The sequence below is a fragment of the Anser brachyrhynchus genome (assembly GCF_964034855.1).
Source record: "Anser brachyrhynchus genome assembly, chromosome: Z".
Lineage (NCBI taxonomy): Eukaryota > Metazoa > Chordata > Aves > Anseriformes > Anatidae > Anser > Anser brachyrhynchus.
This window is the reverse complement of record NC_137697.1, coordinates 48,354,384-48,426,472: the sequence shown is the minus strand read 5'-3', so window position 1 is coordinate 48,426,472 and position 72,089 is coordinate 48,354,384. Positions and strand designations below refer to the sequence as shown.

Below are 72,089 nucleotides of genomic sequence, written 5' to 3'. Positions count from 1 at the left end.
CTTCTCTCAGAATATACACTGAATCAGAATGAGGTCATGGCTTTTGCACCAGTAGCCATGACGATGAGAAAGTGTAACTGCAATGAATCATAGAATCATAGAATCATTCAGGTTGGAAAAGCCCTCCAAGATCATCTGGTCCAACCATCACGCTGCCACCAACGTCACCCACTAAACCATGTCCCTAAGCACCATGTCCAACCTTTCCTTGAACACCCCCAGGGACGGTGACGCCACCACCTCCCTGGGCAACCTGTCACAATGCCTGACTGCTCTTTCTGAGAAGAAATGTCTCCAAATTTCCAACCTGAACCTCCCCTGGTGCAACTTGAAGCCATTCCTTCTAGTCCTTTCTCTAGTTACCTGTGAGAAGAGGCCGACCCCCAGCTCCCCATGCCTTCCTTTCAGGTAGCTGTTGAGAGCAATGAGGTCTCCCCTGCGCCTCCTCTTCTCCAGACTAAACAACCCCAGTTCCCTCAGCCACTCCTCACAGGACTTGTGCTCCAGGCCCTTCACCAGCTTCGTTGTCCTTCTCTGGACACGCTCCAGGGCCTCGATGTCCTTCTTGTAGTGAGGGGCCCAACGCTGAACACAGTACTTGAGGTGCGGCCTCACCAGAGCAGAATACAGGGGGACGATCACCTCCCTGCTCCTGCTGGCTACACTATTCCTGATACAAGCCAGGATGCCATTGGCCTTCTTGGCCACCTGAGCACACTGCTGGCTCATGTTGAGGCAAGCATCAATCAACACCCCCAGATCCTTTTCCTCTGCACAGCTTTCCAGCCACTCTGCCCCAAGCCTGTAGCGATGCTGCAAAGAGGCAAGGACACAGCCTCCTTTTCTCCAGGCTGAGCAGTTTCATCCCCGTGCCTTTCCTTGCAGCTCTCCCCTCTGCCCAGCTCCCTCTGGCTGGGCACAGAGATGTTGCTGCACCCCCAGATCCACATTGCTCCTGCTGCAGCCCCTCAGGGCTGCACAAAACAACACACACTATGCTACAGGTCCTGACATAGTGCAGCAGTGGCACCCACCAGCACCGCTCCTCCCCACCCCACTGCCTGCACCTCTCTGGCCACAGAAGAGGCTGTTCCCACCCATGGGAACCACTCTGGCCACTTCTCCTGCCTGGAACTTTGCTTATCACCAAGGTGGCTTCAGAAGCATGGCCAGCAGCATACCTTGGTGAGGGTGGAAGGGAAGGGCACCTCGTGCAGGTGGAACTGGGGCATGCACTGGAAGGCGACCATGAGCATGACGCCCAGGCAGCTGAGGTGCAGGTGGGCAGCCTGGAAGATGTCCACGTTGATGGACTCGGAGCACTCCAGGATGTCCCCCAAGGCTGTAAGCAGTGAAGTGGCAGTGAAAGACCTCTGGGACATGGTTAATGTAAAGATGAGCTGCTTTTCTCTCCCATGCTTTACTTGGTTGGCTTTTCCATCTTACTGCAAAGTATAGCTGCTTTTTGCACAGCAGAAGAAAATAAAAACAGGCTATTATTTTCTATTTTAGAATAAAAACTGCAGGGCTACCCTTTTTGGGGAAACTTTGTTCAGAATATACCTATTTTAGTATTGATTTTTTAATATCATTTTGATGGGTTGGGATATATGCTTTTGAAACTCTATTTTCTTCTCATACACTCAGCAGTGAAGGTAGCAATGAATCACACTACCTACTGGTAAATCTCTGTTTTCAGTCACAAACATAGTTAGTAGATGTGATGGTTACTAGTCCCTTGAACAAGAATCAGACCTCAGAAATCACTAAATGTACAAAGTGCTGAAAATTTTCCTCATATGACCCAGCAGAAAGCAAAAACATCTGTGTTCCTTTAGGGAAAGGCAAATTTAATCATAAAGCATATTTGGAAAACACTGAGAACAGTGCAGCTGATCAGACCCCCTAGAAAGCTAAATCAGAATATAAACAGCAATGAACCAAATTTCACAACAGACTATAAAGAAGATAGTGTCTGATGCTTGACCAAAGCATAAAAGAACCCTGAACTGAGGCTACCTTTTCAAATAGTCAGTTTATCATTCCAGAAAAAGCAGTGTTTGGAACTGGTCCCATACCACCCATCTTCTGCTGGGTGAAGGTCAGCTCTGGGTGCAGGGAATTAATTGGGATTGGATTACTTAGCAGAGCATGAGAGGAGGACCTGCAGTGCATGCCACATTCTTGGCACAGACCTCAAGCCCAGTCTCCTCAGTAAGAGGGAATGTTTTTCCAGCTGTGACTTCGCCACAGCAGCCCTTTCCTGGAGGCTGAAGAGTCTCCTCACATTTGTGCCTCTGCTTGTCTAGTGTGGGGTACCATCAGAGGGACGCATACAGCCAGTTCTGAAAACAGACGTCTCATGGGGAAAGTCTTTCCTGAAATATTTCTCATTATTTACCTCACTTTATCTTGTTTACTTTCTCTGTGCCTGCCTCTGTTTTTATTTTCTCCCTAAAGTAATTTTTACTATTAGAGTCAATGTATGCCAACAGTTATGAACCCCATTAGCAAACCTTCATGCAGTGAGCATCACGTATTTTGCAACAAAATGATGCACAACAGACCTGCCATCTGATTGTCTGCTTGCTATTACAAGCTTTGCCCCTCCTCCCCCTGTCCAGCCCCCCATCTTCCTGGAGAGTCAGCCATTTCACAGAGTTATCAGTTTTGTTTGGGAGGCATTGTCAAAGGAAAAGAAGCAGAATTAAATAGCCAGCAAGAAGAGCTGTGGATACCCAGCCTGACTTGGCACTGACTGCAGGCTGTGGTCATACCACATCACCAGCACGAGCCCCCAGGCTTCTCTCTAAAGTCTTAACAGCAGTGATGTAGCCAAGACATACCAAAACAACATATCCACAGGATGAATTCAGTGTCAGTCTATCACATCCCCTCAGAGAACTCAGCATTTTATGGACAAGCAGGAAAGCAGAGCATCATTCACTTGTACGTTCACTATGACATCTAAGCAGAGTACTGTCCATGAAATATCTCCATTGTCATGTTGACTGCCTAGGGACTCTAATGATACACTTGAAATATTTTTAGTACATTTAACAACTTATTTATTGAACTCTCAGAAATATAAAACAGCTGAAATCTTTGCCTCAGTTGAGACCATGCCACCTTCATTGGGATGGACTATGCTTGTGATCTCTTTGGGGGTGGGAACTCCATGATGGGCCTAGCCTGTTGGCTGAACCAGAAAGGCTCTGGGGCTAGCCACAGGGGGAGAAGTGAGGAGCCAGCTTTCTTGCTTTACATAAACTGAATCTACGCGGAATCCTGTCACCACAACAGAAGCCCAAAGAAGCATCTTGAGAAGCCCTGTAACCATCTCAGACCACCCATGCCTGTCTGACCACTTCCATGGTGTACGGACTAATGAGGGCGTTTCAGTGACAACACAGCCCTATGTGTGCTGCTTAATGAGAAGATATAGAAAGGTGTCAATAAGGAGAAAATTGCTTACTTGTCTTGTTCAGAATGGGGAAAGGCCAGGAAGAAGACACAGTGACTGTCCCCAGGACCCAAACTGAACAATTTTAATGATCCAGTCTATCCAGGTCAGGCAGAGGCAAGTGATTTTGCAAGAAAGGACTCCAAATGGAATTTTTATGTCAGAAAGAAGAAACTAGACTTTTCTAAGTCAATGCCAGCTTGCTTGTGTCACGAAGGCTCTCTGGAAGGGCAGTGCAAAGAAGCAGGACTGCTGAAGGCTGAAGGACATGAGAACTACAGCTGTGGCCCTGCAGACAAGCCCTTGGCAGAGGGTGAGTGCTGCCCTGAGGGCCTACAAAGGTGAACTAGGTTTCACTGTGGGAGATGGGTGGTGGGGTACCTGGGTAACAGGCACTGTTGCCGTCCCCAAATCAGACAAGATGGGGTTGGGTGATGAGCCCTTCTGGCCAGGGAAAGAAAACCCAAGAGACATCTTGAGAACTAGATCTTTCCAGTGCACCCTGTACTTCTATTTTATTTACCACACCTCTACCACTCTACCAGAGGGAGAAGGGAAGGTAGTCTTACAGCCCTCAATTTTTAAATCTCCTGTAGAAGATAGTCCTCTTTCTTCTCCTGTCATATCTAACAGCTTTCTTACCTGCGTCTCTTCTTTTTATGTCTTCAGCAAGACAAAGTGACCAGACCTCAATAAAGGCTTCAAAATGAAGATGTGCCTGCTTTCAGATTTCTTACTATTCGGTTCCTGACATACCTCACATCATTGTTTTTTCCCTTTTTCCGAATGGACTGTCCACAGTGAAAACTGTTTTCTCTTCCCTTTTCTCCCTGACTAGGAGATGTGGCCGTAACTAATAAGAACCCATCAGTATGTTCATGTTCCTTCAACTATCCTTTTCATTGTGCACTGCCAATTTACAATGCATTTCTCTAAATTGAATTTCATCTGCAGTAGGGTTGCCCAACAATCAGTTTTCCTAGGGGCTTTTTGATGTTTCTCATAATGCTCTCTGCACCTCACTAATCTAAATCATTCTGTACCATCAGCAAATTTGCAACCTAACTGCTTCCCCCCCTCTTCTGGGCCATTATTAAACAAGCTGAGGAACACCTGCCATGGTACTTCTCCTTAGGGTACCCTGCTGTCAGCTGCTCTCTGTACTGCAAACTGGCCGTTTTTGCCGGCTCTTTGTTTCCTACCTTTCAACCACTTTTTAATCTGTGACAAGACCCTTCACCTCACCTCCAGTCCTCTAATAACCCTGATCAAAGCCCTTTGAAATTCTTGGTAAAAAACCACTGCTACTTCTCCTTTCACCTGTGGTATGTTAGGTCTTTCAAAGAACCCCAGTGGGCCACAGGCCCTTTCCTACCCAGCTCCCACAAGCACATCTAGATGCTTTCTAATTCTGTCTTCAGTGTTTTCTCTTGCCTTCCTCCTAGTATGAAATTCAGCTCACGCTGTTCGATGCTGGGCATCCTTTTTAACAAGCGTGTGCACTGTTCATCACCGCTGTGTTTTGAAATAGAAAATGCCATGCTTTAGTTAATGGCTTGATGTGAGAAAATGTTATATGTGGAAGTATGGTTTATGAGTCAGTAATGCATGAAAATGGTAAAAGTAGAGAGGCTTCTTACCTCTAATAATTTAATTGCCTTGAGTAATTCTGAAGCCTCAAATGTCCAAGAACTCCCCATGCCTATTTATATTAGAGTTGGTCAGGCATTTGAAAAATCAGTGGCACTTCCATATTTAAAAACCTCAGTTCTAATTTGTCAGGATTTGTGGGGCTTTTCAGGGGTGTTTATGTAAGTGGGAGGGAAATGTGATGTTTTGGAAGCTTTTTTGAATACTGGGGAAGGAGCAGAAGGAGTTTCAAAGGGAAGAGAGGCTGCAACCCCAGCTGACTGCACAACAGGGTGGTGGCAGGGCTGGGCGTGCAGAGGACAATCAGACCCGAAGGCCTGGTGCGAGCAGGGCTGTGTGGTGCTGGGGGACCAGCAGACCTCCCTCGCACATCTCCAACCTGCTGCTGGCTCCCCACAGGGGCAAGCTGCTTTCTCTCTCTCTGTGTCAGTTCCACAGATGCAAAATGAAGATAAAAACACTTCTTCTCTCTTGCCTGCTCAGGTTGTGCAGTTCTGATCTCTTCCAACATCTTCTGGTACTGCTGGAACAATAGGTGGGCTACAGTCATCTACCTTTTCTTCTTCTTCCTTTTTTCCTTTTTTTTCCCTATCACTCTTGCCTAAGTAATCTCATTTTAGTAATACTTGAATTGAATACTTGAATATGTTGAGTTTTCTGATACCTTTACTACTTAGATCATCCTTTCTAGATACTAGCTGTAGAAAAAAAAATATACACTGAGAATACATATTTTCCAATGACTTTTGCCTTTAAGACTGAGGCAAAAATACCATTTAGCCTCCCTGAAATGTGACTGACCATTTCACACTCTAATGATCTAGTACAACCACTGATTGTCTTGCAAGCTTCATATTTTTTATATACTTCAAATAATTTATTAGCACCCTTCGTATCCTTGGCTACTTGCTCTCAAATTTCCTTTTATCCTGCTTCCACTCTGGCAGGTAAGATATAAGAAGAAGATTAGTTTCCACTGCATTAGCATTACAAGAGATAGATTTCCATTTCTTAAACTCTTTTTTTTTTTTTTGTATGAATATATTCCTACTCTTCGCACTTAACCAGAGTGCTTTCTGTTTCTTCTTTTCCCTTCTGAGTGATGCATCCTTCTTGCAGCACTCTCTGTTAACCAAAAACTGTTACTGTTACAGATGTGTGCTGTAGCCTAAAGTGTATACATCAATGCAACTGGTATATAACATTCAAAAATATGTTACATGCAAAATCCATTTTCTCCAATCTCAAAATCCATTCCAGAGTACTGCTGGAAAAGGTGTTGCATTGCATATTTGGGAGGAAATTTCAGATATGTTAAATTTCCTGAAACATTAATCACACAGTGCAGACAAGTGATTTTAAATACCTTTCCCCTTGAGACTTCTTGACTACCTAGAATCCCAAACAGAAATTCTTCTGCATCAGGCTACAGGTGGGGCAGAATCGTCTCATGACACAGCAGCACAAGAAATAGTGGGGGGCAGGGGGGAATGGTACTGAAGAAAGAGCCCAAAGGACCCACTGAGTCCTTCCAGAAACAAGTGGTTGACCATGGCTGAACTTGCATACAGTACTCAGTCCTTCATAACTATCAGTGTTCTTTACAGAGGAGCTGTTTTATATAAGAGAAATGTAATACCAGGGAAGAAACATGCCCTGCCAGACATTATGCTTGGTGTGGATTTTCATTGTTCTTGGCTTTTTCCTTTCTTTGATGAGCTCAAATCTGGGCATTCATCCAGGACAGGTCTCACAGCTCCTGACCTCTGTGCCTTTAACAAAGGAAAGGATGCGGGGGAGTCTTGCTACCAGTGCACAAACTGTAATGCCATGGCATAAGAGCAGGGAAGAAGAGCTGAAGCAATTGCATTTGCCAATCATAAGACCAAAAGTTCCTGCAGGTTTGTTCTGGTTTCAGCTAGGATAGAGTTAATTTTCCTCCTAGTAGCTGGTATGGTGCTGTGTTTTGGATTTAGGATGAGAATAATGCTGATAACATGCTGATGTTTTAATTGTTGCAAAGCAGTGCTTGCACTAAGCTGAGGACTTTTCAGCTTCCCATACCACCCTGCCAGTGAGCAGGCTGGGGGTGCCCAAGAAGATGGGAGGGGACAGAACGAGGACAGCTGGTCCAAACTGGCCAAAGGGATGTCCCATGCCATGTGGTGTCATGCTGAACAATTAATATGGGGTGGCTGGCTGGAGTGGGGGGGACTGGCTGCTTGGGGATGGGCTGGGTATCAGTCAGCGAGTGGTGAGCAAATGCATTGTGCATCACTTGTTTCGTACACTTTAGTAGTAGTAATACTGTTATAATTATTACTTTTTTCTTTATTTTCTATCCTAATAAACTGTCTTTATCTCATCCCACAAGCTTTTACTTTTTTTCTGATTCTCCCCCCCATCCCACTGCAGGGGGAGGGTGAGTGAACAGCTAGCTGTGTGGTGCTGAGCTGCCGGCCAGGTTAAACCACAACAAGGTTTATGTCCATCCCCAATTCTCCTACATCCACATCATCTCTTTTCCCCACAGTGATTTGTATGTAGGCAGACTGAGGAAGTACTAGGGCAAGTAAACAAGCCAAGGTCCTGGGCTGGCACCAGCAGCAGCCAGATAAAATGGAAGGCACTCAAAGGATTACCAGAGTCAATGGGTACAGTTCCCTGGAAACAACTTCTTTGACTAACTCACCGCAAGCAATTAAATACTTCCCTTCTCCATAAAGAGTCTTCAACAAGCCAAGGACTGTTGATAAGGCATTGTCAAACATAGCAACCTAGCAGAGAGAGAAAGAGGGGGGACCAAGGTCTTACTCATTTCTAGCTTGCATGAACTTTGTTCATCTAAGCTGTGATTCAGCACATTTGTGGAAAATATAGGCATAAACCCCATGATTTTATCAGGACCATTTTAGGTTTCAACATACATTTATAGGCTTTGGCAGGACCAAAAGAAACATGCCCTGCAGGGGAAAATAAATAAATAAATAAATAAAATAAAATAGCTACTTTCTAATCTTAGTAAAGTAGCTCTCCCAGTGATTCACTTCCTTGAGGGCATGGGGGCAAACTCCACCATTTTGTTTTAACTCTAGTTCACTGCCAATCTCTTAGTGTCCTTCAGAGAGCTGCATTCCACCAAAATAAGATGCAGAAAATTTGTGGAGTGACTATTTTTTTTATTGTAAAAAATAGAAACAGAGTTTTAAAACAATTTCATTATCCTAATGCTCAAAGACTAAGAACCAGAGAAGTTTTGGTCTGTTCTTTGAGACCAAGCTGCAAGCTCATTACAAAGTTTGTGGTACATTCCGGAGTTCATTTTACATGCAGAGAAGAACAGTATAAAGAGGTAGGTAAACAAATTGCAGAAATCCACCTTCATAACCTATTTATTAGGCATCCAAAGCACTTTGCTATGAATTCAGTGTCAGCCCTGAAAAATGCTACTGCTTCTCAACAGAGCAAGTAATTTAACGAGCCATCCTTACGAATTCCTCATTTAAAAGAGAGATTACCCATGCCTTATGAATACCTCTCTGTATTGACTATTGTATGCATTTCTCAGAGGTCTTCATCCCTTTCTGAAAGGGCATTCCTCTCTGAAAACTGCAGATTTCCTCTTTCTTCAGCTTACCCTAGTGCTGCTCTTACCTTTAGACGTAGTACATTCCTCTGTCCTGAAAGCCATTGGGAGCTCCTGGACCACCTTAACCTTATTGACAGCCCTCTGCAGCAATGGGGGGCCTATAATAGCTGATTTTAAATAGCAACTGTAATGTCAAATTTATTTTTCAGTTTATAAACAATAAGAAATTGGTTTTTGTTTTTTTTTTTTTGCCATTTTGTATTCCAGAGTGAAGGTTGAGAAAAATATCCCCAGGATGCTAAGACCAGCTGTAGCTCAGGCCTAAGTCAGGGGGCATGAGGTGGCAGCATCTCACTGCAGACAGCAGCCTCATGAACTTCACATGCTCAGTTAATGTCTTCCCCACATCAGGTTATCGTGCTTCATTGGTCAATGTTGTCAGCCTGCTCCTGCGCCCTAAAGCTGTGAGGCAAATGCTTGTTTGTTGGTAATGAGAGGCCATGACAGTGAAAAGAGTGAGCCTCTCCACATGACTGTCAAGGCTGTCAAAGGAAAGCAAAAGCGATTAAAGAGGGGCAGCTGCATTCACCTTTCTGGGAAGACAGAGGAACAAAAGGCATGGAGATGTAGCAGTCAGCCCACTTGAGGTTATGCACTTTCATTGCACACCCCTGTATTTTGCATGCCTATGCAAAGCAGATTTTCAGGAGGTGCTTGATGCTCCCGCCAGCCAAAAGGTGCTCCAAAAGTGAACCCACAGGGGAGGTCAAGCTGAATGTTCTGGGCTTGCAGACACCTGTGGGCGCCTGGGCATGTGCTGCTGCAGCTCCACGTCCCATCATCAGGGGCTGCTCAGCCCAGACACGTCAGAGCCCACAGCACTGACTCCTGCCTTCCCGTGCAATGAGACCCATAGGGATGCCTTTCCAAGGGCCTGGACAGCACAAATAACCTGTCCAACACTCTGCCCCCAGTGTTTGGCTATAGCCCTGCGGTGCTAAAATTAAGCAGCAGGGTTTCAGGTATGCATTTTTCCTTCCTTCCCTGAGGTTCCTATGGCAACTCATCCCGCAGCCCTTCCTGAGTGGATGTGGGAATCTCATCAGGGAGTGAGTGGGAGATGTGCCCATCCTGTGCTCTGACCAAACATTTACTGTGCTTGTGCTGCAAACAGTTCAAGGCGTGCAGCCAAAGCGACGCTGCCTGCTTTGGGAGATCTGCCTGTCATTCCAAGGAGGCTGCCCCTGCTGTAACGGTCTGCATTGTGCAGAGCAGTAGTTGTCACACCTGCCCAATTTTGCCTCTGGAACAAATTAGTGTACACGACAGCGTTCAACTTAGCTCTGTAGGTCAGCAGCCCATGGTGATGGAGATCTTCGGAAAAAAAGGTCCCTGTAGTTTCCACGTGTATTAATTAATTCTAAGGAATATAAATGGGCTTTTTGTAAGAATAAAAAGTCCTTCTTAAGCATTTAGTCATTGCTGGATATTTGTTACTGATGAAAAAACCTTCATTAAACAGGAAGTTTGCAACCCACAATGGCAATAGACTAGGGATGTTATAAATCTTTAGTCATACATGGAGATTTTGTTTGAAAATGCTGCTTGGACAACACATCTGACAAAGGAATCGACAAACTGCAGGAGGGTGAATGATTCCTGGGGCACTTTGTTTCTCACAGGCTTTTGGGAATGGCTTCATCCCAGCAACACCTGACTGCACCCTTCACACCCGCCCAACTTGGTCTGTCATGTGTGCAGGACATCTCTGCTGTAGGGACAGGCTGAGCAAAGCGTACCTAGCACAGTCTGACATGGACAGCCCAGTATAGCTTTCCAAGAGATTTTTTTGAGGTAGAAAAGGAGGTAGGTTGTGAAAGTCGGCTCACTTTGTCAGGCTCCAGCCAGCACAGGCAGCAAAAGGCTTCCTGCTCCCTGCCATTCAGCCAGCACATTCAGGCAGCAACTGATCCAGCGGCTGTCTGAAGCTGCTGAAAGGGCTCCTGCTGGCTTCATGCAACAGCTGACTCGTGCCTGAGTAACGACTGGTGGACAACGGCCAGCTGCAAGGGATTCTGCCCCTTAAACAGAAGGACTTCCTATGTGGACAGTGAGAGAAATAACTAAGTCAAGACCTTTCCTTGCCGAAGAGTACTTTTGGTCAAGACCATTAGAAGTAGCTAAAAGGAAAGTGGGGTATAAAGGGGACCATGGCTTCAAGAAAGGAAAAATATTTTTATCTCTGTTCTGCAAGGAAAAAGGGACCTTCAAAGGTGAGTGAAATCACCTATTCTCAGGTGATCTTAGGAACATTTTAGTTCCTCTAGGCTTTAGCTTAGGACAATACCCTTCCTATAAACACCAACACAGCGATGTAAAAATGAAGAGACTGATCTCTCCTTTCCAACAACATGGGTAGCCTACCAGAGAGTATCACAAGTGTACTTTGGGCAGCAGAGAAGCTGAAAAACTGACAGCATACCCAGAATAAGAAAAAGGATCAGGCCTTCTCAAAGCCTGAGGAGGGCAAACTTTTCTGTACAGACAGCAGAAAAAGCGCCAACTTTGTAATGTGCTGCTAAAGTACATGCCACTTACCAGGGCAGATGCACTTTAGAGCAGAAAGCAGAACACTGAAACACAAAGGTACAGAGCCCAGAGACCTGGGAGTGCTCTACAAACCACACTGCACAGGCGCAACAGCACTGCAGGAGAAGAGACAAAATCTCTGCTCATAAATTCCTGAGGCACATTCTAAAGATGAGTTTATAAATATAACGTCCCAAAGTGACAGCCTGAAAAGACACTGACAAAAAACATCTGCAATTTCTCTGTGAATCTAGATGTGAGGTGAGGCCAGAATCCACCTCCTAGGTTTTTCCTAAAAGACCTGTGAGGCACTGACAGCTGCTCACAGTTTTCATGTGGATTCTGAGACCACGTCTTCTGAAATGTTCAGAGAATAAATACAGATATGTAGTTCACTTGACATAAGGGCATACAGAAACAAAAGCCAAAACACTCTCTTTCATGGTCCCATGTGCAGTGCAGCCCCTGCTGAGCTAGCAGCACCACAGGTGGAGCTGGAAGTGACACTAGAATTCGCCCTGTTGAACTACCACTGGGGCCACATCAGCCAGTCAAGTAGAGGTAACAGGTGGATTTAAGGCCTCAGGTTTTCAGAAGGAGTCAGTAGGTAACACATGGCTTTGTTTTGAGATTACACCTTTTGCTAATACTCTTTCTCAAGGACAATTTCATTAAATCTCTCTTCTGTGACCAACATATCCTCTGGTCTTCTCCTATGCTCCAAGCTCCCTTTCTTGTCTTCTGGACTGTGCTATAAACAATCACCTCTGCCCATGCACTCCCTTGGCTGCCTCCTTACTTACCGTCTCACCCCTTTCTGCTGGTGCCACCTCCAGAGCCTGTTGTCTTTCTCCATTTGCTTACCTATCCTCTTTTGGTCAAGGCAATTAGAAATATCTAGAGGGAAAGTGTAGTATAAAGGGGACCATAGCTTCAGGAAAGGAAAAATATTTTTATCTCTGTTCTGCAAGGAAAAAGGAAGTCTCCATTTCCTAATCCTCTTTTACCTTCCTATTTACAAGTCTGTCAAAGAAAAAGCTCAGGGCTTCTTTTCCCCAGGCTTATCTGCAAAGACTCTACTTTCTCTCACTTCAAGGTCCTCCTAAAAAGCAGCATCTCTTTCTTACAATGACTCGAGGTGACTTTTATATATATCACCCCTTCTCCTCTTTTCCTAATGTGTGTTGACATATTCACCTGCTTCCTATCTTCTATTCAAGTTCAAGGACTATCCTTCTTGAAGACCTTGAAGTGCTTTGCACAGGCTAAGCACAAAAAAAAAAAAAAAAAAAAAAAAAAAAACACCATGTTTTTTCTGAAACAATGATAACCCAAGGTGAGGGATGACATTTCCAGATTTCCCTAAGCCAGGAAGGACTCTGATCTGTGGATTTCAAAGCTCCCGCAAGCCATGTATGTCTACCTGCCAGGTTACTTATGCTATTCTATTACATGATGTTTGTGCAACTAACATGGAAAACATGATTTCCCCTCCTACTACCTCAATAACATTAAGAATTCTACCTGAAGCAAGTTTTTGATTCCAACATTAAAGCATTTTTTTTCCTAAAGCAGCATATACCCACCTTTGTAGAATGCCATGGTAAGCTGCCTATCTTTTGATTGTTCATTCCCATGGGGACCAAGCTGTGCCTAATGTTTCAATTACCTTTCTTCTGCTGCAGAGATGATTGGATTCAGAGTTTCAAGGGACTGTGAAAATACCAGATATCTAGACAGAAAACCAATACTTTAGGAGCCAATGATTCGCTGGGCATATCTTATAGCACTTAAACAACTTAACTCTTAGCACTTAATGGCCCTAATGGTATATTTATTAGACAAGTAAGCGAAAGAAAAGAAAATGACATGAATGTTTAATGAAGACACTAATAGAAACAACATAGAAAATGCTGAATTCTCTTTTCTGCTCAGGAAATACTAAGTGGCTCTTGTAGACCATATGTGTATCTGATAAGTGAGTTCAGTTAATCAATAAACTTTATTGCATTTCCAAGCAGAAAGAAGTCCTTACTCTAAAATAAGGAGAATATAATTAAACATACCAAGTATGAGTGCAATGCATTTGTTTGCTGAAATAATCCGTCCAGCTCGTAGACTGATTTATAACTAAATACTGAAATGACACTGCCTGAATTACTTTTTATGTGAACATGGAAATATCAGAAGACTTATTCCCTTCATATTGACTCATCAGAATTTTTGCCTCTAGTGGTAGTAATGTGAGCATGAACTCTGCAGAGCAACGTCCTTGTTTTAGACTGATTTCTTATGCTATTTGGCTGATTTTGTCTCTTGGACAAAAATCCAAAATAGAAGAAGGAAGGCCAGATCCCCAGCAGTTTGTATCAGCTTTTTGCTGTTATCTTCAGCTGAGTGAGACTAATTTATACCTCCTGAGGGTCAAGTGCTGAGTACTGATCCTCAGCATCATTAGGGAAAACATACAAGTTTTGTGTCTAGCCATCATTTTTTGAATAGGCACAGACTATTACAGATACAGAAGCCAGCTCATATCGTCTAAAGGACTGCTCACTGCTGAGCCCATGTTTTTTCTTACAGTTCAGAGAGGGGCTCATTATTTATACCATCCTGAGGCCATGTAAAAGCCTTACTCCCAACAAACACACCTGGTCCACAGAAGCAATGTCAAAACAATTAGACATTGCATAAAATTATGTTGAAAATTCTGTCCCTCTGTTTCACACATGAGCTAGTATTACAGCAGGGCAACAAAAATGTCAGAGGAAGTACAGGAAAGGTCCTGGCATCTGGCGCCAGGTTACAAAAGGACTGAGTGGGGTTTTTGTTGGACAGACTTCTCCAGCAATGTCTCTCAGAACACCAGGCTCCAACCTCCACTGAGTGAATGCTATGTCTGGCTTAGCACACAAAGTCAACAGAGAGCTCAGCTATGCCAGAAAGCTCATTTGAACAGTGGCAGCACCCACTGAGTAGTCACTGTGCATGGACAGTCTGACAAAACCAGGGCAGAATTTCTTATCAAGTTGAGGTGTAATACTTCAGTTCCCAGGTGGCAAACAGCACAGACCACATTTCCTCAGACCCCAGCACCAGATCTGTAGTGTGCGAGGCCAACCAAAGCTACGTGTGTTAGCCAGAACACACGGTGTCAGGTTGCTAAAGCTGCAGGAGAGAAACTAGAAGCTTTCTGGCATTTTAAAAAAAAAAAAAAAAAAAAAAAACCTGCCTGGTAAAATGTTTGGGATAAATTTAATTTGGCAGAGTGACTTTATATTCTCTGTGTCAAGTGGCTCTGACATCTTTCAATTTAATTTTAGAGGACCTAATCCCAAATTCTCTGTATTGTCAGAAAATGGTTGCTAAGTACCATCCAACACCTTCTGTTTGATCAGAATTGGAAGTAGTCAAATTGGAAGTGATGCTGTCCAACACAGAATCACAGAATCATTAAGATTGGAGAAGACCTCCAAGATCATCTGTTCTAACCATCCCCTACCACCAATGTCACCCACTAAACCATGTCCCTAAGCACCACGTCCAACCTTTCCTTGAACACCCCCATCACCCACTACTGTCACCCACTAAACCATGTACAAATACAGGAAGCCTTTACTCTTACCATAGCTGCTGGAGAATACGTCAACATCCAGGTTTTAGATCCACTGTGGAGTTGCCAACCTAAATCTAGAAGTTCAGCTGTTCTCCTTTCAGAGGCAGTGCGAGGTTAGAACGTTAAAAGGAATATCCTTAGCACAAACTAAATGATACAATACAATGTGTTCTGTATTTTTTCAATGTTAAACCAAAGAAATCAGCAGTTTCCATTTTGAAAATCCTCATAGAGGGCCAAACACTAAGATTTGCAAGGACATATTATATTCTAACATGTTATATATTCTTGTCACCTCTCTAACTAATGAATGACTGGTATATTCAATGATGGTCAATTATTATCTTCAGAAACTTTTTATCATCTTTGGAAGAAGTAAAAAAGTATTAGCAGAGAAGGTATAGCAGAGAAAGGCTTCACATTTGACCAAGAGGAAGGTAAGGAGTATGAGATGTGGTTTGCACAGAGGACTGATCAAGACCCACAAAAACCTCACAGGGCTGTTTACCAGGTGTCTGTCAGGTTTTGCAGCTCCCGCCCAAGAGCAAAGAAGCACGGAACAAAACATTAGCATTTCACCTCTAACCACAGGGCAACCTGATTCACCTCAGCCCCTTCCTTCCCCAAGCTGGGTACAGCTACAAAACTGCCAGACAGCAGCTAATGAGTGGAGGGCAGATGAGTGGATGGCTAATGAGTGCTGAGGATCAGAGCCTCAGACACACAATTCAAATCCATGCCACAGGATGAGTTATCTTTTATACGTACTAATTCAGTTTGTATGATATAAGCTTTATTCATCTGCTTAAATGACAGCAATAGCTGGCAATACTGCTGTGCTATTTAGAATATTTTACCCTATCCTTCATGGAAATATTGATGAGTAAACAAATCCTTTATTCTTATTTCTGCTTTTGGAAGCTAGGATTCACAACACAATTCACACACATCCCAGCCAGACAGATGGCTTAAAAACATACGGGCAGTTCAATTGTCTGTGATGGGAAAAATATCTAGCTTCTGAAAAATAAACATCTACCTGCATGAGTCACTGATTAGCTGAAAGAAAAGGGTCTCTCTGGCTCTCTGCTAATGTTAACAAGCTTTCCTCTATGTTAATACCTTCTTTACTGATTGCAGTCCAAGAGGTTACCTACTATGGTAACCAACTTAATCTGTTTTCTGCTATGTTTTTATATAACATGCTCTATTATAGAATGAAAAATAGTACAGCTTAATGTGCTTACAAGCAAACAGGAACACTCTGAAAAATGATTATCAGTTCAATAGTTCAGCATACATGTTAAAACATCCCCCCCAGCAGCCAGGGAGGAGGGACCTGCACTGCTCCTTGTTTATGCAAATGAGGCAGAAAGGGACTAATTTGCATAATAACAAGTGGGGGAGTCCTCTGCGGTCCTTTTCTCTCATTGCTAAGCTGCTCGGGATAGGGTAAAAGAGTGGCACTTCTAAGCAGGACTCACCTCCCCACCATGGATTTTACCTGGCTTGGGCTTGCAGGTGCCCCTGTGCGGGCAGCACAAAGTGGCTCACATTTTTCATACTCACTGCAGTAAATTTTTAATGAAAGTTTAAACTGAAGCAGCGCAGACATTTTGCATACAAGACAAGTGTATAAAATACACTTTCCTGCGATAAAAAATGAATGATACCTGCTCTGAAAAGCCTCAGTCAGAATATACAGCACCAGGTAGGTGAAATTTAGCAGAGAAGGATGGGTTTTGAAGGCTGTGTGGTGGGTACAAGGAGAGAGAAGCAGAAGGGCAGCACCTTGGTCAGGTTCCTTGTCACAAGGCACCAGCCTCTGCCTAGTGGCATTCACCGAGAGATGTCTCCGGTGTGAACAAATGCCCTCAGAGCACAGGTGGAGAGAAGGGATTTTAGCAGATGCTCCCTTCATCCTTTTTGACTGTGAAATCCAGGTGCCTTGTTGTTCTGATGAAACAAGGTCTCCATAATCTCAGATGTTGAAAAATGGAAATTCTTTAGAAGTCCTTCCCCCGTTTCTCAAAAACAGCACTTGAGAATTTTGCCTCTGCCTTCCCCTCTCAGCCTCTGCCTGATTAATTAGGTTGTAAATCCTCTGGAAAAGGGACTGTCTCTTACAACAGGTATCAGCAGTGCTTTACGCAATGGAGCTTTTGTCTTAGATGCTCTTGGACCCCAATGAAAATCATTCATAATAGCTCAGTTAGGCAATTCCATTGGATATCTCTTAAATGTCTAAGCTGCAATAGGAAGACCTTAGAGCCAGGAAAGAGCCACGTGGGTGCTAGGCATACAACTTCAGCTATTCTCCCATGTGATGAAATTATGAAGTCTTCAGCTGCATTTTTGAACTGCAAAATACACACATTCCCAATAATTCAATAGTCAGATCAGACCTTCTGCTCCTTCACTCAGCCAATCATGCATGGCTTAAGCTCCCTGGATTTGTCAGCACGTTGGCTTTGAAGGTGCTGCATCATTCCAAGCACAAGTATTTTCGAGACAGATAAATTCGGTCCTAGTCAGATTCAAAAATTTCTTCCCAGGAAAGGAGTTCATTTCAGCACCAGTTTTTGATTTTCTGGTTGAGTGATTGACAAGAAAAATTGCACATCCCATGAAGATGTGAAAAGTGAATAAAATTCTCTTTTAAAAATACAGATAATTTGCTCAATACAAGTGGTTCAGACTGCAGGAGAATGAGTGCAGCTTTGTTCCCATCAGTGCTGTTTGCGGTATAGATCTACCAGCACAGAGCGGAGGCCAGCCTTACCTGCCTTTCCCTCGCTTGGCAAATTAGCCAGGACCCTCTCTCCTCTCTTTTCTACATGGATTTTTCCATATTTTTCTTTGCATTCAATATTCTCCAGACCCCTGGTCCTCTGCCAAACCCAGGTAGAAGTGGCTGGTTCAGACAAGAAGGTGCAACACAGGGGTTATGCTGACAGACACATCAAAACCATCAGTGCAAATGGGAGAGGAGCAGGCCAGAAAACATCCCACATCTTTGTGTACATAACAGACTGTGCTTTCATTTTACCCTGAGGAAGGAGAATGGACAAGGAGGATGGACACTGGCTGTTTTCCTGGCAAAAGGGACAACCTGTGGGTGCACCAGCAGGCAGTCAGGGCTGCACCCACCCCGTGAGCAACACACTCCCTCCTCTCCCACCCAGCTGGTGTCACTGGCTCCCCATAGTCACAGGACGGAGCAACACTGCCTTGTGGCTGAGGGATGGATGAGATGGCAACCACCAGATCTCGTGTCTGCCCCTGCACCATAATGCAGCACCAGCAGAAGGGGAAGCATTCAACAACCACCATGCACCCATGACCTCCCACCATGCACCCCTTATATCCCAGTAGCTCCACTGGCACAGGGAAGGGACTAGTAGGTCATTTATTTGTGTGCATGAATAAGGAGTTAAGAACTCTTATCTTCTGTGCCTTTTATTGCTTGCGTAGTACAACAGGTGCCTGCGTCCATATTCTTTCATAATACTCCATCATCAGTGAATGTACTACCCCTTCCAGTCTCCACAAGATGCCAAAAGTGTCCTGGTACTGAAGTTCTCAGTAATATATGTGCTGCTACATCATTCATAGATACTAAACCCCACTCTCATTCTTCATGCATAGAGAATGATGCTGTATTATATTGTATTTTACATTGGACCTGTAACAGAGGGAGCCAGAGCTCTTCTCTTTAGGCTTTCCAGCAATATGAAACCTGCTGAGTGTTTGGTTATCCCACCAAATTCCAAGCCTACAAAAGGTCTGTTTGTGTTTTCTGTAGATGGTTCTCTACTAGCCTGACTAGTACCCTGCTGGTGTGTATATGTATACTGATCTCATCAGTATTCCAGTGTCGACAAAACAATATACTTACAAGTTTTATTGTATTTGACATATATTTTTTTTCTTTCTAGTGTCAGCTATTGGGTTCACAGGGGAAACTGTGTTTTCGTGGAAGGAAATATACTTCTAAGTTCCAGGAAAACAAACTTCAAACTGTGAGGTTACTACTGAGTCAAATACGAGAAAGCAAATCGAAGAAACACAAGACAAATTGATTTTTATTTTTTTAAAATCTCATTATTTTAAAGCTGAACTCCAGAATTTTTGGCACAAAATTCATGATCTTTGAAATCCTCATTACTCAAGGTTGGCGGTACCTTTGGTTCTCTTCTGCATTAATATGCTGGTGGATGGGGAGAGGGAACTCTGGAGGAATGGAAAAGCAACAGGTCAGCTGTAGAGAGCAAACACATGCTTTGTCTTGTGGGAATACAAACTCTCCTGAGCTTTAAGTGCTCTCATCTTCTACTAAAAACCCCTCCTCAAGATTTTTGCAGGTTCTGTTTCTTCTTGTACATTGCAAAAGCAAAAGCATTGCAAAAGCATCACAGATGCAATGGCATCGTAGAATAAAGAGTCCAGGGGCTCCCGTGGATGCACACAGTGATGAAGGAGGCACTATTATTCTTAATGACATTCTCTCCTGAAACCTAACCCTGTCCCTCAGACAGCTTCTCAGCCTCCAACCAGAGAAGGGACTTTTTTTATTTTCTCTTAGGTTGTGATTGAAGGAAACAGATGCTCTCCACCTCTCATACAGACTATGCTTTCCCCTAGATTTAGCTCCTACTTCTTCAGAGACTGGGCCAGAGCTGTGAGGCTGCAGGGAGGGAGCTGCCTTCCCCTCTAGGCAGAAGGCTCTCGTGTGGAAGAGCCATCAAGAAACCATGGGGCAAATGATGTTCTGGCATCGGTGCAAAGTGGGATTAAGAGCTAGATTGTGCTTAGCCACCAGAAGAGTCATTAGGAGTTTGTTTAATTCAGGAACGTGCACAGAATAGTAACAGGAGTCAGGGCAACTCCATATTCACATTTAGGGTTGGTTGCCAATGGGTATGTGCAGCGCTCTGCAGGATTAATCACTGGGTGTCTGGGCTAGAACTAAAGCTTTCGTTCTCTCTGTTTGTAGTGCCCCAGTCCTACAGGGTGCTAAAATCAGTGAGACCTGTGGGTGTAGGATCACAACTCATCACCGTGCACACAGCAGAATCACCTTCTGCCCTTGAACGGGGCCTGTCGATGCTGTGGTGTGCAAGAACACACAGCCAAGAGGCTCTGCTGCTTTGAAAGGCTTCAAAAATATGCAGCTTCTTCCTGACTCACGGGGCTGGAGTGAGGTGAACGCTGATTTTCTGGGGCCTGTTCCAGAGATCTTGATAGCTTCAGAGCTACTGCTGATCTTTATTTCCTGTTTGTGTATTTTTGAGATTGAATCTCGATGACAGAGAACAGGGAGCCAGGGTTCAGGGAGAGATAATGATGTGATTGAGAAAGTGCTGAAAACAGGACAGGCGTTTCCAGAGAGAAATGAGCCACAGTTACATGTCTGGGGATTTAGGTATATTGTATACCTCCACAAATTACACAACAAATGTAAACATGGGGCTTGTTCCAGTCTCCCTTACAGAGGTACACCATGATTCTAATCAGGTTTCAAAAAAAAGGAAAAAAAAAAAAAGCTTTCTATTTCCTGTGGGTGGCAATGTACCCAGAAAACATACTCCTCTGCTGCAATCACAGTTGTGTTTTTAGAAATGCTAAAGCCCACTCATTATCCTTGAAAATAGCTCGGGGCAGGGGGAAGGGGAGAGCTGGCAGTGGTGTGTCAGCAGAAATAGTGTCTACACCAACGTCTGCACAATAGTACCTCCTAGTCTCCTCCCTGATCCCCACATAAAAGGAGAAGCTGCTGAAAGCCCAGGCAAACCTCCAAAATCATGCCTCATCCAGGTGTTGAAAGGGGCCTGTGTCCTTGCCAGAAACAAAACCGTTCATTTCTCGCACTTTTCGGGAGAAGACAGCAGGGAACACTGGAACTGGAAGCACCAGGAGACCAACTGTACGTCTGAAGAAAAGTCTTGCAAGGCATCTCTCTCTTAAGGAAAACTTACACCCTGCAGGATCGTCTCTGCTGTCCCACAGGGACATCTGAAGGGAAGCTGATGCCCAGCCAGGCCTTCTGCACTCTCACAGTCTGCTCAGAGGTAATCTTTGCCTATCCTTCTCCTGGTTATCTTTTTTTTTTTTTCTTTTTTTTTTTTTCTTTTACTTCCTTCTTGTAAGTCTCTAATAATAAAAAGATGGCAGAAGATGGTCATTCAGTTGCTGCTTTCTACAAAAAAGCATGACACCAAGATCCGGATGTCAAAGGATGTTAAAAAGATGGAGGACAGTGGAGGGAAGACCAGAAAAAAAGATCAGAATGAAAATATAATGGAGAGAAGCAAATCCCGAAGAGAAATACTGGAAAAAAAAAAAAAAAAAGGTCACGCCAATGGCCAATGTACCACTAGCAATGAGGTTATGGAAGTCAAAGAGCATGGAGCAAAGGGTAACCACGGTGTGCTGGAAGAGATGTTAAGAAACCCCCCTGGGGCCAGGGCAGTGAGACCACAAAAGGAGAGGCAAAAGGAGAGAGCAGGGGGAGTGTGGTACAGAACTTACTAGTGCCAAATCCAGCTCTCTGGCTGGACACTGCTTCTCCATAGTGGAAGGGATGGACTAGCCGCTGGCATGTCTGTGCCCTTCCCTGTCATCTGAACATAAATTACAAGTTGTGAATCATTAGAACAGCCTCTGTGCCTCCTTTGTAGGATAAGAGTACTCCAAGAACCAAGGAGAGAGGATGAAGATACTAGGGGACAACCGCTACCTCCAGCACACAGAGGGAGATTCTTGTTTACACTCAGGTTCAGAAGATGACGATATTTTTCCAGGATTTCATTATAAAAGTTTTAGCCAACACATTTGCTCTTCAGGCTTTGGGGACTAGATGACAGCAATAACAATCATGACCACTAATGCTCTCACTGCATTTGTCATTGACATTAGAAAGAACACATTCAAAGTCAGTATCACTCTTCTTGTCACCCAAAGCCCCATCCTAATACTAGGTGATTTTTCAGTATATCTGCAAGATTTTCAAGCACTCCGTCTGGAAAAAATATCATCTCCCCAAAAGAAAAGCAACACAGTTTGTGTTATAGAGCATTTCCATGTTTTCACTCTCTTCTCAAAACAGTAAAGGTATTTCTTTAAATACTATTTCAAGATGAGCCTGTTAAGCCCCTCTGCCTGCCCTCCCATTTGTTCCAGCAACATGTCTAGAAACGAGAAAATCTTCTGTTTGCAAAGAGATCTCAGCGGTGCTTTACGGATGTAGCCAGAATGAGACTGAGGCAATGTTTTTCTGAAAGAGAGCCTGTCCCCATGACTTTTCCCAACACCGCAGTACTAAGGACTTGGGGCTGCTGTATTCCCATTGCACTTTCTCCATTACCAATGTGCTGACTGGCCTCTCCATTACCCAGAACATCTGCTCTGGAGATCAGATTCCTAGGGAGCCTGCTACAAGTTAATGAGGGAGCCTGCACAAGCCTATCATTCAGAAGTTTCTGATCTGTAAATCACTGGAAGCTGGGAACCTGTGCCACTACCATACACTTAGCTGTGCTTCTCTTTCCTAGACATCAGTGATGTGTTCTGCATGAGAGAGGACACTGGAGTGAGGGGCTCTGCATGTCACCCAGTGTAGCTCTTCTTATCACAATTGTACGCAGTGTAGTGCCTGGATTTGCAATAATAGTGTGGATACCAGTAGCACCGTATATATGTGCTGGGCACTAATGACTTAGCTTTAGCTGAAATATAAATAAATATGGTGATTCTGACCCAGATGAATCAGGAGTGTGAAAGTCATTTGCAACTGTAGTTTGTAAATGCAAATGTTCACTTAAGCCGTAGCTCTGCTTTCAGAATCTGGGCTTGCAAATATCACAACTCTGACTTCTAGCAACACTGAAAAACCTTACAATAAGATGCTTTGTTTTTTACAAACACACTCATCCACTTTTCTCATAAGCAAGCACTACAGAAAGATCAAGGAAGATTATGTGCAGGGCAAGCAGACCCACATGTTGCATTGTAATGAGAATATGGTATTAAACTCCAGTGCAGACAGCAAAATGAATCAAGAAGTTTTGACCCTTGGAAAAACAACAAGAGTACAGAAAATAGGTGTTGTCTGCCATGAGGTCCCCTATCCATACTTTTTAAGCAGAACACCAAACAGTATTATAATTTCAGCAACTACTCTATTTAAACCTATGGAATTTCACATTTTCAGGCTCTGCTCGCATATTATAAATCAGAGCTGGATGTATCAGTTTTCACTCTTTCCTGGCTGGTGGTAGGAACGTTCTGCTTATCAGACGGACAGTATCTGCAAGTTTATGGGCAACTTCAGAGGTTGGTTACCATTTTTCTTTTTTTCTTAACGTTTGTCTTTCTTAAATTTTGGTAACCCCTAAAGTGGACAGGTAGTTGGACTCAGTGATCTTTGTAGGAACCTTCCACTTGAACAATTCTGTTCCATTCTGTTCCATTCTGTTCCATTCTGTTCTACTCTACTCTACTCTACTCTACTCTACTCTACTCTACTCTACTCTACTCTACTCTACTCTACTCTACTCTACTCTACTCTACTCTACTCTACTCTACTCTACTCTACTCCACTCCACTCTACTCCACTCTACTCTACTCTGTTTTTCCATTAAAGAAAACCTCAGCTGGGCATGAACAGTGGAGGGAGGGCCACAGCAGAGCCAAGGTGAGGAGGCAAGTCCAAACACCACTGCTGTCCATCCAGCTAGAGAAAAGGAAATGCAGGCCCCTGATGCTGAGCTATAGGGTGTAGCCCACAAAAATCTTCACTACAGAAAAGATACCCTTGTAACAAAAGGCCTCCCTGCACTTTTCTATGCAAAACCCATGCTTGCCAGCACATTCCCAAGCATGACAAATCCGTGGATATCATTACTTCCCTGTGACTTGATTTTCTTTAGGTTTGCACATTGTGAGGTACTGCAAGGACATATTGCAAAGGACAATCCAAAGCTCAGGACTGTAAGAAGTCAACCGTTAAAAAACAGTCAGAAAACATGTATTAGCCCATTTTGTACAAGCTATCACTAAAGAAAATATTTCATTGTACTTTTTTTCTTATAGATCCTGTGAAATCTTGAGAACAAAATCAGGTTTTTTTTTTAAATATACAATTATAGTTAAAATTTTATACAGTTAAATCTTTTCCCACAGGTTTCTAAATAGAATGCAGATTTATCATAGAGTGATGCAATCACCTCTGGAAGAGCCAAACTGCCTGGCCAGATCATCTGCAGGGAAAAGCAACAACCTTCACAGCGTATGCTCTGCCTGGAATAGCATTCACACCAGCACGGAGGGATTCCCAGCTTCTGCAAAGCCCTAAAAAATGCACAGCGACTCCTTCCAAATCCTATTCTGACAAAACAATTAGTGGTGCAACTCATTTTCTGATGAGCTCATCCACCTAATTACAACAGTAAGCAGACTTACGTTAGCAGTTGCCAAAGCCTGCCTCAGAAGCAAAAATGCTGCGAGGGCCAGAGCAAGGATACACATACTAGCAAAGCTGTTCCAAAGCTGGAGATATTTGTATCAATTTAGAGCATCACCAGCTGCCCCAGATTGTGCTATTTGCTGTAACTCTCCTAAACAGGAGCGCATAGAGATTGTTCTGACCCCAGATTGCAGAATGGGTTGCTCTAAATGGTAGCTAATGGTCTTCCCAGACTTCCTCAGCTTGTAGTCCCTCCAGCAAACACAGAACAACGAAGGAAATGTAGCACAGTAACTCATTGGAGTACTGTTCTACATAAAGTGTAATAATGGTAGCACTCAGAAATGTCACCTGAATAAATAAAACTGAGTTCATGAACCTGCTAATAACCTCAACAGCTAACCCTTTGGCCACGTTAAATGGGAATAAGTTTAGTAATAGCACGCCACTATTATTGCCAGCTCTGCTGAAGTGCTGTAACTGCAGCACAAAGATTTTGTCCCAAATGAGAGGACAAAACGAGGGGGACAAATGAGGGGACATTTGCTGCTGTTAGACAGAGAGCAGAAAAAGAGCTCATTCTGACTAACACTGTGCCCAAGGGCACTGGGGCATGCCAGTCTCTGGTGTGTCCCCAGATGTGCAGAGCAGTAAATCAGCTGCCCATGTCACTAAGGAGCTAACCATTTCCTACGGGGCAGTGAACACACCACTATCAGATGGAAGAGCAGAGCTGGGGAGGCGTCTCGCAGGGTGCTGCCTCTCAGCCTCTGAGGGGCAGACACCGCAGCTTTACGGCCCCCTCTCTGACAGGACCTATCCTAGTCCAAAGCTAGTTTTGCAAGGATTGGGGTTTGCATAATTAATCACCTAGCCAGACAAACCCTGTGACCAGTGCCCATGCACAGGTCCCTGGGCTTCCTAATAGTCCATAGGCCACCCTGATCTCGCAGACCATCTCAAGGAAAGGGCAAGAGGGAGTGGTACAGGGAAAGAGGAAAAAAAAAGAAAGAAAAAAAAAATGTATCTGTGTGACTCTTGGGCATCCCTACTGTGCTGGGTAATGACAAGTAGAAGCAATGCTGTCCAGCCATATGCCTCCAGCAGTGCCTCAGCTCTGGAAAAATACTCTTGAGCCCTCTCCTGTGCCTCCTTGGTGCAGTAGAGCACTGCCCCTTTGGTGTGGTGCCACATCTCGGTGGGCAAGATCCAGAGTCAAATAATCACAGTAAGCAGGGCAGAGACAAAAGATTACTGGGGGAAAGGGGCAGAGCTAAATCAGAAGATAACTACACTCAATGACCAGAATACATTTGCAAAATATATGATAGTGTCGTGTATCATTTGAATAATACTGATAGCGTTATTATAGACTAAATCATAATGCATATGCATCAGGGGACAGAGTTAAGGTTACTGCAAATTCACCTGCTTAATACTTTATTACAGGTTAAAATGATAAATTATCCATTTCTCAGCACCAATCAGTTCTTCTGCCAACCTTGAAATTGTTATACAGAGGAAGAATTTGCTCTTACAGAAAATGTAAATGATACTGAGTTATTTCATAGTACAATAGTTTCTCAGCCTTACTGAAAAGTTCATCAGGATAAAAACAAATTCTTCATGTGGAGATTTCTCTTAAGAAGAACTAGCTTCAGGCCAGATGCTCAGCCCTGCTCCATCTTTGCACAGCTCAGCACTCAGGACTACCCTGCCAAGGGGTACATGGCTCCAGCCTTCTCCACACAGGTGCCCAGTGCTCAGGGTCTCCCCCCAAAAAACCTCCTGTGTTGCCAAGCTTAAGGCAAATTCTTCCAGTATCTTTTCAGTGGCTCGTTGTCTCTAAAACTGCTCCATGTGCTGGGCCTCTCCATGTGTGCCACACACCTCTCTTCCATTGGCAATCCCACCGGCCCTGAACATGAATGGGAGCTGGCCAGTGGCAAATTTACCCAGGGCACCCAGGGGTCTGGTCTGCAGACATCCACCTGCATGCTAGCCCAGCTCCCACTGCACCTCCAGCCCCAGGCTTGTGCAGCCTGGTCTCCTGGATTTTCATCTGCTCCGTTGCACATCACCACATATCGTACAAACAGCCAGTGTTTCTGAACCACTGGAAAAGGAAAGAGGAGAAATTCCAGTTTTCCAAAGGGACAGCACAGCCTTCAAGGCACTGCTGAACTCTGCTGTCTGAGGAAGGAGTGATTTAAAACACAGCATTTTCCTTTGATGCTTACCAGCTTAGACGTCACATTAATCAAAGCTTTGTGAATGGTTGATGTGCAACCGTATGTACTTTTACTTAAAAGCAGGGAAATCAAGGACATTTAACAGCTCCTGGGTTGGCCTTTTTAAACTTCAAAAGGGATAAACTATTTATAGAGTGCCACTGAGTGCAGAATCCAGCCTAAATCTACATTTATTTGAATAGTTCCCTTTGAAAAAACAGTCTGCCAATGAATTGTCTTACGTGCAGGTACAACTTACGACAGTGCTAACGTGCATGCAGACCACAAATAGACAGTGGTCAGATCAGCCTGCTTTGCAGCCAATGACGGTAAGAGCTCCTTCCACATTTTTATTCACTCTACAAGGACTGTGAGATAAATATCAAAAAAAAAAAAAAGCTGAAATAACCTGAAGCAAACAAATTCCATTTGCCTGTTCCATGGGTGGGAGAACTCCCAAAACCTACAGAGGGCACAACATGCCAAGCCGCTCCTGTGGTCATTTTGAGCTCAGCTGCTAGCTAGCAGGCAAGAAAAGACACCTGAACAGCCGACCCATTTAATACAAGGGAATGTCCAGCCTAGGAAAATGCCAATCAAGGTTTCACCAGAGCTTCTCTAACATAGGTAGCTGTAAGAATGAAGCTAACACCTTTTCAAACAATAAGGAGTTAAAAAGTGTTTGCTAGCAAACTGTATTTTTGCACCGCCCCAGATGAATGTCCTGGGTCTAAGGAAGAAATTGAGACCAAGATGTTTTGGCAAATGGCAGCCCAAGGAAGCAAGATCCCAAAATAGTACTGCGCAGAGCTGCAGCTGTTTCTGGCTGATGATGCTCTGAGGATGAGCACTGGCTCACCCAGCTGTGCAGACCTATAACAATTCATATTCTGTAACCAAATGGTTCTTGTTGGTTTTCACTGCAGTTCTTGCACTGTTTTCTTTTGCTCCAAATGGGTGCTGTATCCTAACTGAGACTTTTCTCTCTGCCCTTCCAGATAATGGACATTTGCTGTTCCCTTCCTCTTCCATCTTCAAGAAAATCATTTTACATTGCTACTGGCTCTTTTCTAGTTCTTTTCTAGCTGCTAGAGCTGAATTAAAAATTAGAATAGAAATGCCAAGTCTTATAAAATGTGCAACCTTTCTTTCTATTAAAAAAATTTCCTGCAGTGGAAAAGTAACTTTTTAAATTGAAGAGACAAAAAAAAAAAAAAAAAGCTCTTTTGTGCAAATGTACGACTAGTAATCTGATATCCTGAATGTGAATCTTTGTAAAATAGTAGCTCCATTACTTTCATGAGGGAAAGATGAGTCTGTTTCATGAGGGTTATTTGAGAAAGAAAGGGAAAAATGAGGTGAAACCAGCTAGAACAGTTTATCTATTTAAAATAAAGTGATTTAGGGTTTCAGCATTTTTTCCAGTAACTAGAACAGAACTATTAATTTACAAAAAAAAAAAAAAAAGGCAAATGTGTCAATGAATAAAAGAGAACTGAATGAGTTTAAAATGGCATGAAAAGACATTTTCAAAGGACACCAAAAAAAAAGGTATTAAGAAGCTTCATACAGTGTTGCTAGAAGCAAATAAAAATAACAGATCTCTGTCACAAAAGAAATAACCATATTGTTTCTTTTAATGAGGTCTTCTGGAACTCTATCGATGACGGAGAAAGCTGTCAAACACAAATGGCAGCTGCCTGAACTGTACCATCTTCAAACATTGACAGGACCCCAAAAGTTATTTTTGCCTTTGAAAGACAGAGAGCAATAGCAAATAGTTATTCTGTGTAACTACTTATCACCATAGAATAAAAATGCAGCATGGAGGTGTACAGACATGAAAAGAGATCAGAGGACTTGAAAATACCAGCACAGGAAAATACCAGAGCTATAACAGGGCTACAAAAACTCACCAAGGTCGATTACTGATCAGTAAACAGATGCAATCTTATTTGCTGGTTAAAGCCAGCTTCAGAGATAATAAAGAGAGCAAGGAATATGGATTCAATATATAGAAGTCAACATCAACGGTGAAAATATAGAAGTCAACATCAACGATCAACATCAATGGGGTGATCAGCCCATACAAGCAGCACAAGTTAACACAACAAATTAGTGGATAATTTAGCAACTTAGTGTGCAATTTATATGGAAAAAAAAAATTGTGGAAAATGTGTGCAAATTACCCTGTTGAAATTTAGTTTTAACAGCCTGAATCCATGGAAAACTTCAGCTTTTGGGAGAGATCCATGCATCTCCAGAAATAGTTTCACCCAGCTTAGAGACCCTGGGATTCCACTGTAAGTAGCAAGGCTCAGCGCAGCTTCAGTAAGCACATCTAGGATGGAGAGCAGACATACTGGTCACCTTGCAGGCACAACGGAACAGAACTGAAAGGTCCTCCAACAATTTCTTAGGAAGTATCCCTTGGTCTTACAGCTAACTACAGCAAATAGGAGACTAGCTGGACTGCAAAGGTGTTCCTAGGCTTGCATAAGGTTTTCCAGCACCATGGACCAGTCTCCTGACCTACAGTAAAAGGTTCAAAGGCTTGACTGGTGACTGTTTTCTCCTCTTTCTCAAATATCCTGCAGGAGTCAAGCAGTACCTGAAAATAAATAAATAAATAAACAAATAAATAAATAATAAAAATTAAACACTAAGTGGAGAATCAGTGTTCTTCCAACCAGAACACATCCCCGCTTAGAAACCCGACACTTGCCTCCATACATCTACAGCTAGGCAGTACACAAATGAAGCCCAAGACAAAAGAAGTGGTACAAGTAGTTATGCTCATTTAATGGCCTTATAATACAATGGAAGAAGAAGCAACACTGGAATAATGTAATGGAGACACAGAGAATTTGAGGAGTTTAGACCTATGTTTCAAAAAAAAAAAAAAAAGTTGTTTATGAAAGAGAGAATCCCTTGAAAAAGAGATCTGAACAGAAACAAGAGCAATTTAAATAATCTGAATGTGTTCACCTCCCCTGATGCCACTGTTGGCCAACAGCAGTTGATGCGAGACACCATGCTGTACAAAAGTGAAAAAGAGGTTGATCACTAGTACTTGGCTCCCTGCTGAACATCACCACCAGAAATTCTCTAATGGAACAAGCTGCTACAGATGGTTGTGGTGCATGGCTGCACCATGCCTTGAACATTTGCCACACCAACCAACAGAAGTCTGTGGCATGACCCAAGGACAAGACTCAAGGAAGAAATTCAACTTCAGACAGTTGATGCAGTGAGTAGTCTTTGCAAGCTGACTTTTAGCATGGGTTTCTATATGACGTAGGATCTTCCTTGCATTTGCACACTGCGAAGAACAGAAGACATATTTATGGGAGAGATGGGCAAAGGAGCCGGAGCTGGAGTATACCAGCAAAGGAGTTTCTTGTGGCTGAACCAGTGTTGCTGCTGAGGGTGTTTCTGTCCCTGTGCTCAAGTGTTTGATGAGTTAGTATCGATCTCAGTTTCGCATCTGCCATCCTTCCCATCTGCTTCTCCTCTAAGCACCCAGGACCACAGCTATTACCGAGGTCCTCAGAGCTGACTGTTTGCCTTATCTTATTCAGAGCCACTTCTGAAGGACCACTTAGAGCACTTCCAGAGCTGATATGAATTTCACCCACACAATTTGAGATGAAATATTGGTGTTTGCTGGTTCTTTTGGGAAAAAAAAAAAAAAAAAAAGCAGCGTGACAAGGAAGACTTCTGTAGTCTGTTCCAGGGATGCCTAAAGGTTGCAGCTGCTATTCTTTCTACATGAAGGGCCCTGGAGAATCAGGCTCTCCTGACCTATACAGATAGCTGAAGCTACCTTTTAAATGACTAATCTATGTGCATTCTAAATGTGCTCTATGACTAATCTGATAATACTATAAAGCCTTATTCCACTTCAACTGTACAGGTGTCAGGGGACTTGGAAGGGGTATCATAATCCAAGACTTCAGAAGGTAACCACTAGCAACACAAATGCAAAACAAGGTTATATAATATGTCCTCACACAACCCTCCCCCAGCACCAACTTCTTTGCAAAAGGGGAAGACGCATGGGGAGGGGGAAAGGGCAACAGACACAATCCCAGGACTGACAGAGTTTGTCTGAGATCTCAGTCAGCACCAGTTTGTAGTAAGGGAAATGGGTATATAACCTGCAGAGAGAAAACTAGGCACAGTGCTTTCCAACACGCATGGAAGAGAAAGCTGATGCCTGAGCCTTGCTGTGGTACTAGCACCGCCATGAGTCCAGGCCACCATGAGTCACAGCTCCCAGAGAGGTCTGGACTCAGGCACAGAGAGATATCATTTTCTCCTCATGTAGACAGATTCCAAGTCATCTTGTGGCCCTTCCACCTTGTCGTGCTTTCATCCTGGGCGACGTTTAAACACCTCTGTTTAAGGATAGCTCCAGTTAAATTGTTTTGTTGTTGTTGTTGTTTTTTCCCTTCTTATTTTTTCCTCCACCAGTGCAGAAATAAGGTAAAATCTTAGCTATGCCTAAGCTCAATATAAAATGAGAAGCAAGTACATACAGGGTAGTCAGGAGATTAGAAAACAGGAGCTGAGCTGCACCCATATCAAACAGAAAAGAAAGCAGATCTGTATTCACAGGTTATAAGGATTATATTAATTTTCACTTCCAGAACTGATCACTAAGTTCACTATTAAATAATATGTCATTATTGGAAATCCCATCTATAAGCCTTTCTTAGAGTTTTAAATCACTTGAAAGGATTTCTCCAATCATCTATCCTGAGCTGCCAATAACCACTTCTGTTTCTGCAGATAACCCCTGTAACGGCAGGACAAAAGGCTATCAATACACATAGTATGTCTTTGAGAAAGACACTGGGAGACAGAAAAATTAGGAGAGGTCCAGTAGCAGATTTAATGCAGATTTACAACTTATGTAAAGTAGTGAAGCAGACAGGCATGGGTGGGTGCTACAGAGATGATGACGGCTGCATAGGAGATGATGATGGCTGCAGAGGAACAGCACCAGCCACTGGTAGCAGCCCAGCCCACCCCAAGGACATTGTCCCCACTCCTCAGGGCTTCCTCCAGCCTCAGCCAGCAGTTCACAAAATAAGCCCACTGTGAAAGCGGAACTACTCACCACACTTTTTTTTTCCTCAAAATGAGCCACCTCTGCTGCCCATTAGCTTTACTCCTCACCTGTTTATTTGGGTTAACTGAATTTCTTCAAAATACAGCCAGATCCAGCATGGAACAAGGACTCTATTACTGTTAAAAGCTCTTGGCTGTTTTTCTTATGTCTACAGCTAAGGTCATTGGGGAACCTGCATGATGCAGAGGGAGCTGTTGGCAGGACAGGCTCTGTAGTTTGCTATCAGCAAATCAAGTGCACAGAGCTGTACGCTGGTGCCATTTTCTCTTGATTGGACTCAATATTTGTCTTCCTGCCTCCCCATAGGCACCTGTAGTTTTCAGATTTATTTCTGCTGCTTCTGCTTTTTGCATTCTGAGCAGAAAATATGGATTTCAGTGTTTCTGTCCACTAGGTCTCACTGGCAGGATTGCCTGGAGAATCAAGGAAGGTGCAATGCTCACTGCAGGGAGGCTGCTGAGGACTTGGTTCCACTCTGCTCCCTGCCCTCCAGCAGCAAAGGGAATAGCCCCTGTCTCTGGTTGTTCCCACCAGTCTCATCACCACGACTTTTCCTGTGATTGCAGATGGTAAAAGTTGCGGTCCTGTTTTTATTTGTGATTCTGGGCAGTGGCTTTCTGCAAGAGTTAGTGATATGTGTGTCTCTGTTTCCTCATTTCTGGACAAACCTGCCATGACAGCAAATTGCTCTCCAGCACACCTGCTCATGCAGCGCTAACTCAAGACTGCTCCACCACCCTGCCCCTGAGTAAGTCCAGGATGCACCACATGAATATTTCTAGCACGATGGTAATATTCTAATCAAAATTGGGTCTGCACCCACCCTGCTACCCATGGGTCCAGGGTCCAGCTTGCTGCTGCACCCAGGGGCTGAGGTTGGAGCCCTCAGACACAGCTCCCCTCTGCACAGTGCTCCACAGCAGTGACTGTGCAGGGTCGTTGATTCTTCCTATTTTTTTGCAGGAAAATGTTAGGTGGGAGATGGGAAGGGGAGGGGGCATTATGACCATAACAAAAAGGGAGATATCACATTTCAGCCACGTTCTGAAGAATCATTAGCAAAATCTTAGCACTGTAATAGACTGAATTTTAATTATAATGTTATTATCATACTAGCAATATTCATACGACGCACCATGGATTCCAACATTTAGTTTAAATGGAAAGTGGATGGACAGAGTGCATGAGGCAGAAAATGAGTTAAAAGCACCCCAAAGAAAAAGCGGTGCATCCCAGACTTACTCAGGCAGTCATTACAGCTATCGGCTGGCAGCAAAGAACTGGAGACAGGGAACAATACTTTCACCTGATTGATAAAAGCCTGAAAGTTAAGTAAAATAGATGAAAATTTTCAAGCAGTGAGGGTTTTTTCCCACATAGTGGGTGAGGAAGCCTCTGACGCTTATCAACACATGCTATCAGCACAGCAGCTAGAAGACAAATGTATTTTGTTGGACACTTCAAAAATATTTAGGAAACACTGTAACCCTCGAATGAGCATTGTATTTGAGCAGCACCAATTTTGGCCTCATCATGTTGGAACAAATGGGATCGACAAGTGTATAGCCAAACTGAAACAGAATGAGCTGTAGCAAGAGACTGAGATTACTGAAAATGATATGCTTAGAGACAAAATTGTGTTCCATGTGACTGACAAAAGGCTGGGAGAGAGGTTATTAAGGGAGACGGATTTGTGCTTGCAAAAAAGCAATAGACATCTGCCAGGTCTTGGAAGCCACACAATGCTAAAACCGATAATGTCTGGGCAAAGTATTGAAAAGTCTGCATAAACTGTCAGACGAAGCAGCATGAAAAGTAGCAGATCTAGAGCTCAGCCACATGAGAGCATGAACAAGACATGCAAATCAGCAACAGGCAGAAATGAGAGCTTCTTTGATGCTACCAAAAATGTTTCTGTGTGGACACCACAGAAGTTAAGGCTGGAGGTGTATTCCCCCAACAAACAACAGTGCCAGAAATCACAGAGACCTAAAGCCTTTGCCTAGGCCATGGGTTCCAAAAGTGGAGGTGAGTTGTGTCAGGTGGAGCTTTCAAAAACAAGACTTCTCTGGCACTGGGGTTGGCACTAAGTAATACCTGCTTTTGTAAAAAGAGCCAAAGAGCTAGCCAGCGAGTCTCAGATGCTAGTTCACCCAGAAATGAGGAAACAGAGATGCCCATATCACTAATTCTTGCAGAAAGCTGAAAGCTGCCCAGAATCACAAAGAAAAATAGGGCTGTGCCATGTACCATCTGCAATCACGGGAAAAGACATTGTGATGAGACTAGAGGGAGCAAAAAACATTGTATCTGTAATGGGACAGAATAACTGAAACATTCATGTGAGAACATTACTGTTTTATGAACCCTGTGTGTTGTGCAAATATCCAATTGTAACTCCTCTGGAAGCTGGGAGTGTGGGGACACAGGAGACCCAGCAGCTGCGACACACGTTGCCAAGATGTTTTTTCCACTACTTTGACAATGAGTCCTACTTTCTCTTCTTCTGTTCTCACATGCGTGGAATTAGCCCCACGTGGGAGCTAGCCAGCGTGATGGCTGGTGGTGCCAAAACACACCTTGAGGACCATGAGGCCACCCTTCATGTCGCTGCTCAGACACGGCAGAAGGCCAAACCCTGCCACTCATCCTGAGGGCACACGGGAAGAGAGAAGGAATACCTCCAAGCAAAATCACAACCCTAAAGGGTAACCTGCTACCAGCAGGTCCCCACGACATGGCAGAGAAACCCAGGATGTCTGGTGCTGAGACATCCCGAGGGCAGTGACCTGGACAATGCCACGATCCAACCCCAACAGGTAGCAAGGTCTCACTGCCTGGTCACCATGTTGCTTTGGTTTGCCTTCACTTCACCACTCATCCCAGCCCCTTGCAAGGACCTTTCAGGACCACAGCAAAAAGGAATTAGGAATTTATGAGCCAGGCAGTGCTGCATCAGGGGAGAGCCGAGGCTCTAAGGTGAGGTGTATTTTTAGCAACATCGGTGCACAGCCCAGAAAACATTGGTGGCACTGTGCCTGGGACACTTACCTAGGGAAATGCAGTTTCTCTTGGGACTGGGGATGCTGAGCCAGTCTGTGGAGTTTGGCTTTGCTCATCTGGTTAAAATCAATAGCCTTTGCATTAGCAGTTTTCTCCGAGCATTGAGCTGCCTGGATGATACCAGAAAGCTGCAGAAGCCTGCCGGTTGTTAACTACAAGCTCCTGTTGGTTGTTAACTACAAGTTCCTGTGTTTCCAGCAGCACAGTTAGGGTTCCCGCTTCAGTCCCAGTACAGTTGGACAGGTTCCAGTGCCTGGCACAGGTGCTGAGCCAAACTGTGCCATGGGCACGCACCAGACCACAGCCCACGGCTGCTGGCAGCCTTCAGGCGAGAGCCATTGCCTTCATCACCCTGCTTTTGCTTGCAGGTAATTGCACTGGTAGAGGCTGACCCAAATCTTGTGGCAACCTCAGGTCCATTTGCCTAGGTAATGGAGGAAGGGGTAGCATTCAAATGCATTCAATGCCCCACCAGGTATCCTGTCATCCCCCCAGGTTTGCCTGCTTCACAGCCCAGACTCTCCCTTAATCCTCATCCCTTGGCACTGCAGTCAATTAACAGCCTGGAATTGAAACCGGCTGTGGAAACACAGTCTCTGGTGGCAGAGCATAAAGCCTAGATCTGCAAACACACAGGTACACAAGTCTGAGAACCAGGTGTATTTTTAAAACTACATCATCTCTAATGAATGGATTTTCTCAGGCTTAAAACATAATCAGCCCTAAACCTTCCTCTGGCAAGCAGTGGGTGCTTACTTTCACATGTAGGCTCTCTGAACAGAATTTTTATTTCAGGAGGATTTTTCCATTCTTTTTATTAATTGTTCCCAATTTACATCCGATGCTTCCCCCCCAAATTTTGTTAGATTTGTCTGCCACATCTGTACCATACACAAAAGTGGTACAGAAAGCTACAGTCTGAAATATGCCAGCTGGATGTTATTTAGATGCATTTAAGATTTTGTACATCAGGCTGAGCAAGTACAATTCAGCCTGGAGAGTGCTGTGTTTGGCAAATCTACTGCACATTGTTATTAAGGAGCAAAATTAAATCTAAAATAGAAACCTCAACACCCTGCTTTATATATAGCTACCATAATATTTTCAAAAGAGCTGTTCACAATGAAACTGGTACGAAGCAATGAGGCTTTATTTGCTTTCTGCAAGGCCAGATGACAGCCGTCTAATTTAACCCCCACCACAATGCTGGAACAGATTTCCCAACCAGCATCCCCTCTCCCAGCCCTCAGCATACAGAATCTCCTCTGGAAGCTGTCCATTTCGGCTGAAAGCTCCAGCTGAGAAAGAAGTCATCATTCCGGGTGAGATGATGCCGCTTTTGTGAGGATGCATGCGAGGATTACACAGTGTTGCAGACAACCTGGGGGGGAACACGGAGAGCCATCATGAGTATGGGTCTGCATGCCTAGCCAGGAAGGCAGACACCACGGTAACAGGCTGCCTCCAAAAGGCTTTATCTCTGCCTTAGACCTTTAGCTAGCCCAGCAAGCCCTTCCTCCCTGCGGGGATGTTTCCCTCTGTAAGCTCGATGGATGACCCTGGGCAAGGGCCGACCTCTCCGCTGGCTCTGCTGACAAGCCAGGGCTCAGCTCTCACCTTATCTCTGGGTACAGCCTCGCAGGTCCTCCTGTGGGTCAGCAGCTCTCAGGTGAAACTGGACCTGTAAATCACGGCTGAGGTGGGCACCTAGAGGTGGGCTAATTAAAGATCAGCAGGCTTCTTCAGAAAGCCCGGGGGCAGAGGCAGTGCTCTGCTCCTGTCCGCGTACACTGACCCAAGTACACAGTGTAAGGTGAAAAGAAAGTTCATCTGTTTTTGTAGCTGATCAGTCCTTAAGGTGTCCATCATAAAAGTAATGATTTTCACTTCCTGTCTGCTCTTTTTTTGGCAGTTGACCTGTCAAGAAATTAATTTTCTTCCCTTGTTATATGTCACAGTGTCCCTCTCAGTATGGTGTTCACAAGTACATTATACAATTTCATCAGCATTGGAAATAAGCCCATTCTGCACATGTACTCAGCGAAGAGATAGAAGTGGTCATAAACAACACAATTTCTTTAACATGACCTTGGCTTTCTATGAACTATTACGTCTCTATTTCCTCCATTGTTACAGAAGCACAAATGTATTTTATTGATACATCTATTGATACATATTTAGAAAGTGCTGATCAATATCTGGTGTCTTGAAAAAATCCATACTCAAAAGCTTTTAGCCTCTGAACCCATCTCCTGTTTGCCCGTCTGTATAATCAATAGATATATTTGCTAGGAAGCAGAAAAGTATTGACTTGCTAGTAAGCGTATGAAGTAACTCAAGCAATTACTATTAAATATCATTTAGTAATTGTTACAGGAGCCTCTCTGCTTGGAGGCAGCCCATGTCAAAGTCTGGCAAGATGAGTTGTAAAGGAAAAGAAATCAACGATAAGGAGTTTGTGTAATATTGTGTAAGTCATTTTATTTCTGTCAGGATACTAGCATACACCTCACACAATGAGAATACTTCTCACAAATCAGAACACAAAAAAACAGTACCTCATTCCCCAGAGATGACACTAAACACAGAAAGAAAAAAAAAAAAAAAAAAAACGAGAGAGAAAAAAAATAGTAGAAGAAGAAGAAACAGAAAACTAGAACCATGAAAACTGCAGATACATTTTGAGGGAAGTTGCTACATCAAAAATTTAAGAACAAAAGTGTTCCTTTGAGGGCTGTACCCTGCTTCTACACTGAGAAGAACTTAAGCCTATATATATAACAGCATCTCCTGGGAAGTTTCACAATAACTGTAAATCCTCTTCTGTAAACCTAATGCGTTGACTGCCATAAATTTACTGCAAACTCCAGAGACACCATGCTGCTTGGCAATGTATCTAGCATATCCCTCATATAAACATAAGACCAAAGGACCAGGCTTGCACCAGGTTTGCTCGTGGCTGCCTTTCTCCTTACCTCCACCTGCAGGGAATACAGACCTGAGACCTCCCCACCAGTGCTGCCCACTGCAAGCTGCTGTGGAGTCGGCAGCAGGGGATGCTGCTCATGTCTCGGTGCACAGTGCTTGATGTCCTGCATATTAAACTGCTGGTGAGAGTAGGCTGGAGCTGAAACGTGCCATCCTGTGCCAGTGCAGGGAAGGCAGTAATCCCTGGAAGCCAACAGCTATTGGAGAAGTGAGATCTGAATTTGCCACAGGGAGCTGCCTTGTCATTATAGTTATAAGCCCTGAAGAGGACATGTGCGAAATAGGTACCATGCAGCATCCTTATCAGCAGGTAGGGGATGAAGGCTAGAGAAGTAACAAACCTTGTTGGCTGGCTTCGGGCTGGATGCAGAATGATAGAGGAGAAGTTGGAGCTTGTGGCAGCATTTATGCTCAGCTTTGTGGGTGCTCATGAGCTAGCATTCTGCTTGATCTCTTGACAATAGCACAGAGCTTCATGCAGACGTGTTTCTGTAGTCCTGAAGCCAGCTCCGTAGCCAGCAGCACAGCCTGCAAGAGAGGCATGGTCTGACACAGACTGAAGTGAAGGCCCAGGGTGACAAACACGCTCCACTCTGCTCCACTGTGTTTTGTTTCTCTCCTCTTCTGAAACAAGAAAAAATCTGCCATCTCATGAATGGGAGATTAAATTAAAGGCTGTCATGCATTGCTATCTCACCTGATGCCTGCATTTGTCCATTCCAGATAGGCTCCTTCTAAATTAGCAAAGACCTCTTAAACCAGAAGCTTGTTGAATTTGGGCACAGGCTTCCCCCTCCTGCCTGAGAGTCCTCCAGGCTCCTGGCACTGCTGCTTGTACTGCCCTTGCACCACAGCATCCTGCCAAGGGAGAAAAAGCACTGGAGAGCACTGAGTAATTCAGTCAGCAAAAACTGGTAGTAAATTGGCAATAAGCTATTCAAACCTTTTTTTTTTTTTAATTGTTTGCCTGAGTACCAGAGAAGAAGGAATTGTTTGATTATATACATCTCTCACTGTGTTTTAAAAGTGCAATTGCTTCAGGTATTTTATGTCAGACACACATATGCAGATACATACACATACAAAGTGTTCCCAGTTATTTTTCCATTCAGATACTAAACTTTGGCCCCAAAGCCCTCATTATTTGCATTTTTGTGACTCTTAAACATCATTGTTACTTCTTGTCATAGAATCAGTTTTCATAAAAACAGAAGTATTGCTGCCGGCTGATGAAGCAGACACCAATTAGCCCAGTATCTTGTTCAGGCAGTAACCAGCAGGCTGACACTAAGCCCACCCTGGAGAATCAAGTGAAAAATTGTTTATCTCACAAGTCTGACCTTCACCTTCAAACCTCCATTTGCAGCACCCATCAGGCCAGGCACTTCACTGTTCATCCCAGGGACCCAGGAAGGAAAGGAATATTTCCTTAATGGCAAATCACAATTCCCTTGCAGCCATCCAGTGATGCAGGGCAGGTGGCCTGAGGCGGCCTGAAGCAGCACACCTCCCTCCTGCCAGGGCCACCAGGGTCCCCCTGCAACCAGGGGATGTCACCTGCCTTCCCCAGACAGCCAGTTAATGGTAGCTAAACTGAGGCTAGCTTGAGGAGTCTAGCTCCAGCCCCATGCCAGGACCCATGTTCAGGGGTGCAGGAGGGGGTTATCAGTGACTTAGTTATCTCTTCCACCCATCTGTTCAGAAACCTCAGGGGTGGGGGAGAAGCAAGCCTTCTTGACAGCTGAGCCCCCGAGCAATTTGCAGTGGATTGATTTGCCCTGTGGCTGTCGGGGTGCAGCTGCCAGCTGATACAAGGACGACACAGATGACTTGGAGAAATCACCTCTTCTCAGGACTCATATGGGGGAAAGATGCCATAGTCATTGTGGAAGGAAGGAAGGAAGGAGGGAAGGAGGGAAGGAAGGAGAGAGAGAAAGAAAGAGAGAGAGAGAGAGAAGAGGAGAGAGAAAGAAGAGGAGAGAGAAAGAAGAGGAGAGAAAGGGGGGGGAGGGGGGATAAAGAGAAAAAGAGAAAGAAGAAAAGGGAAGGAAAGGGAAAGAAATGAAAGGGAAGGAAGAAAGACCCCAGCACTGCAGGGTGATATTCTAATGGTATGAAATGGATGTGTCAAAAATAGAATACACCCACTTAAAATGAATATCTTTTAAAGAAATAAATGTTCTTTGCAGAAGATGAAAGGCTGCACAGAGTAACACATGGGAAGGCAAATAAATGAGTAATGGTTCCAGTGAAGGTAACCACTCCAGTGTGAAGAGCATTTCCAGTTCCCTGTGCTGCTGTCATACTACTCTTCACTACAGAGCACGTGTATTATTCACACTTTAATTTCCTCCAGACCTTGCACTGTCTAGGGAAAAACAAGCCTTTGCAACCATATTGTAACAGCACATGGTCACCCAGTCTAGTACCACACAACAGCACAAGAGCAGCTCTGTAGACATCTCCCATGCCCAGATATCCAGAATGCCTAGCAAAACTGGACAAATGACTGAGAGCTGTCAAGCAAAAATTCTGTCTGACACTTAGAAGGCATAAGCTATTTTCTAATGTAGACAGGTAACACCAAAAAGTTTGAAGACCATAAACCACATCAGTAGAACTGTATGCAGAGAAGAGTGAAAAAAAGATTTAGAATTCACAACAGACAAAATTATACACAAGCCCTCAGTGCAACATGATGATATTAAACAAGTAATTGGTTTCCATGAGTGTGAAAGAGTGAGTAGGATTTAACACTGAGGTCATTTTAGCTCTCAGTACAAAACTGATGAGTTCAATATCAGAAACCTGTAAATTGTTCAAATTCCTATGCTTTCAAAGGGATGTTAAAAATACATTGGCCTATGCTTTTAAAGGTGTTTTACAATAAATTGAAAAGACTGTCATGAGAAAAGAAATTGAGGTTTGAGGACAGTCTTACTAAGTGATTCAAGGAACTTGAGCTGCTAATCTTATAAAAAAATAAAAAGTAGAAAAGTAAAAATAAAATAAAATAAAATATGAAAAAATTGAAAAGATAGAGGGGTAAATTGATTACAGAGTATAGGCAGATACACAGAGCAAATATCAAAAGCATTAAAGGTATTTTTTAATATGGGTAAGAAAGACAAACATAGAATCACTGGTTGGAGTTAACACCAGACAAATTAGAAACAAGGAGCAATTTGTTACAGCAAGGATGATTAGGACAAGCCATTACTGAAAGCAGCATTTTCCTTTTTGTCTTCTAATTCAGAAAGACTATTTTCTTGGGAGGGATGCTTGTTGCACAAGGTTATGGTCCTAATACAGCAGTTACAGATGAAAGCATATCATCTCTACTGCAGCAGATTGGGCTGGATGTTTCTTCCAGCCTTCATCTTCGGAATGATTTGAAAAATACCTGACCTGATAGTTACAGTGAATGGCATTTTGAAGGTAACTATCGGACTTGTGAGATAAAAATTATCCCCCAATGACCTTCATGTCTATTAATGACAATCCTGCATATTAAAAACACATGCCTGAACTCAAAACGTCTTTTTTTTTTTTTTAATTCCTAAAGAAATGCTGTTGGGTCAACGTGAAATTGGTGCAATGCCTGTTTGAAGGCAATGTTAGCTGGAGTGGATATCATTTCTCATGCCTTCCTCCAGTGGCCTGCTGTGCCAGGATCATTTGTCTAAAGAGCAGAGTAATTGCAATCCAGAACGTGCATCTTCTAGATAGAATCAAGAAATGCCAGTGTACAGAAATCTCCTGAACAGAGGCACAGGAAGTCTTATATATTTATAGCCACACGGGGGACCAACATTTCTGCTAGCTACTTGTTACACATAAAAAAAAAAATTGTACAAAGATTGATAAGAATTTAAGTCAAACCTCATTTTTTTCTGACATCTAAATGAACTCAATTTCTGAAAATGTTGTGCGCTACAGTATATTCCCTAAATTATCCATCTCGAAGTTCACATCAGACAACTGACGGCTTCCTAAATTCAAGCTGTTTTGTACCAAGCACCAAGACAACCCAAGCAGTTATACCAGGTACAGGAGGAGAGGTTTTTAATGGTGGTAAACACAAATCATCTAAGTGGATGATTTTCTAGGTCTTCCAAAAGCATGTACAGTGACAATAACTGTATCCCCATGGCTACCCCTAGATTTTGCAGAGAACAAGCATGTGTCTGTGGAAAATCCTTACACCATTTATACTGGCTGCCTTCCCAACAGTGCACGTATATTGTGTGTGCATACACGGCAATTACACCTGCTCTCACAGCCTAGCAAGGATGGCACCAAACTGCAGTAATAGGGCAGGATCTGGTTGCAGAGAAATCTCTGTTTGTTCCTTGCAGCATTTAATTCTAGCCTCATTACACAACTAATGTTTTCTAGGTTGCAATGTATGGTGTCTTGGGTTTGGTAATCCACACTATGACTATGACCAGCAAAACTACATGGGATTAGCACACTGTACCTGTGCAATAATCATCCATCATAGCTGCTCTGCCACTTCAAGATGCTCTGTGACTGACTACCTGAGCACAAAACTGGGAGGAAACTTGTTATTCCCAAGCAGCAGGGCTTGGTGAATTTGGCTGGGCAACAGTAACTACATTTCTGGCAATCCAGTATACATGTTTCTGTGGAAACAGGAACCAGCAGAATGCACTCTCTTAGCCATTGGTTTGCTCCAGTCTCCATGGAAACAGTCATTGCATGGGTGAAAAAAAGGGTAATGACTGCAAAGTAATGACTTGCTGGAAGCTTCCCTCAGCCTTAATTTTCCTTTTGTGGTCCATATCACTATGAAAGAAAAAAAAAAAATTACATATGATGATATCTCAAATGCTTGTAATTATGAAGATCAGGGTCATAAACCATGGCCTTAGGCTCCCAGGAGCTCAGGCAGTCCAGCACCAGAGCCCTGAGAGAAGTTTGATACACTAAGGGTGGGTTTGCATTCTGCAGAGGAAGGTGGCACAGAGACCCACAGAGCCTGCACAGATAGTCTTGTTACTTCTGAAAACAACCCATCCCAGAGCCCCAGGATACCAGGACCAGGGAAAGCAATGCACCTCAGGACTATGACAGCTACCTGCATGCCTACTGAGACTGCCCCATAGCAGCAGGTACCTCAGCACAGGGAGAAGTCCCCACATTGCAATACCAAGGCACACATTCCACTTTCCCATTCCCCTCAGCCTCCCAACACTACTCACCAGAGCAAACCAGCTTTTTTGCCCTTTTTTTTTTACTTTTTGACTCTTCCAGAAGTGCAGTGGTCCCACGATATTGCTCCTTTCTGTGACATGCCCTCCAAAGCAGCACAATCGCTGCAAGACAACAGAGATCCATCTTGTGAAAATCAGCTGAGGATTTTCATGTGCTCTGCGTGTGACCTCCAGTTCTCATTTATTTCTTCCTTTTCCTCTGAGCATCTTCACTGTGACCTTCTTCATTTATTGTCACCCACCCCTTTTTCTTCCCTCACTGTCACTAGCACCTTCTGCCCACGTATATTTTTGAAAGAAAAAGCCACACGGACACCTTTCTTTTCTCAGCAGCCACCATTGAGGATTGCTGGTTATTGTTTCTCCTCAGCTTGCCTTCTGCAGACATCCTCACCTCCCACTTCCTTCTGGTAAAACAGACAGAGGTATCCCACCAAGTAACAGTGCACAGTTCAGAGCACAGCCTGCATCACACTGACACCGCTCTGTGGTGTACCTCAACAAACAAATAGAGACATGATACGACACCCTCGGGATGTCAAAGCCCATCTAGGCACCGTCTTTGTGGGTGCAACAGCACCAGCTTTTAGCCACCTTGTCCTTGTGCAAAAAGGCCTAGAAATGATGTTGTTGATCACATAGGGGAGCAGACAGTCAGGATAATGTGCAACTGAGGAAGAGTGGTGGTCTGCCAAGGTGTCAGGCCTGGTAGGCCTGGTGCTCCTGCCCACATAGGCATAGCAGTATACAGAAACTGGTTAAACCCTGGAAAGTTGAGTACCTGGTTTGAACTTGGCCTGTAAGGGTCCTTCCCAAGGAACACTGGAGCACCCCCTACCACAGCTTGACTCTTTCCTCTCTTGCCTTTGGGGCAATGGACTAGGAATTGCTCTGGTGTGGTTGGTGTGAGTGCAGGCCTGCCCCTAACTTGGGTGGCTATTTAAGACAAACAATCTTCTGAAACACTTCGCTGCCAACTCCAGCCATGCAGTCATGTGGTGAGACATTCCCCTGAGGCTGGTGTACACCCTCAGCCTCTTCAGTGCAAAGGGCTTTTGAGCTCAAGCTGACTACCTGAGGGTACTCAGGTGGCTGTTTTGTCTCCCCACAACAATCACGTGAACAAGGCTCCATCTGCTCAGGCAATCTAGATAAATAGATCTCACTGCTAATAACTACCTGACCATAAGTACATGGCAGGAAATAATTGATCCATTTATATGAGGAGCTCAAAATGCCTTTGGAGTCTCAGACAGGCAAAAAGAAAGGTCCTAACATCCATACTGCTTTCTAATTGTTCTGTGGCTGCAAGAGAGTCAGGCCTAGCTCCTTTTAAAAGGAATTTAGGGACTCAAGGTAGGAAGCTATGTCATGTTCCCTGTGGTGGTGAAATTCTGGGAATTCTCATGTTATTATTATTACTATTGTACTGCAATAATGGCTAAAGGCCCAAAATTAACTACTGTCACATATTCTGACCCCTTCCTCCCCCCTAAAGTGTAGTGGTGTATGCACAAAAGTGTTCTTTACCTAAACAAATCACAATCTGATTATAAGTTATAAGTTATACAAAAATAAGACAATACTGGTAAAAAACATTTGCTAAGGAAGGGACAAAATCAAAGCAACAATCAAATGGTACGTCAGAAGTATAACCTTTCAGGGAAAAGCAGTATTTTATTCTCTAGTTAAAAATCTATGCTGTGCTTCTAGAAAGGAAAGCCAGGGTGCAGGCAGTCAAACGTAGCTTTTAGTATACAATCATAATTAAATGCCGAAATACTGATTTTCTTTCCTTTTACTAGACCAAAAGGCACACCTGTCTCACTCCAGCTGTCATAAAAGCAAATCAGAAAAGTCCCAAGTCCAAAAGGTGAACAGGCACAAATCCAGGAATTGCCAACAGCCCCATGATCATAAAAACAATGACCTAATGAAGACTTCACAGGCTTTTCAGGTTGTTCCAGTGAATCTTTCTGTGACTGTCTCTTCCGCTTCAGGCCAAAGGACTGTTCCTCCTTCTCCAGGAGACACTCAGTGTTACAAAGACCACTATCCAAAAAAGTCTTTATTTTGTAACTATTATTGTTGTTAAAACATTTGGCCAAGGTCAAGAACATAGTAAATCCATTTACCGAACAGCTGGGTATGGTGAAATGAGAGCGTTAACAAGAGCAATGAAAAGGTGCGTACCAAGACTGAAAGACACCATGAGTAATTGCCCAGCCAAAGCATTTTGTTTCTGTAACATAAATGTGTCAGAAATATTAAGAACTTCATAAATCCCTGTTAGTAGCCTTCAAGTTATCTGCTGCATCCCAGTGTTACTTCTGACAGCGCAACAGAGTTAAAGTCAATGGGAAGAGAGATCTGCGGGGAGGCAATTTCTACAGGGTAGTAACTCTACATGTTGATGAAATTTCAATTTAACGTACGTGTATTCTTTGTACAAATGACAGGTGAACTGTGATAGTAACAAGGTTTAAACAGCATATGGAAATTTATCTCCAAATCACATGTCACTTCAGAGGTTTGGCAAGTCACTCCACTCTCAAAAGAAAAATCTATGAAAACACAATCTGCATAACACTGGCAATGTCAGAGTTTCACTTTCTCCTTTATCCTGACTGAGCACAGATAATGGAAGATGCTGTGCTGGAAGATTCGCGTGACCTACGTTCCTCGCTGCATGCAAAACTATGTTCAGATCTCACCTTTCCGACATTTCTGTCTATCACAGCAGAACTTGGATGCTATGAGGAGGCCGCGCTACCCAAGTATCTGGATGAGTGCTACTTCATTTGCTTTTCATAGAGCCTGCACAGGGTGATTTTACTGAGGTCCACTTAGCAGGAAGCAGCATGCCTGCTCTGTTGGGCAGCTGGGCACTGCCCTGCTGGGGGACTGCCAATCCTCTCCCAAAAAAAGGGAGGAAATACATGCTCTCCTGTGGGATCATGGAAGGTACTGCTGTCTAGACACAGAGAGATGCCTGCCCCTCGAGCAAAGGCAGAAGGGTACACACGTCCCACCTCTACAAGAATCCAGAAACATTGCCTTCACTGAGGCCATCTTTGTGTCATCCTTGGTATTGCCAGCTCCCCAGATCAACCCCCACCAGGCAAAGAGATGAAATTATCCTCTTCACTGTAGGACTGAAAGAGGAGAAGAGTAAATATAAGTCCTCAGGTCCTCAGCCCAACTTCTGAACTGTCTGTGCCTCCTTATGCCTCTGCCAATGTGTGTATAATATGTTCAGTTGCAAAGTCAGCTGCAAGTGCTTATGCAAGTAGCTGCAACTCTACCTGGCTGGTTAGATATGGAATTTGCTTACCTTCCACCTGCCATCTCACAGTGGGAGAATAAGAAACCTTTATTTTTTACTGTTCCCGTTTCCTCCCCATTCTCACCCCAGCTTCAAATTTCCCTCCAGTGCAAAAAGAAAAGGAAGAAAATTAACAGCAGTAACCAGCAAAAGAAGTATCTGTCCTTATATATTATCTACTCATTTTTCTGCTAAGGCTTCTGTGAGCTGCACAGCTCTTTACACGTAAGACTAGAACAATGCTTTTAAACAGCTGCCACTTTTCTACCTGTTGGAAACGTTAATCTGAGCAAAGGGCAAGAGTTATAATTATAGTCTGTGGGAAATTTTAATCTTCTATCCTTATACTTTCAAAGCACAAAATTTCTGTTTATCTGAACTTTAGAACGATTCCTTCAAATCTCTGAATTATGATTTCCCAAACAGAACAAAAGACATTTTATTTCTCCATACCATTCTCCTCCCTTTGCTGTGAGAGCCAGCAGCCCCCACACACCCTTCAGGTATCTTGCCTTGCCTGGGTTCCCACCAGAGGGTGTTGCCCAGCTCCAGAGGAGGGCATGCCTTGATGCTGTGTCTGTAGCAGTGCTTCCCAGCAGAACTCTGTTCCTTTCTGAAAATCGGGGCACTGGAGAAGTTTCTCACATCACCATAACAGCTCCTCTAGCTCTCACCAAATCCCTGAAATATCTTGGTTTGCCAATGAGGATGGAAATACCATCTCTCAGTCCTGCCTCTCTGGGCAGGAACCCATGAGTGCAACTGGTCCATCTCCTTGCACCATGACCTGCCCTGCTGCCCTCATTCGTAATTCCAAATCCATCCCTTCTTCTCTTTCTTCATGCCATGGCAACATGCCTCTCCTCTCCAGAATTACCTGCACTCCATCACTTTTCCACTTTCTCTACAATACCTGGTGCTCTGCAGGCTTGCAGTGGTTGCCTTTTTGCTTTTGGGCATCTCTTCCACACATCTGAAAATGGATACTTGACTTCAGGGTGCGACTGAAGAAGTCCAGCCGTTTGGCCTGGCTCTGTCTCCCAAGCAGCTACAGAAGGCAGCAGACTTTGAATGAAGGCTGACTTGTAAGGCAGCAGTCTTTCATCTCATCCTTCCTGAGGACGCTTAGAAAACACACCCCCAGACCACAGAGGCTGCAATGAAATTATTCAGATTGTCAGTGCTGATCTGACCCAACTCACACAGAATGCAAGCAAGGGTGAGTTTACGCAGTATGAAGAAGCATTACATGGAGAAACCTGAGGTAACAGAAGTAGTGGGGACACCTTAGTTTGGTGCTTCACATTGGTTAATCCATCCTACTTCTTGGCTAGATTGGTTACCCTCAGATAGATTGCTGTACTCACACACCTGCATAACATTTCTGGACCAGCAGTGATATTGATGCCTCCTCATTGCACAGGGTAGGCAAACCTCAAATTGCTTCTAGTCAGGTCAAAAACTACACAAAAGTCTCGTAAGGAGAGTGGGGGATGGGGGAAACTGTTTATAGAAGAAAACCTTAACTTGATAAAAATTTCTGTGAAGAGGCATATGCTTCCTAATTATTCACTTGTCTCATAAGCAAAGGGAGAGTGGAGGGGATAAAAGACAGACGTAATATGTAATTCTCATTAAGCTGACACCAAGTGTCTCTCATGTAATCACTGCATTCCTGCAGGTTCTATGAAAAAAAAAAAAAAGAAAAAAAAAAAACATTTACATAGCCTGCACACAGAATTATGAGGAAATTCTTGGTCTATGTCTACATTTAGCCACAGGCTGTGAAGAACAAAAAGACTCATTCAGGTATACCACTGCTCAGTCAGGAAGAGTAGCATGCTTCCTGTATATTAGAAACATCATGGAGATAAAACCTCAGCAGGGACCCATGAGTGGTGAGGCAGGATGCTGGACCCATGGGTGGAAAGGTTGGATGGTGGTATGGTCAACCCAAAGCTGCATGACGAGAAGTCATTCCCGGGTCCCAATATTGCTAAGCACAAGCTGCTACCTCTGAGATGCTCGTACTTGTTCTGACAAACTCCTTGTGTGCACAGAGCAGCAGGTACCGTTGGCGCGAACAACAGCTCACAGTTCATGCTTGACGGCCTGCCTGGCAGTGTTATTGCCATTTACCACCCAGAAACCCAGCTGTAAAGCACTTAAAACTCCATCTGTAAAGAAAACTGTAGAAAATGGCCTAACCAGCGTTCTTCCCCTGCAGCATTCTGGAAAAGTTGTTGTCACTCGGTAAGAAACAGAAGTACCTTTCAGTGTCCCTCATACGGTAGCAGATACAGCTGCATTACGTGCAAATTGGACTGAATCCCTCTTTAGATCTCCACATTGCCAAAACTCCTGTGCCCTCCTTTTGTTTTACCCTATCACTACTTACTACCTGGCACTTGCTTCTTTAGCATATTTGAGTGCTTCTCAGATTGCAAAGTGCCGTGTTTCACTGTTCTCTTTTGTAAAACATCTTGCTGCTTCCCTATGAGCAGCAACTGCTTCGGATGTTGTTTTCGCTAAATACACAAATTGTTTGAAAAATGACTTCTGCTTTGGGTTTTACTGCAGGAATGGGCAAAAGAGCTCTTTTCCTTCTCAAACTTCTTCCAGGCTGAGATGTAGAGGGGATTTTGCTGCAGGAGAAATTTCAGAGAAAGCTTCTCCATGCCTGATTGAACCAGGCTTCTCACCTGCCACACTCCTTCTTTTGCTGATGGCTGACATATTTTTGAAAAGGCAGGACTGCATGTACCGATATTACCAAGCCACTCAAAGCACTACAGAATTTTTTCACCTCTATTTCTGTCTCAGGGTTACGACTGTGAGATATTTTTCAGGGTTTTATGCCTAATAAAACGTTGCTGTCTCTCACCAGATTCTGTCACTTTAAATTACTCAGGAAGACTACAGAATGTGTCTTTTCTTTCCTCAAAGAAGTCGTTAAAATCACTTAGTTCAGGTTTAAAATAAGCTCTCTCTTGCTCACCCTCCCTCCCACTGCCAGCAGAAGAAAAGAGGCTCCACACTTCCTTCCAAAACTCACATTGCTCTAAGCCCTGGGGTCTCACCCTTGCATGATGATCAGCAATGTCCCTGTGAGCTGCTGGGACCCAGGTGAAGCAGGGACCCGGCGAGGAGCCCTGCCTGGGCTGCCCCTGCATGACTTTGTTCCCGACCAACCAGGGAACCATCCCAGGAGAGCTCTTGGTGCTCAGCATGCATACACAAGTGGGACATATGGCTCAGGTAAGCTGCCAAGTAGAAAACGGGTAGTGAGATGGAAGTCGTTTGGTCCCCTGCTCTGCTCTCTAGCAAAACTGGTCACGCATGACACATACAAAAATCCAACTCTAGCTTCTCCCTCACCATCGGTGGAGGGATAAGGACTTCGCTGTGCGTTGGCCCACCTGACTCTCCAGCTGGCTGCAACTATACCCCTCTGCCTAATGCTGCAGGCATTCAGCTGTGCAGCAGGCAGCTGCCGCATGCTGGCACTCCCACTCTATTACATGAGTGGGCAGCTCTGCCCTAATCACCTCTGTCTCTTTCTGCAACTGCACAGCCTTTACAGTACTCAAAAAAGCTGCAGCCTGGCCTGCTGCGGCTTTTAGGAGGTCACTGCCATGCCTTCCTCTATCTTGTTCCTGTCACACCTGCCCTTGAAATACCAGGGTCTGTTTTCACATTACAGACACCTGTAAACAGCACTGCATTTCATAATGAGTTAAATTTACATTTACTTTCGCAAAGTATGGGGCCCAACTTACCCCAAAATCCTAGCATCCAGAAACCTCTGGGCCTCTGAGTTCACTGGTGAAATTTCTCTCTCAAGATGCAAACAAGATCTGAGATGTCTCATTCAGATAATGTCCTGAACAGGTCATTGGCTTTCATATGAGGATAGTAGACAGCAACAAATACATTTCAGAAGCTATTTACAGGACTGTACAGCCATCACATTACGTGTATACTTGGATCTCAGAAATGAAGTACGAAAGCTGCACCGCACCAAAGTACTAGACCATCTCAGTCACTATCCAACAAATGTTGTTGAAACAGTTTGCCCTTCTTTCCTCACATTTCTTGATTCTTTGCATTCTGTTTCTAGTCTTTCCTATAATTTTATTAACTGTAGTTAGTAACTTTGAAGATAGGCATAGGGTTAAGCACAGGAGATGTGCAGAAAGAAGGAAGCAGAAGCACAGCATCCAAATAAGCTATTCCTTGAAAAGAAGATATGTGTAACTGAAATATGATGAGCAAGGATTTGATGCCATGAATGGCATGGCCTGCAGATGGTGGGGTGGGGAGATGACTAACAATTGGGTGGGTTTGGGTAGGTGGATCCTACAGTAGTTGACTGTAGAGATGAACAAGGAATTTAGTGGGAGAGGCTGAGAAGAAAGACTAGATTTTAAAATATGATAGAGGGAGAAGAAGAAAAAAATACTCAGAAAAAGATGTCCTAGTAAAAATAAATATGAAAATAAAAGAAAAATATTACATCAGAAAAACAAGCTAGTATTTTAGCTAGCTTCATTCGACAAGTGAGTCAAATTAAATTAAAGACTTGTGTTGCAAGTAGGGCTCATTTGAACAGGTCAAGCTCTTAGTACAAGAAAAATGCAACTCTCTTCAGGGAATAAAGACAAGTAACTACTCGGAATTCCTGCTTTTCTGCTGCTTAGGTCTTGACAGCACTCACACTTTGCTGTCTATAGATCCTACCAAACTGTTTGGTCAAGCTCTGTCACACTATATGTCTGGACTTTCCAAATGCAGTTGGATGGTTTTGTGTTTGTTTATTTTATCTAAATATATATTGTTTATTCTAAGGCAGGAGTTTCTTCTCTTATTCACCTTTTGCCTAATCCACCAAAAAACATCTTCTTCCCATCTGCTTATTACACATTACGTGACTTCTTGTGTTCTTCTATTATTGGTTAATATCAACAGGGTAAACGTATTTGAAATGTAAGCAATACCTGCAGCAGGCAGTTTTGGTGCCAGGACACTCGCCTTATGAAGAGGACAAATGGCAGTCCCTCTGTTACAGGTATCCTCCAGGACAACCTTGGGAGGGTTGTAGCGTGCTCTGCTTGGATAGAAAGGACAACTGATAACCATTCTCTTCAAAACAATCTATTCATGCTTTTGAAGATTTACCAAGTCCTGTTCAAATATGCACTTTTCTGTACTAAACCCAAGTCCTTCAGCCTTTCACGAGAGCTCATGTTTTCTAAGTCTTTTATCATTATCCTATAGCTCTCTTCATTTTCTCTGTATCTGCTTAAATCCAGGTATACACCTTCGAAAGTTAATCTAATACAGCCTTACCAGTATTAAGCACAGACAGAGAATGGTCCCTTCGTCCTGCCAACTATGCTCCTGTTCATAAATTCAAGAATAAAATTTGGCATTTTCACAACAATATCTCATAAGTTCAGTCTTCAAATATGATGTCTCATGATCCTTTTCTGCAGCACTTTTATGTGACCTCTTATTCTTCACTGGTCTTGTGCATTTGATTTCCCTTTCATTACTGAATTTCAACTTTCTGATTCAGACCACTTTTCCAGTTCATTAGGGACAACTTCACGTACATGAGAAAGAAATAAACACAATTTTGGGTAGATTCTCACCACAGACATAAAGGTGTTTCCTTCTATGAAAATATGTTCTTGAATGACTAGTTTCTTACCTAAGTTAAAGAGGCAAAACCAAGAAAAAATGGAGATAAAGTTGTTTTGTTTTGTTCTGTTTAAAAATATATATAAAAAAATATTTCCATCTTCCTTTTCTGCCATATTTTATCTCAAAGAATCAAAGAATCACAAAATCACAGAATGGTTGAGGTTGGACAGGACCTCTGGAAGTCATCTGGTCCAGCCCTCCCTGCTCAGGCAGAGACACCCGGAGCAGGTTGCCTAGGACCACGTCCAGGCAGCTTTTGAAGATCTCCGAGGAAGGAGATATCACATTCTCTCTGGAGAGCCTGTGAACATGCTCAGCACCCACACAGCACAGAAATGCTTCCTGATGTTTACAGAGAACCTCCTGTGCTCCTGTGTATGCCCACTGCCTCTTGCCCCTTAACCAGGCACCTCAGAAAAGTGCCTGGCTCTGTCCTCCTTGTACCCTCCCTCAATGTGTTCTTGTATACATGATCTCGTGCCCCTTGAGCCTCCTCTTCTCCAGACTGAACAGTCCCGGCTCTCTCAGCCCTTCTCCAAAGAAGAGATGTGCTCCAGTCCCTTCATCACCTTTGCGGCCCTTCATTGGACTCTCTCCAGCAGCTCTATGTCCATACTGGGGAGCCCAGAACTGGACACGGAACTCACTGCTGTTGATCACACGGCAAGGATCACCTCCCTCAACCTGCTGGCAATACCGTGCGTAACGCAGCCCAGGATATCATTGGCTTTCTTTGTGGCAAGGGCACATTGTTGGCTCATGCTAAAAGCATTTGATCCAAAACTAAACATTTTAAAACAGCCAGCCTGAGGAAGAAAAACAAGCATGGAAAAATCTCACAATTAGGTTCTCATTTTTCTCCCACCAGGGAAACAGACAAAGTTACAAACAAATGAAAACAGGTGCTCATAGGGGAATAAACTGAGCAAACTTACTTCAACACCACGGGGTTCAACTCCCACTCTCTTGGCAGCTTAAAACATCACCAAATAGAGAATTTTCACAAAAATGGTGAGAGGCATACCTCTCCCTAAATTTAGAACCATATATCAGAAGACAGATGTGTTAAGTGCAGCGGATGAAATACTACTTGTATCTCTGGAATTTTGAGATGGGTGGAGCATCTTTTCCCTCAGCCATCATTTGTACACCACTTGTACAAGTGGTTTCACTGTCTGGGCTATAATCGTCTGCATAATGTTTATTTACACTAGTTGTGGAGAAGTAGAACTACACCAGTACTGTCTCTGGAAATATTGTTACTCTACTGATGGATAGGTAACATCAGGATGGGATAATAAATGGGATAATAAATCCTGCTGTGACAGTGCACCATGTGGCAGCTGAGCTCCAGCCTTGGGGAGAGAGGTGATGAGAGGAAGTCAGGTTATCTGCTGCCATTTGCCAGCTTGGAAACTGAAGCCTGCAGGACAGTGGTCTCCTCCAGGCTCTCCCATGGGCTGGTGAAAGAAAGGATCTGATTCCCATGTCATGAGCTGCGACTTGTCCAGCGGCAGCAAACACCATGGTCTCAGTCTGTATCTGAAAAGAAGGGACAGTACACTTCAAAGATCAGCAGCTTTTCCTTCTGTGAAGTGCATGCTAGATCTTCACCTTGTGCAAATGAGAAGAGCTTGCTGAGGAAGATAGCTTCATTCTGTGTCAACCGAGGACCTGGCACCATGTTACTTCTAGATCATTAATTTCACTGCATCATTTAATAATAGTCCATTTTTCTGACATACTGCAGTGTCGTGAGATGGTTGTCTTAGCAACAGAAATCGCTCTTCACTAAAGCTCCCTTTCCATAATATTAAAGCCATCAATTGACCCCAAGTCTTATCAAATGAAATTACGGTGGTGTTACAGTATAGTGTGTGGAAAGTTTTCTTTCAACCTTTTTCCTAAACTAAGTAGCACAGAATATGTTGCTTCTGTTAACAATTCCAGCATGAAGCACATTCTCTTTTCATACATTTCTCCAGTGATTCTCAGCAGCCTGAAAAACCTTTGACTGAATCAAACAAAGTTTACACATATGATAGCAGAGCATATAATATTTAATATCAAACCTCCATCTCCCTTTTCAAGGACACCAATATTTCTAATCCAGAGTACGTACAAATTAGTACAAATTTCAGTACACATTAACTTGCATTGTGTTTATGCATCTTGCATACTTGCTTTCTCTGCATACTTTAAACAAACAACTTATTGGCAAGAACATAAAAAGAGTGAGCTAGGCTTATGTGGATATTGAGGAATATACACAGAAAGTTCAGTGTGAATAGCAAGCATTTGTTCTACATTTCTAATTTTGAGAATAAAGAGGAAGTGAAGCATGAGGTGTCCCACCCTAAATTAATCAGTACACACCTAATCTTTAAGATCAAATACTTTCAATGAGCACTTTTTAACTCAGAAAAGAACCTAGAAATATGGCAAGTAATCATAAATGGCAAATCTTACACAAGGAAACACATGTTCATAAATAAGTGAACAAAATGTGTTGCTAAAAATCAATTGCCCAGTTTTCTTCTTCACCCTTTACTCTCTGAGAAGGCCTACCACATTTTCCTGTAGCAATTTGTAACTTTCTGTAAATACCTATGAAAACTGAAGATGAAGAACTCAAAGAAATATCTGTGTTTTAGAAACTAGTTTACATTGCTTCATCACTATTTCTGCATAAAGCTTCAACTGTACATGCAGATACTGCCAGCAAGGCATTGCACTGCCTGCTCATGGAATAAGAAATAAGTTATACCTTCATCTGCTTTTGCAGAAAGAGGTCAACTTGCTGTTTTTATGCCGACTTAAAGCCTGAAATTGCATTGTGGTGGTCCTGGGGCTAGGCTAACATCCTGTGCCTGTCCGGTGAGTCTTCCCTAGACAGTGATTACTCTAGGTTCAATGGTACCTCTACACTGGATTTGGCTCCGAGCAGGGACTGAGTGTATCTGCTTCCAGAATGCTATGTGGAATTATCTTCAGAAATTAATTAGGTACATTTTTATAAAATTTCATTTTAAACAGCAAAAAGGTTTCATGAGAATACACTTCAGGCACTGTTGCTAATCCAGTGAAAAGTGCTGTCAAACCAGTGAGTGTCTGTGGGCTGTTTCAGGACATATATAACCTCTCAGGAATTGCTCTTCTCCATTTTGGAAGTATACACTCTACTCTTTTGTAAAAAAAACACTCTACAGGGAGTGTTTTTGCTCACTATGGTCAGTCCCCTTTCCCTCCACAGGCTTGCCGGTGCTGTACGAAAGGTCTATTCTGGAAACTTATACATGTAGCATGAGTGTCATTAAAGGACACATGGGCTGATTAGAAGAGCAATACCATACGCCTGAACCCCCAGGAGAAGCCATACACCTGTAGTACAATGACAGTATCAACATGTCACAATTTAAAAATGTTACATGTCATATTCTCACAGAATCACAAAATAATTTGTGCTGGAACAGCCCCTGGCTGTTTTCAGTCTAATACCCTGTTAAAAGAAGGGCCATCTTCAGTGGTTGATCAGATCGCTGGGCACCTTGTTCAGATGAGTTTTGAAAATCTCCATGCATGGATTGTCCACATCACTTCTGGTCCTTGTCCCAGGGCCACACTGCTCTCAGGTGAAAATATTTTTATCACTGTTTAGTCTGAAATTCTCCTTGCTGCAACATCTGTCCGTTGGTTCTTGTCCTTTCAGTTTGCACCTCTGAGAAGAGCATGGCTTTGTCCTCTCTGTAACCCTCCAATGGGCAGTTTAAGACAGGAATTAGACACACTCTGTCTGTTTTGCCTTCAAAGCTAAATAAACTCAGCTCTTCTTGATAGGCACCATGTTCTCCACCTCTCCCCACAACCAAATCCCCAGCTTCAGCTGGACTCACTCCAGTTTCTCAATATTTCACTTGCACTGAAAACTCCCAGATTGTACACCATATTCTAGATGAGACCTCAAATCTGCTGACCACAGTGGAATAATTACTTTCCTCCTTTTGCTGACGGCACTTTTCCTAATGTAGCCCAATATGTGGTTATCCCTAATTGCTTCAAGAGCACGCTGAATGCTTTTCAGCTTGCTGTCCACCACTGGTTTCCTTTTGCAAAGGCGCTCTCCATCCAATTGGCCCCCAGCCTATACTATCACTTATGGTTATTCCACCCCATGGGCAGGAATTTGCATTCCTATTAACTGAAGTTCTTGAGGTCCTGCCAGCTCATTTGTCCAGATCAGGAAGGTCTCTCTGAATGGCAACCCATTCCAGTGTATCAGTGATGTGATGTCTTCCCTAACTGGTTGTCACCCACAAAACACAGAAAGTGCACTTCATCTCATCATCCACATCACTGATGAAAATGTTAATTCTGGTATTAACCCCAGAGCAGCACCACTCCCTTAAACTGGTAACAAATGGGCTACAATAAACCGGAGGCATAGAGCCATTCCTCTTCATCTCCACCAGAACAGGCAGATAGAAGATATAAAAACACCACTGTTGCTGTCAGCTCACTTCAGGTTAGTGAAAGGAATCGATATATTTCAGTTACATGAAATATTACAGGCTGTTTGTGTACTGAAAACTAAAGACCATTAGTGCAAGTATCTGATTTGGCATTACATTAATTTATGATCCTATAGTCTCCTCAGATTACACACATTTATCCCAGACAGATTTATACGATCCTATATGTCTGTTTAAGAACAGGTTGTGGTTTCACATGAACCTTGTATGTGTAATTGCTGTGGGTTCAGAAGGTCCAAAAGCACGCATTCAAAGGATATGTCACTTTGTCACTTCATTTTCAATAGAACAAGCTTGTGTTGCTGTTGTGCACTGAAAAAGAAAGGTAAGTATAACATGAAATAGCATTATCTGACAGTCTATGGACATTTTAAGAGTACTTTAGTGTGTGTGTTTTCTCTGCTGAAATATTCATCACCTGGGAAACATGCTTGTGATAGCTTAACTAAATAGGTGAAAAAAAAGGATGCTGTTAGAACATTTGCTCTGAGGTTCCTGAGATTTTCATATGACAGCATTTACTGACATCAGAACTGTGTGGACGTTTCTTGTGGCTGCTTCATTTAAAATCGTAACATTGGAAAAACAGCTATACAGTCATCATTTCACAGATTGACCCCCATAATATGACTATGATAAAGAGATGCTCCAGGTGCTTGCTTTGTTGCTGGATTTGCTGGGAAAGCTTGGTGACAAACAACTGCTCAGACTTTGGCCTCAAGCATGGAAGAATAACACAGTGGCAGAATTTTTGCTGACTTGCTCCAGACATTAACAACAGGGTTTAAATACCAAATATCTCATTCTTACAACCCCTTCATCTGCCCCAAGACACCGTAGGGTTTGTAACTTTAAAACCAAGCACAGTTTCAGAGCTTGCAACCTACTGAGTCAGGCCTTTGGTTACAGCTCCAGCTTGGATGTCTGTGGAAAGCAGGACACAACGCTCGGTGAAGTTTAGGGCCAGTCAAGGAGAGGAATGACCACTCCTCTGCAGACGAGGTCAGCATATCCTTGTTGTCATACCAGTGAGCACCTCCAGCAGAACAACAAGGGTAGCTCTCTGAGATCTGACCTTGTCCTCAAGGAGCCATGGTGGAAGAGGGCCCATGTGTCCATGCTTTGATGTCTCATTGCAGAAAGAACTTTCAACTGGACAGGCCCAGGTAGCAGAAGGATATCTCAGCGAAGGCAGGGCTGAGGCTCACACTAACCAAGAAGCCCACTGCTTTTAAGAGGTACTGACGTGTGCGTATAAAAAGAGTCTGAGTGCTTCGAGCAAGTCAGCAACCATTCAGTAGATGACAGAGAAATGAAGGGCTAGAAGCAGGTCTTGCTGCATTTTTGAAACAATTTTTTTTCACCCACAATATCCTGTTTATCAGAACGAAGATTAAAACAAAGTGAAAATATATATATATATTAATACCAATTAGATGCAGACTTTTCATCAAATATCATGAAAAGTGGCAAAGAAACCTGAAACACATTTCAAAGACTCTTTTTGCACCTTAGCTATTGGTTTCAAAAAATTATTTTTTTCATACAGACACAATTAAATACTTTTCCTAGCAACTAGTAAAAATCTCTGCTATTCAGAGATGCTCTACTGACAAATTCCAGCAATCCTTCCAAAAGATACACAGCACAAACACTGAACCCAATCCAAGTCTGCAGTATTTCTTCACTCCTCTTCAGTGTTATTGACTGCCTCTGCCCTAATATAAAGGAAAACTAACAATGCATTTCTGACAAAAGTATGAAAAGGACAGACATTTCCTTCAGCTCTAACAGCATTTTAGCCATTCTGAAAATGTAGCATGATAATACGCCACAACGTCTTCCAGGAAAAGATAAAAACTATTTAAAAGCAAGCAGAAGTTCCTTGAAGGGATCATTGAGGCAGCTCTTACAGGGAGTGGAAAACGTGTTTTTTTTATCCAAGAGCAAAGCGTGGATGCTTCACAATAAGGCTGGAAACACAAAACATCTGTAACTGAAGACAGAACTTATTGAAAATCACACTGCAGAATTTAAAACTCCCATTGCAAATTCAGCTCTATGTTTATCTTGTCCAAATGAGCTGACGCACTAGTGATTCTTATGAAGCATGTTGCAGACACAAGCTTGTAACACTCATGGCCTCCTCCTGCATGGCGTGTCCATATTTGTGGTGTTCACAGAGGAAGTAAATGAAGCATAGGAGGTGTTTGTTGTATCAAAACTCACAGAGTAAAATTGACGATGTTTTCCTCCAGGGATCTCTGTGTTGTGGCAGTTAACATCAACAGGCTTGTACTGTCTATTGCTAAACATGCAACTTCGTGAAGCTTAGTGGTGCTTTGGGGAGGTGAGGGACTGTAATGTGAAAATGGTTTAAGAGGAAGAGTTTTTACCTCTGGACCAGTTCCAGGAAATAGAATCCACAGAAAAAAATATCTAGAGCAATGGGACAGCACAAATTTTCCACTCAGGATGAAGGTGAGGAGCATTCGTCGTTATTTTTCTCTTTAACTGCTGCTTGCATAAACTAAAAACAAGATCACAGTAGAGCAGGAATAAAATGAACAAGACAAACAGTGATAGTCTTATGGGGGGATGGGACAGTGCTGTCTGAGTACCCCTGGCCACTTGTGTACCATTAGGGATTTTAGAAATATTCACAGCAACAGGGAAGAGGCGCACTCATTCCTCTGTTGAAAGTTTAATCACCAAGGCAGGCACAGGTCATTGACTGATGAGATGGCAGAGGTATGAGGCACACTTTCTCCTGTCTCCAGAGGAGATCACCAGCCTAAAATATGGACCAGCTTTGAAGCCAGCTGTTGCAATCACACTGCAACAAGGCTATGGCTGGAATATTTGGCAAAAAATGAAGTTTGTCCATGGCTTAGCAAAATATCACTCCTTGGCTCATCCAAGAACATCATTCCAAGTGCTGGTAAATCAACACAAACCTGACAAGACAGCAAGGCTGGCAGAAGACGGGCACACAGGGACCTGTCATTAGTAGTTCAGCTTCTTAGGAAAACAAAGGTTTTCATGACGTTGCATCTATAGATACCAAACACCACTGCCAGCATTAAAAAAAAATAAAATATAATAAAAATAAATAAATAAAAATCAGATTCCTGTGGTATTGCCTTGAGCTTTTCTGCAGATACTACTGCGTAACTGATGTTCCCATAAGCATTGTTTCCCTGTCAATCAGGAAAAATATCTGGTAGTAGGATACAGGCAGACAAAAAGGGAAGAAAACTTTCCATTCCTCACAATAAATCTGCATGTTCTCCAAACCATCCAGCCATGCTGTAATCTGCTGAATGGCGTAAATGATCACCCTTAATCTCTATCCATGCCCAGCAGCTGGGAAATAAGCCTCCAAAGGCTGCTGCTGACTTAGGAGCCCATTCTTCCCTTAAGCTGCAGGGATCACTTCTCTCCCAGTGCTCTCACTTGCAAACCTTTGTGTGCAACCTAAGAGACGGACAGAGAGACTCAGTAGGAAGCAGTGTAAATTTTACCCTGACATGCAGACAGAGACAAAACGTTTGCTTCCCAGCCCCCAGAGTGTAGTGTGACAGGGAGCTTCTCTTATCTCTAGCTCAGCTTCTGGGGATGGCAGCCTAGGTCCTGGCCACCCCACTGCCACAGCCAAGCAGAGACACTGTCCTTACTGCAGCATGAAAAGCCGTGCTTCAAGCAAAAATGGCAACAGCCAAACACAACCAGGGTATCTGGCTCCACTAGGAGCTCAGCTACAGATTCTTCAGCTGTACAAGGCACACAGATTTGGGGAGGCTTGTTTTTCACCCACTTTCTTAATATAACTTTGCACAGCTTGACCAGGAGAAAGGAGGTGGTGAAGACAGTGGGCAGTGCAAAGTTTGCATCGGCTTTTAGCGTGCTAGTCTGTGACAGTCTTGCTTCTTTCCAGCATAGCAGAGGAAAAGGGAAGAAGAAGGGAGGGTGGGGTGGGTGACTGAGGGACTAGGTGGGTAGGGAGGGCAGGGCGGAAGAGGATTCTAACGAAGTGGCTTGTTCAACATTTAAAGCTAGGTGGAGTTCTTCTAGCAATATGATTTAAAGTATCATTCAGTAGAAAGCAGCATATCTGAGTATTTAGCACATAATAACTTGGAAGAAAGCACTAAAACCCTCATGTCTAATAATGAAGTACTCTGCTGTGGCCATTCATCAAATATATATTTCTAAACTTGAAATTAATACCAGACATGAACAATCCCAGTCCACCTGCTGAAACTGTACACCAAAGCAAGGTGCGTTTTGTTGGATCCCATCCTGACTTCTAAACCAACTCAGCTACCAGAAATGTATGGGTAGAAGTGTGAGCCATACTCTCAGCAGCAGACACAGACTGGTACTAGGAAAGCATGCTTCCAGCAAGAGAAAGATACAGCCATTCACCACTGCCCTCTGATTGAGGTGAGAGCAGGTACCTGCCTTCTCCTTTTCCACCTGTGTGACCCCTGCGATCACCAGGAGGTGAGTCCTCCTGCTTGAAGGACAGACTGTTCTCAAGAGCCCCATTGTGAGGCTGGAAAAGCCAAAGCTAACTCACTGTCTTGATGACTCTCCCTAAGGCTCTCACACACTATCAGGGGAAATCAGAAGTGTGAGCAGAGCTTCAAGCTGCCACAGTAGTGACCTTTTACAAGAAGGCCAAAGTTGTCACAAAGATCATGGCCTTCAATATTCAGCACATCTGAGCCTGCCTTTTTGTTGAGCACGGCTAAAGTTCCTGACAAGAGCACATTGCACCTGGACTTGTAGTTCTGTCACGGAAGAGCAGCTTGGCATCGGCGAATATAAAATGCTCCAAATCCTGAAAATGAATTGTTGGATGGAAGGCATAGAGGAGGAGGGGATGAAGGAAGAGGAGAAATTCCAACCACTTCAGAAACGTCTGTAGTCCCATCACTGTAGGATAATTTTCCTAAGTCATCAGACTTCAGTTTCTTCCTTTGTAAATTCCCATACACATACATACCCATGGCAGCCCCTTTCTAGAACCACAGCACATGTCCTCCTGACCTGCATTCAGCCTCCGATGCTCACAAGGCTTTGTGCTGGATGTTTATGTCCTGAGTGAATGTGGCATTATCAGGACAAGCAGTGTAAGATAAATCTTCCACTCACCACACCAGGCTCTCAGAGTGACAGGTGGACCTCCCATGAAAAAATATGCCAGAGAGGCACAGTTGCTTTTCACACCTTTCAGGATTTGCAAAATGTCATTATACAGTCATTCAGCAGGAGGACAAAAGGCCATCACACAGCTATTCAGTTAGAATGACAATTGTCCTCTCAGAACAATTGTTCTCAAAATCCACTTTCGCCCCTCAGACATTAATTACAGTTTGCCACACACTCAGACTAAGGACGATATCTCTATATGTCCCCTACATGTAGCTGATAGTATTTCTTTTTTGCCTCGCCTCCTTAGCAGAAAAGAGCAGAGAGAAGGAAGGTGCGTAAGCAAAATTCTCGCATGGCACCTGGCTGTTCCAGCAGCTGGAAGACAGTAAAGGACAAAGATCCCCAGTCTCAGTGCCACTAAACTCACTGGGAAGGTGGGGGAACGTAGTGCCACTCTCAGGGCTGTAAATGAAATGGTTGCCCCTGCAGAAAAGCTGTGCTGCTCAGTGGAGGAATCCTAACCTACACCCTTCAATTCTCCTTTACCATACTAAAAAACATGGTGGATGGTTGCCAGTGGAGAGAAATGTCTTCTGAGTTGCAGAACTTCATGTGCAAACACAGTGGCTTGTGAGTGATTGCTCCCAAGAGTTCCCACCACAGACTCTGAGCGCAGCTGAGAACTCATAGTATATCTTCTTCTTAGGGACAAAGGTACACATCCTCTTCCCCACTCTCACCAACATGCACACAAAAACATCATATTAGTAGTGCCTTTACCATGCAAAAAGGAGAGCTGGGATTGTTTACCATTGTGCATCACTCATCAGCTTGCTTATTGGCAAATACACCCTCTCCAATCTGTCTTTTTGCTTTGCAATAATGTACACAGCTCCCGGCCCCTCCTTCTTTTCTGCACTTCTAAACAAACAATAGCTTTTGTAGACAGGAAGAGAATAATAGCAGTTAAGTGCTTACTTTTAATTATACATAGGCTATATTCTTACTTAATGTTAAAATAAAAGCCATTGTTCTCAAAATCTGTTTCAATTCCCCAAATACGTTAATTATAGTTTACCACATTCATACCAGCAACAGTCATTACTTCTTAGAGGCACTTTTGAAAGCTGATCCTTTAACCTGTCTCTTCTGAACAAAGGAAAATGCCTGTTGTTTCCTTGCACTTCCTTTTAATTATATATGATAAGAATATATGAAATCATATGGAAACATTTACCAGCCTTTTCCCAGAGAAGTTGCCTGGATTCTAAGGTATGCACTCTGTAAGACATCCATAAAGGAGGTTTTTTAGCAAGGAAACAACCTCAAAGCTGCAGTAGAATCCATGGGAAAAAAAAAAATAACTTCACAGATCCCTCCACACTACACCCTTCGTGCGAATCTGTGGAAGGTAAAAGTCCAGGCCCTTTGGCCAGGAGGGATCAATCAACTTGACCCTGGGTGCCGTGAATCCTCGTTTATGTGCAAGCTTGTCTTTACCGTCTCTTCTGCTGAAAACTAAAAATGAAGCTAATTTTACCAGGAATGCCAGTGGCTTAGAGGCCATTCTGCTTTCTCTGTTACCCTTGATTGCAGGAGTGACCTGAGTTAGGCAGGGTGCAACCAAACAATCCTATATGTCTAGCATGGGGCAGAATAACAGCAGCACCATGATCATCCACAGGCCTTTCAACCTTGGTGGTTATGAGCATAGAAGAAGGGCAGTGCTCTCCCTCCTCCTCTGCCTCATATTTTAGCACCCTCTTACAAGGAGTCTAGTAGCAGGGCATAAAGCAACACATGACAGCATTATTTACTCTGCATAAAGGAGAAAAGTGCTCATGGCTCTGAAGTAGCCAAAATACGTAAGCAGAGCCAGGTCGGACTCTTTCTTACTGATGTTACAGCAGGTTGGAAGAAGTCCCCAAGTCCTTCACAGCTGCAGAGGAATTTGTGGTGAGGCAAAGAGGACATGCAGTGTCTTGGAGAGCTGTACATACCCATGTTAAACGAGCAGTGGCAGGGAGGCCTGCACAGTATCAGCAGAAAAGATGTGGCAGATGATCAGGCTATGGGCAGCACATGATTTCTGGAAGGCCATAACCCCATCCAATTAAAAACAGTGCTCCTACAGAAAGTCTTCAAAGTCAGGGCTCCTGACTGAAGCTGATTTCCAGCCTTCTACCCTTGCCATTCCTTTCAGAGGGCTGTTAACAGAAAAAGAAGAGTTCTTCCGGCACCTGTGAAAGGCAGGTCTCATCATTCTCCTTGGGCTGAGAGAAGGGTGAGCTGTGCTCGAGCTTCAAAAGCAGACATGCAGACAAACGGCCAAAGTTTGTTTGGGGAGGTTACAAAGGAGCAGGCTGGCTGCAGAGAGTGGGAGTGAGGTCAGAGCACTTTCATTAGACTAGGCCCGTGTCAACCCTACCAAAACACTGCCTCTGGTTTCATGGCACAAAACACTAGAGCTATGCCTTGATTACAAAGCCGGCACCGTTTCAGATAGGTCTTCTCCAATTAAACTGAGAAGTAATGTGTACTTGTTAATCTGCATGTGGGTGTTAAGTCCAAAAGCTCTGCCGCTTTATGTAGCAGGATCCAGGCCACAGGGGCCAGACTGGTCATAAACCAGCCTTTGCCACTCCTGGGATACTCAAGCCCACAGGCAGCCTCTGTGGCGCTGCCACAAGCTCCCACAGCATGACAGAAAGGTGTTGCTCCTCCGTTGGGCTTGGTAACAGCTTGCCCAGGGGCAGATATAGGCCGCACCTATGATTTTTGCTTTTGGCTGATGCTGACAGCTGACAGGACAAAAGCACTGTCACGATGAGACCCGACCCGCTCTGCAGCAGGTGTGCCTCCAAGAAGCTCCTGCTGGAAGTCAATGTCCTGTTGCAACACCAGACTGTGGGGCAGCTCTGACCCCATGCATGCCACAACCGCAGCCAGGAGCAGAGGGTGAGGGCAGCTCTCCCTCACAACACACCACCTGCCTTACCCTCCTGGGGCCTGAGCACCCCTGCTGGCCTCTTTGGAAGCAGTAGAATTTTTAATGCAGTAGAAGTCATGTTAAGGAACCGTTATGTCATCCTTTCATTTTCTGCCTCTTAGGAAATGGTGTGCTTTCAACATTTCCTGATTGCAGACTTTCTAACCTTTAATTGCTCTTTTTTCCTCCTCTGGACTCTCCAGTTTGTTTCTGATTTTCTTAAAGGGATACCTCATCAGTGCTGAGCACAGGACAGTAATTGCCTTCTCTGCTGCACACAGAGAACAGATCTGCTGTTAACTGAGCTGAGTTAACTCCTGCTTGCACATTAGGAGCAGGAATCACAACCTCCTTGTCTTGCCACCAGCTTCATCAGTAAGCCTGAAGAGCTGCGATCAGCAGAGCAAAAAGGCAGACAATAAAAGGGGCAGCTACAGAGAATGGCTGCAGTGCTTTGCAAAGTGATTAAAAGGGAGTGAGGGCATTAAAAACGAGAGGCAGACGAGCCAGTTGCCAGAAACAGTGTGCTTGCCAGAGTAAAGGGTGGTGATAGGCGGTCCTGCTCAGGGAGACAGAAAGGAAAAGCGACTGCTGGCACTAAGGGAAGGGTCTGAACGTCGTGATAAAAGTTTTGTGTCTCTCAGAGTGGGAGGAATGGCAGTCCACAGGAGAGCTTAAAGTGAGGGTGCACTTCATTATGCCGGCAAGAGGAGCTAATTGATTCAGTGACTGTATTTTTAGTTGACATGAGAGAAGAAAGCTGCAGGAATGAAAGCCAGAGGAGATTACCATTCCCACACGGGTAAGAGGTCTGGTGGCAAGCATGGAGAAGAGGTCTGGGATTGGGTGATGGCAAACAAGAAGGCACAGCAAGGTGGACCCTTGTAGTAGGTGGGTGCGATGAAGAAGATGTTCTGAGTGGAAGCAGAGAAGGACTGCAGATGGTCTCCACTCTGGCACAAGGATAGGCATAAACTTTTAAGGACAAAGGAAACAGCAGATACGGATGTGGGCACAAAAAGCCTCCAGTTCTATGGTAAATGGTTTTAATGATGATAACTGGAGAATGATTTAAAACTGGAGAATGTGGTTTTGGTCGAGATCCCACATCTTTGGTGTTTGGGGCCTGCAATCTGTGGTCTTTTGTTTAGCATTTTTCTCTGAAGCCGCTGAATTAAAGGCAGCACACAGCTGCCATTCCTAACATTAATATGGAAAGGGAAACATTTTGGTGCGAGATATATGAAATTCCATTTTGGTTATGTTTCCCTTGACAATGCAAGGAGATAACACCGTTGTCTAAACAAAAATGTCTACCTGCAGGAAGCAGCACAGTACAAAGCAATAGGTTCAAAATAAAAAGGCAGGAGAGAAAACAGCATGAAAGTCCACTTCTTGTTTAAAGACAAATCTATGCCAAGGAAGGATTTAAAAAATAAAAATAATAAAATAAAATAAAATAAAATAAAATAAAATAAAATAAAATAAAATAAAATAAAATAAAATAAAATAAAATAAAATAAAATAAAATAAAATAAAATAAAATAAAATAAAATAAAATAAAATAAAATAAAATAAAATGAAATAAAGTAAAATAAAATAAAATCTGAAAGTCCCATGAATATTCAGAGAAAAGAGGACAGAGAAAGGAAAACAAGACAAAGAAAGGATCACCTTGAGGACACAGGAAGGTTCTTCAGGAGAGGACAGAGTCACAAGTACCACCAGGCAATAGAAATCCTTGTAAAAATGGGAAGTGCTAGGCACCAAGCACTTCCCGGACATTCTGGGCACTTAAGGGTTAAATCATGTGTGCCCTGCTCACACAAGCAAAAGACTGCTAGTATCAAGAAGCTCCAAATGATATCATTAACCTCTGTCACACACATACAAAAAAATAAAAAATAAAAAAAAAAATCCTGTCCTTGGGGTTGTAATCGTTGAGCAGCAAGGTTGAGAAGAGTTTAACCGAGTCCTTCTTACCTGTGAATCTCTTGTGCTCTTGGTTTGTGTGGGAGTCTCACAATCACGTCAGTTCCATTTTTAGTGTTTCTTTATCTTTGGCATTTCGTGGTGTTGCTCAATAATTGTCAGTGTGCAGTTTTGTCAGGAAATAATACTGTTTATTCTCTGAGAGACTTTGCATGTTCTTCTTCATATTTTATAAGTTTCCATTCTGAGTCATTAGTACCTAAGGGACAAAGGCAAAGGGGATAACAAGAGGAAAAAATAAAATAAAGAGAGTTACTTGGCGTTACTTTTAGTTTGCAGAGGGAATTACTCCTGACAATTTAAGGCTACATTCTTTAGTCTGTGAACCAGTTAAAAGGTCCTTTCTCAGGGCTGCAGAGAAAAATAGTAAAGGACATTTTCAAACATACACCTAATATCCCTTTTGTAACAGGAGGCAGCTAAATGCCAAATGGAAATACACCGTCCATTTGAACTGCAGAGCAGGTGTTGGAGAGGCAGTGTAATGCCTTGAAAATACTTTTGCATGCTTTACCACACTTGGGCAGAAACTATCAAGTCTGAGACTAGTGCTGAGTGACAGATACTATGGGAGGATGAGGACTGGACAGTTTCTTGTCTTATTTCAGATGAGGCTTCCCACGGTCCTGCTATTGATAAGCTATAGGCATGATGAAGTAGGTAAAAATCTTTCTTTGTACATTAGGCAGAAGTGAAGCCCTCCCAAGAGGTTGATCCACCCAAGCCTTATGGTAGGTCTCTTGGCCATGATCAAGTTACGTGTCAAGGTGTGATAGAGTAAAGGTAACAGCCAAACATCCCTGGTCAACTTCAGTCTTCCTGACATAAGTAAAACTGTGGCTTTGTTCAGTATGCCACCACTTTCAATGCCACCTCTGGTTGGGACTCTTGCTGTTTCTGCATCTTACATGATTGACTGGCCAATTTGCTTCTCTTCAGTTGCTGCATTTAACACTAAATATGGTCTGATTCTGTATCAGGATCTCCTTCGTATATCAAGCTGATTAATATTTCATGCTTAACCTCATACTGAGCCCCCCAAATTATTTAGGCTGTTACAACTTCTTGCAGATAGGCATCCCATCTTCATTCAAACACATCACAAGGCAGAGGCAGTGCCATTTCTTTCCCTGTTTTGTTCCAACTTGGTTAAAAACATACCTCTCTTCTAGCCTTAAATTCTGATCTGACTTCTAACTGTGAGTTTTCCGTATGCCTTTATTCCCTGCACCACAAGCACCCTTCTGATACTTATGCTCTAATCACATCACTTGTGAGGTGGGAACAAATGAGATCTCTTGAATGCTTTCCAAGCTTGCCTGCACAGGGGCTATCAGGCAAGATGATCTGAATTAATGCTTAAAGTGAAGAAGTTCAGCTCTAAGTTCATTTTGGCAATCAGTCAGTGAAAAGGACTTCAATTAAATTTTGCTTCCTTTTCTGGGAGAAGGAACTATGTTACAATGAAGTAAGGTCACACTTTCTGAGTGAGGGCCTGTTAAAAGCAACTCAGCAGATCTCAGCCTTCCAAAAATTCCTACCTGCAGCTAATTCAAACATTTGAAAACACTGCCACAAAGGAAAGGCACATTTTCTGCATTCCAAGGCAGTTTTTGCTTCTCCTTCCCCACTCCTCATGTCCCACATTAGTATCTCTTTTCTGCATTATTTTCTGTGGTCATGGACAAATGCTGTATTTTGGTATTGAATTTTCAGCATCACATTTCTGCTTTTATACAACTCAGTCATGTATATTTCCATAGCAAGCATTAGATCCACCTGCTGTGGCATCAATTGCAAGTTCATATCTCAGCTGTTTTATCCTTTCTGATCCCCAAACTCTTTCCAGGCTACAATCCCACAGACTGTAGGTCAGACCAGCATTGCCTGCCCATATGTACACAGCCTTGCACTGAACAGTACCAACCCATCTGTCTTCAAATGGCTTACTGAATAATCCTGATCGCTCCATTGGCACAGCAGTTTCTGCCCCTGCTTTTGCAGCCGTTGTACCTGATGTTCTGTCAAATGGATTTTTCAATAAGTTTGTAGTTACTCCCAGATCTTGAGAAAAGTGTGGGATATTCTCAATAGCAAGATTGTTGAAGGCACTGAAATGACCCTTATTTATGATAACTTCCCTTAGAAACTACTTCTGTCAGCTAGCCACTTCTTTGTGCCTACGTATTTCAGTGTCAAATAGCATGTGTTTCTGTGTCAGAAAGGTAGTGATACAAAATCAAAATCATTACAAAGAATCTTGTATCTCCATAGCTGCCTTCATCAACCAAACTTGTAATCTCGAGGAATGAGATCAGTTCTGTTTGACAAGTCCTATTTTGCATAAAACTATGTTGACTGACATTAATTATATTCCTGCCCTTTATTTCTTTATTAATGGAATCCTGTATAAGCTCTTCCATTTATTTTTTCCTCAGGACTGATGTCAGGTCTACTGGTCTATAATTTTCAGTGTTGTTTTGTTTACTTATTAATAGCCATATTCCAGTACTTTGATATTTCCGCAGTGTCCGCAGCATTTTAAAAGTCTTTTTTCAAAAATATCAATAAATTATTTTCTTACTCAAAGAGAGAGGAAGATTTCCTTCTTTTTTTCTTAGGGATCATGGGAGCAAACTACTTAGACTGCTGATTGAAAATCCCAGTAGATTCATCCTTGGTTTCCAACAGAGAAGTCAGCACCTTATGCTGTTTCTTCGTAGCACAGAAGATAGAAATTACTGGAATACTTTCATCTCTCCTGGTCTATCAATAACTTTATCACTCCCATGTAGGGACATATGGGCCTTATTTGCTCCAAAATGCCTTGGTCCAGGCAGGTGTGAAATCTCTCCTGTTGACTGTGTCCTTCATCATATTGTTTTCTATCCCCTGAAACTACCCACTTACACAGTGTTATCTATCTTCCCGTCCACCTCCCATCCATTTTACATCTTTTGTTTTATATTCGTCTGTAGCCCTCACTCACTGCAGTTGAGAAAGACTCTTACACAATCCACCCTGGTTTCACAGCTTTCAGGGCCAGCAAACATTTTTTACTTAGTACACATTACATTCATTAACTCGTCTCTCTCCAGAGCTGATCTCCAGTCCCAGATGGCTCTTAAATTTGCTTTGTTCTTTCCCCTCTTACCCTCCAACAAAAGCAAGCTTTCCACTCAGAGTTATTGCATGCACTGTTCTCTGTTTTTCTCCTCTTGCTCCTCAAAAAGCCACACTCTTCCCTGACACACAGTGGCAGCATCTTCTTCTTTACATCTGTTCTGGCATTTCCCCTCTGTGCCTCCATCCCCAGAGTCAGTATCAGCCCTACAATAGATTTCAGACACTGCCTCACCCTCTCTGTTGCTTCATTCACACTCTGCCACCCCACAGAGACGCTGTGACGCAGACAAATGTTATTTCTAGATGTAGCAAATTCTGAGCGTGGTGCACTCTTCTACTCATTTCACAAAAATAAATAAATAAATAAATAAATTAAAAAGGCTGGCAACCCAGTGTCTTTGTGAGCACTTTGCAGATGAAAGAACTGTACCAAAAGTGTTTTTGAGGAAGCACAAGATGGCTCAACTTAATTTTACTGGCATTGATGTTATTGTTCTGAGAAATGAATGAAAATGATTTTAGGAGCTTTAAGTGTTTTCCCAAAGTTTAAGAACGAGGTGTGGAATATTGCTGTTTCAGAAAGAGGAGGTTTGGGAGACATTGTGCAAGAACATGACGAATAGCACCTAAAGATAGTCTGTGAAGATATAAATACCACATTTGGAGTTTTTTTCTTTAAATGATTCCCAACATTGACTTACAGATATATCTTCCAAGGCTTTGATTGCTGCTGTGGAGACACATTTTGGTGATGAAACCAGTATAAAATATGTATGTATAATTTTTGAACCTAGATTTTAAACTCCCTAGTATAGGAAATTCATGTTCTCAGAGGAATCCGCATTGAGCCTTATGACTTGTTTGATGTAACTCATCTGAACTCTTGGCTGATTTTGAGCTTGGCTCTCAGTTCTGTAAGGGCTGTAGAGACCATCCATGAAAGTTCTTGCCCAAGTACGGAATGAAAGGACATTGCCACATCGGGGGGGGGGGGGGGGGGGTTGAAAGATCATGTAAGTAATTAAAAATCATAACCATTTCTTTCTGTGTTTTTTTTTTTTCCTTCCTGCAGCTTTGACTCACCACTAAACCTCACACTCCCAAGATCCCATGCCTAGCAGCTGGGTTTTACTAATTTCTCATCTGTGTACCTTAGTGTCTCTGCATGCAAAAGCATTCCTAGTTCTGGAAAGAGCCAACTGTGATTTCTCAGTGCAGCTTTCACAGACTCTGCATGGCAGCTGCTATGTCCTGGGATGGAAAGGAAGTTGGTGCAGCCAGAGTAAAGCAGTGGGAGGTGGATCAGCCCAACATCCAGACCCTGTCTGAGTCCCTAAAGAAAACGGCCTGTTTGCATTGGTTGATAATTTTAGAGTCTCTTCTCTCAATGCCTTAACACTTCTGTTAAGGAAAAACTGATGCCTTGGTTTCCAAAGGGAAGAACATAAACTGCCATGCCCCTTCAAGTGGCAGTACTGAGAGATGGGACATTTCAGCTATGGACCTTTGTCAGGGAAAAAAAGAAAAAAAAAAAAAAGAAAAAAAATCAAGGACCACAGCTCATAACAAGAGACCAAAAGGCTTTTAGCTGGGACCACAAGAGCACATATAGCTGGAACATGGACGAGAATCAAATGGAAACCCTGGCAATGATTTGCAAAAGCACACTGCTGTACTTAATCCTCTGAAGCTGTGCTGAAGCTTGCCTAAAAGGTGATGCTCATCACCATACAAACCACCTTTCCTCGCAGGGCCAGTGACTTAACTGATGGTGGTGCCCCAAGATGGAGTACCACCCCACCACAGCCGACCTGCTTGGAACATGCCAGCTGCAGAAGCAGGCACAGCTCTTCCAGTGTCGGTGAACCCCTTGCCCTAACAAGACCTTTTCAGCAAAGCCTAATTATCTTGGGCACATGCTGTGACCACACATCTTCCAGAAGCCAAGGGACCTCACACCACCCACAGATATAAACAGCGTGTTGCCTGCAGATGACCTCCCTTGAAGACCTCGGGTAAGGCTGTGTGGCCTGAGCTGACCAGAAGGTTTCAAATGGAGGGTTTCAGCAGAGAGCAAAACAGGCAGTGAGACCCCCTTGTGTCACTGGAGTCATGCTGTGGTAAATGCAGCCCCAGGATTTAGTGCTCCTGCAGGTTCCAGCTTGTCTGGGGGCTTCCACACAGTCTCACATCCCTTTTTGTCCCTTTACAAGAACCTCTTCAGAAAGAATTG

The 72,089-nt window shown here is 43.4% G+C and overlaps 1 long non-coding RNA gene across 2 annotated transcripts; it reads right to left on the bottom strand.

Moving 5' to 3' along the window:
* Positions 1-35,512: 35,512 nt before the first annotated feature.
* On the bottom strand, positions 35,513-39,474 carry LOC308185001. Of its 2 annotated transcripts, none has more exons than XR_013943068.1 (5): positions 39,133-39,474; positions 38,490-38,650; positions 38,134-38,320; positions 36,422-36,721; positions 35,513-36,185 (listed from the first exon to the last, which is right to left on the bottom strand). It is a non-coding gene; the product is annotated as an uncharacterized lncRNA (long non-coding RNA). The 2 variants fall into 2 exon arrangements; XR_013943069.1 differs by having other exon boundaries at positions 36,422-36,485.
* Positions 39,475-72,089: the final 32,615 nt, after the last annotated feature.